This window comes from Bradysia coprophila, unplaced genomic scaffold, assembly GCF_014529535.1.
Source record: "Bradysia coprophila strain Holo2 unplaced genomic scaffold, BU_Bcop_v1 contig_70, whole genome shotgun sequence".
Taxonomy (NCBI): Eukaryota; Metazoa; Arthropoda; class Insecta; order Diptera; family Sciaridae; genus Bradysia; species Bradysia coprophila.
The window spans coordinates 668818-740906 of record NW_023503941.1 but is presented as its reverse complement, the minus strand read 5'-3'; the positions used below and the strand labels follow the sequence as shown (position 1 = coordinate 740906).

The 72089-nt window shown below is 37.0% G+C and overlaps 2 protein-coding genes across 5 annotated transcripts; both read left to right on the top strand.

Moving 5' to 3' along the window:
• Nucleotides 1-23034: 23034 nt before the first annotated feature.
• Nucleotides 23035-48047, top strand: LOC119083567 (ATP-binding cassette sub-family D member). Of its 3 annotated transcripts, XM_037193311.1 has the most exons (12): nt 23129-23785; nt 23856-23994; nt 35291-36000; nt 41402-41500; nt 41561-42048; nt 42180-42266; nt 46520-46804; nt 46872-47031; nt 47104-47241; nt 47301-47390; nt 47515-47640; nt 47701-48047. In XM_037193311.1, exons 3-12 carry the CDS (start codon nt 35354-35356, stop codon nt 47816-47818), a joined length of 2238 nt encoding a protein of 745 aa, XP_037049206.1. In that variant the 5' UTR covers nt 23129-23785; nt 23856-23994; nt 35291-35353; the 3' UTR covers nt 47819-48047. The 3 variants fall into 3 exon arrangements, with proteins under 3 accessions (XP_037049205.1, XP_037049206.1, XP_037049207.1); XM_037193310.1 differs by having other exon boundaries at nt 23035-23994; XM_037193312.1 differs by lacking the exons at nt 23129-23785; nt 23856-23994 and adding an exon at nt 30091-30282.
• Nucleotides 48048-54043: 5996 nt separating this feature from the next.
• On the top strand, nt 54044-66421 carry LOC119083569 (longitudinals lacking protein, isoforms H/M/V-like). Of its 2 annotated transcripts, none has more exons than XM_037193313.1 (6): nt 54044-54214; nt 58040-58210; nt 58278-59022; nt 59088-59156; nt 62670-63756; nt 66196-66421. In XM_037193313.1, exons 2-6 carry the CDS (start codon nt 58127-58129, stop codon nt 66371-66373), a joined length of 2163 nt encoding a protein of 720 aa, XP_037049208.1. In that variant the 5' UTR covers nt 54044-54214; nt 58040-58126; the 3' UTR covers nt 66374-66421. The 2 variants fall into 2 exon arrangements, with proteins under 2 accessions (XP_037049208.1, XP_037049209.1); XM_037193314.1 differs by lacking the exon at nt 54044-54214 and adding an exon at nt 54352-54455.
• The last annotated feature ends 5668 nt before the right edge of the window (nt 66422-72089 follow it).

Genomic DNA, 72089 nt, shown 5'->3' with positions numbered 1-72089 from the left:
AGTGAAGGTGTGGTTTTTGAACTTTAGGATGAAAAATACTATTTTTTAACTATTCGTATTCAGATAATCTGACATAGCTGTGCCTCATACAAAAGGTACAGCTGAGTCAGATGATGTAGATTGTCTGGGTACAGTATTAAACAGGTCAACTCCTTTTTGTCAGTGAATATCTAGAACAAACGATTCGCCCTTACGACTGTTTCGAACTCCAGTTAGAAATTGCACATTAAACGTAATAGCCCCGGTATTTTTAAAGGGGATCTCCTGTGAATATCCATCACTTGTTATGTATTTTTCGTTTCAAATTCCCTCTTACGGTCCTTAAAATCATGCAATGCAAAATACTCTTTTTATAAACGGAGAAAGTGTGATGTACCATGAAAATCTGCCTCGGTTCTTCCGTCTTTTTTATTGCGATTACAAAATTGATTTAATATGAAGAAAAAATACTCGTTCCATACTAACGAAATCTCGTAGTTTTAATGTAATAACGGAATCACAATGGAAAATCCAGATTAAATCTTTGAAACACATAAACATAAGCGCATACTTCTATAAAAAAATAAATAAATTTTTATCCAAATAAAATTGAAATTATAAGAGCAAATGGGGTGTGCTATGGTCCATAAATGATTTTAATAACAAAAATATGACTTATACGGAACAGTACTACTCATGCAATCAGGAATTTAAGTAGATAAAAATGGATGTAACTCCAATGTTTCAATAATAAAATCATTTAAATTCAACGTAGAACGGGGAAATAGTACGAATATTATCCCCTAAATTAATATAAAAATTAGAATAAATAATAGCAACGTTAAACACGTACCGAAACAGGGTTTCGATATTGTGTATTACAGAAGTTGGAAAAATATTGTCGAGATTTGTCTCACTTCGCATCTGCTTATGCAATGTCCATACAACATAAAAAAAACCATAGAGTTAGGCTATACCATAAAAACTCACAGCAATTGGTAAATTGGTAAATTGGTAAATTGGTAAAATGACAGTGTATTTCATGAATTACTTTTTCAATCGAACTAGGATCTGTCTGTCGTGAGATGGACTCCAAATTGATTCTGGGGAATTTTCGCGTCCTTTATGCAAGTACATTATGAACGTAGCGGTAGCGGAATTAGTGACAAAGTTCCTCCCCCATAAAAAAACTACGAATGCAAGGAACAATACTGCCCTAAAAAAACAGCAAAAAACAATGTTGCGTGGGTTTTAGGAATAAGGAAAACTAGGCGTGCATTTCTGCTAAAAAAAGAAGTCAGTTTATGCTGGGAACAAAACTGATGTAATGATAAAATTCACGTCGTAAGTACGCTTCAGAATATACGTTTTGAGTGAGTTAATCAACGGATGATAAAATTAATTTAAAAATAGATTTCAATACTCTCTAATCAACGCACTTCAAGCAAAAGTGCTATTAATGACAGCTGCCAAATAGAGTACTTTTTTTGTATGAAATTTTATCCCCACTCTCTAAAGCGCAGCCAGATTTCTTGCGGTTCCTTCGTGTAATCCATGTATTAGAGCAACGCACTTCAAGCAAAAGTGGTACTCTAAATAGGCTACTAAAACTTGATACAAAATTTTACACTGTAAACAGTGTAAACACTGTAAACAGTGTAAAATTTTGTATCAAGTTTTAGTAGCCTATTTAGAGTACCACTTTTGCTTGAAGTGCGTTGCTCTGTAAACAGTGTAAAATTTTGTATCAAGTTTTAGTAGCCTATTTAGAGTACCACTTTTGCTTGAAGTGCGTTGCTCTAATACATGGATTACACGAAGGAACCGCAAGAAATCTGGCTGCGCTTGCTTATTTTCAATTATCAATTGTCTTTTTGAATTACAGTCGGCGACTTTATAACATGTCAAGTATATCGAACCAGCTGTTTTTCGGCTGATCATACAAGCAAATATGGTTTTACGTTTTTAAACGGTTTTATCATTACCCCACGTATACGTACATTGTTCTCCCGTATAAACTAGCATTAGCACATTTGGTTGCATGAGTGGATCAGCTGAAAAACACCTGAAAAAAATGCATCACGTATTTGAAAGTCTCCGACTGTTTAAATTCCGTTCGCAGTTCGCTGCATATTCGAAAAACACAATTTTAAATATTTAATGTGCTGGGAAATGTTTGGCATGTGCGCTTAGTGAAATTTCAATCGTAGTGTTGATGGATAATTTTCTTTAGAGTTCAAGTAAATGGCAACCATCTTGAAATTACTTATTTTTGACGATTACATGGCAATGGCATATTTATAAAGCTCATAACTTTTTGTACAATTTTTGTTCAAAATTGATACATGAGGGAAAAAAATTGAAACTCCTTAAATAATTAAATTATTAAATGCTTTGAAAGTTTAATTGAAGGAACTGCGTCTCGTATTCCTCTTGGAGGTATTTATTTTTGGGATCCTAACATGGTTCGTTTAAATAATTGAAAAGATGCAGGGTTGTCATTGCTTTAAATCAAAGTCACATTAGATATCGTTTAATTAGAAGTCACAGAATAAAGACCAAAGTAGAGAATGTTCAGCTGATAAGCTATAACCAGGGCCTATTTTTTTTTTTTTTTGCAAATTTCCAAAAACTGCGAACGGCCAAAAACTAAATTTTTCCACCATTTCGAACGGTTTTGGCAACTGCTGAATCAGCCTTGCGTTTTAACTGACTCTCGATTATTTCTTGACACTATCAGGTTTCAAATGAAGACGAGCATGATTAATTTGAAAGATGAGAGCGTCAATAATCAAACATAAATCATTGAGAGCCGGCTGAGCTCCGGAGTTGCCAAAACAGTTCGAAATTATGGAAAAATTCGGTTTTTGGACGTTCGCAGTTTTTGGAAGTTTTTGGCAATTTTTTGGAACATTTGGTTTCTACTGTTTTTCCACCTTTATTAATTATCTATTCGGCTCAATTGGAAATGTGATAATAAAACATCATAAATTCTTCGATTTTATAATTTGACTGGAAGTTTGATTTTATTCTAAATTCGAGGTCGTCGAACGCCTATTGACTAACATTCTTGGTCTGATGAGCTAGAGAATAACAGCCTGCGACCATCAGTGCCTGGTCTTGGTGTTCGTGTTGGTGTCCGTGGTGGTGGTGTACGATCTTCGCGGAAACGTTTCGGCGTCGGCATGCCACGTGGTGGCAATGGAGTGCTAGGAGGTGATGTATAATGTGGTAGATATTTTGAGCGTTTTCCCTTATAGAAATCAGCTGCTAGCAAACTGGTTGCACCGAATGAACTCGGCGAAAAATCATTTGGTTGATAAGAGCTTCCTCTGGGTGGTGGAGTGGTTGGACGAGATCGTTCCTTTGGTGGTGTAGCAATTTTGTGGTCAAAGTCATATTTGCTTAATTGGTCTGTAATTTTATCTATCCCAAGTGTCGGATACTTTTTCGTCATGTATTTGATCATTTTTTCGTTGAGATCTGGACCAAATTGGAATCCGTAAAACTCTAAGGCCTCATCGACATCTTCACTCGTAATTTTCCTCTTTCTTTTCTTCGACGCTTTTTTATCTGACTTCACGGCGAATTTCAATTGTTTTTTAATTTCTTTGCGCGACAGCTGGGGGTACAGTTCACGCAAATAGTCGATCGAATTTGCAATGTCACCCATGAGATATGCGTCATCCAGGTCTGCTTTAGTTATCATTTGTTCTGATGCAGCAGCTAATGCTTCGTCTTCGTCGTATGATTCGACGATAAATTCTAATGCCTTTTTGGCGTCTTTCTTTCGCCGTTTCGAAGACTTAGTTGTCGCACGGAGCCGAACAGCTATACGTTGTTCTAAGTCAACTGGATCTATTCCAGGAAACATGTCACATAGTTCATTGACCATAACGGCTATATATTCCGGATTATGTTTATAGACATCCAAGATGGTATCAATGGTATCCTCAAGTAAATCATCAACATCCGAAAGAATCATTATTGCTTCACGATAAATTTATTGTTGATTTAAAAAAAAAGAAAAAATTTGAAATAAGAATGCGAGTCGAAAGTTTTCGCCTGGAATCTTGACGATAATTGAAAGTTAATAAACAAAAGAGCCTACTCTAATCTAAACATTGAATTTTTGAGGCCGTTCTTCTCCGCAATTCTCTACCATTCACACTGGTTTGCCCATTTATTTTTTTAAATTCCTACTCACGCTCATAATTTTTTTGAATTTTTGGAAACGGATGCGTGGTGTTGTTGGAATTTGGCGCAAATTATGTAAATCGGTGCGAATTTGATTTATGATGGTGTTAGGCAAAGCAAAAGTTGGAAATGGGTGCGAACTCGATTTAGAGATTTTTTAAAGGAACTGAAAGTTGGAAATAGGTGTGAACTCGAGACTACTAGCAACCGGATGACAGTGGCATACATATCTTGTTCCTAACGTGTGGCTTAACTGAAATTTGACGAATGCGATATACGTTTGTTGCAAGGTTGAGGTCGAAACAGTTCTCTATTTGATAGTCAAGCTATCTTCATTCACTTAACGTGTAAAAGTTTTTGGGAAAAGAAGAGTCTTAACTCTGTTTGTTGTATGATCACTTTGTGAGATGATATTAGTTTCATTTTGCTAGGCATTTACAGGTACGAAAATGAAAGAAAACGAGCCGTCAGAACAGTCGGAGCGTTTGCTGCGACTGAGCCCCGTACGAACCCGTACATCTATTGCACACGTGACCCTAGTGCGTCTGTCACCCTAGTTGAAGTCAAATTATTATGAAATGTGTACATCTTACAAATTGCGCATAGCGCAATTACGAAGCCCCGTACGACGTTCCTTTCAAATGTAACACAAATTTCAAGTTGACCTAAAATTTTAATTTATTGAGAGGCCTAAGGCCTAGTTACGGCCTTAGTCCAACGACCCAAATTTAATTTTTTTTCAACATCATTATATTCGGCCTTCGATTACCTTCCAAATGAAACAAAAATTAGGAAAATCGGACGAAATTTACTCGAGATATATGCAAAATACACTTAGGGCCGTGTAGCGGGCTTTGTCCAAGGACCCAAATTTTTTTTTTTTTTCAACAACATTCTATTTGGTGTTCGATTACCTTTCAAATGAAACAAAATTTAGGAAAGTCGGATCTTTACTCGAGTTATATGCAAAACACACTTAGGGCCGTGGAGAGGCCTTAGTCCAAGGACCCAAATTTTAAATTTTTTTTTCAACAACATTCTATTCGATGTTCAATTACCTTTTAAAACGGATGAAATTTACTCGAGTTATATGCAAAATACACTTAGGGCCTAGTAGTGGCCTTAGTCCAAGGACCCAAATTTAATTTTTTTTTCAACAACTTTCTATTCCTCGTTCGATTACTTTTCAAATGAAACAAAAATTAGGAAAATCGGATCAAATTTACTCGAGTTATATGCAAAATACACTTAGGGCCGAGGAGCGGCCTCAGTCCAAGGACCTAATTTTCAAACGTTTTTCTCACCACATTCTTTTCGGTATTCAATTACCTTTCATATAAGACAAAAATTAGCAAAATTGGATGAGATTTACTCGATTTATATGCAAAATACACTTAGGGCCGAGGAGCGGCCTCAGTCCAAGGACCCAAATTTAAAACGTTCTTCGCCACATTATATTCGGGCTTCGATTACCTTTCAAATGAAACAAAAATCACGAAAAAAGGATGAAATTTACTCGAGTTATATGCAAAATACACTTAGGGCCGAGTAGCCTTTCACTTCTAGGGCCCTAACTCACGGGCCATTCACCCGATTTTAATAAACTTTTTTTTCCTGGATCGGTATCAACATTACCTATCTTTTGTTTCATTTACATTTCCAACGTTTTTTTTGCCGTAAATATCCCCAAAAGACCTTAAAGCACTTAGGCGCCCCTAACTCACGAAGGGCCGACCTAAATATGCCCATCTTCGAACTTAGCCTCACTATTTTGACTATCTTTCAGGGAAAATTTTTTTTTTGAAATCGGATTTGATTTACTCAAGATATCGACGTGACGGACAGACGGACAGACGGACAGAAGGACAGACGGACAGACAAAATTTTTATTGCGGATTCGTCATCTATGAACATAGGCAAACACTTTGCCCTTACCGTCTGCTTCGAATTCCATCAATTACACACGGCATCGTAATCCTATAAGCCCCTTTGTACTTCGTACGGGGCTAAAAAGAAAAGAGGAGAATGACGCTTTCGAAACCCTCAAAATTTTCCTTAAGAATATTTTGAGTGAATAGAAAATATTTTGTTTTGAGTCAAATTGCCAAATTTCATCTATAGAAGCATAGACTTATCAACATTTGTATACCAGTATGTAAAATCTTTTAGGTTATGTTGAATTAAATCATTGGCGTTAGGGCTGTCAAAGTTTGGGTTTACAGTTATTTGAAGCAAAACTATGTTCGTCTCGTTTGTGCTTCATTAGGCTTATTTGTATTTGCGTTGTAAAAGGCAGTACGCTAACCAACATAGTGTTCGCTGGCTTTGAAAGTCCCCCCAACCCTTTTTTATTTTTCGGGGTGAGCGTCGAGGATGTGGGAAGCGTATAATAATACCAAATGATTTAGCGGTAAATATTTTTTATTATTTATTTATAAAAAAACAGCGCTTTAGGCTTATCACATATTCCAAATATTTCTTTTTTTAAATGACATCAACTTTTCACACAAGTACATTATTTCCCACTTCTCATCACTCAATCCATTAAATTTTTATCATTCTTATCACACACACTTTTCTTGGAATGTGCTGTGCAGTAAAAAATGTGTGTGCTTTTTAAACCTACCTACGCTCTCTTACCAAAACGCTTTCTTTCATAAATTTCGATCCACTTTAGTGCATGGTTCGACGGTTACACATCTTTTCATCGAGCATCGGTTATGGTTTCAAAATAAATCCACTCTTGCAAAACAGTGATAACAACCCGCATCGTAAAATTCCTATTTATTTCTATGCGATGCGAAGTACGTGGCCCCCACGGAAAATATATATCTTTTTAAACGATGATGATACGGCGCAGAGTTTATATAGATGATGTAAGTTTGAGAAATGGTTTTGAGTGTGTGGTGGGGTGGTTTAAGAAATTCATCTGTTTCTTATGATATTCTTATGATACGGGTAGAATGGGGAAATGAACTTAAAGGATTATATTTATTGGTAAACGGTTTTGAGTTTGTTCATGTGATAATTTTGTTTTCAAATTAAGTTCTATAAGTCTCCTATCGTTTAAATTATAAAGTGTATGCTGTGTATATTACCTATAATAAATACTTGTAAAAATCGTAATTGTACCTCAAGCATGCTAACAGCGAAACTCTGAAAGAGTTTCAAAGTGTTTAAGTGTCTAATGCACAGACAAATCACATTTAAGCTGTATAAAACGCTTGTTATTAGCGAGTAATTACATGAAATTTAGAGGATCCTCAAACCTACTTGATTTGAAAACGATCACGATATCGTAACAATTGCCTGCACCATGCGAAAGTTCATCGTTACTTATCAATTTATACCCCGCTAAAATGATGACCATTACATGGTGGGAATTTTGGGATATTATTCGTACCCCCTCCGAAAGTTGAATTTGGTCTCTACAAAAAATAAAAATTAAAATGTCTTTGTGGAAACGATTTATCAGTGTTGATATCCATAAACTTTGCAATGGCTGTGTATTAAATGTATTCAAAGTTTTAGAAAATGAATTTGAAAACATCGAATTGAAAGATTTATCAAACTTGGATGTTTTCAACAATGACCACTTCTGTTCGATCAACTTTGTCTATTTTTCACTTTTTCCTACAAATTAGGCCTCACTATTTTGATGCATTTTGGTATAAAAGCGTGAATTTTTTACAATGTGTAAATGCTCATTTCGGAATTCCAAAACGATTAGGAGACTTTGAAAAAGTGACCTCTAGCGCCAAGAAGAATGAATTGAATGATTTCATTTTAACTTCAAATTTAAAACATCATTTTTAAGAAAACTCCGAAAAACTACGAGAAAAACGGAAAATTTTTGTCCACTAAAAAACTTCGCACCTTTAGCTATCATTTGAGCCCAATATCGCCTATGTAGCTTCGATGGAAGCTTCACAGAAATTCAACAAAGTTACCTCTGCATTGAAACCTTCAACCGAATGCAGATGGCGCTAGAGGTCAGTTTTTCAAAGTCTCCTAATCGTTTTGGAATCCGCAAATGAATATTTACCCATGGTAAAAAATTCACGCTTTTTTAACAAAATGCACAAAAAAATGTCTTTTGTTCAACTAGTGAGACCTACTAACGACAATAGATATTTTTGCTTATTTATATTACACAAAACTTTCTTCACGTCATTGCAAAATTTATAGTCAAAATAAAAAATCAAAACAATAGATTTTACACTGTTGCGGAAAATCGTTGTTTTGAAGAGTGAGTTTGGAGAGGAGTTTGTATGCTTAGCCGAAGGCGAACCGTTACTTTCCTTCTCGACCGTTTACTTTCCCTACCAACCGATTCATATCATAGCTCACCAATACACTCTCACGTATACAGAAAAATATATTATCGCATTCGCGCCATGTTGTGACGTCATTGTTCAGGGAAAATTGTTATTCCTCTATTTTCTTGTCTAGTTTTCGCTCATGCGATACAGCAGTATATCATCATATAAGGGGAAGTCTCGGACAGCCGACATTTTGAGACCACGCTGACGTTCCAACTAACCACCCACAGTCTTCTGTCAAATAGCTCTCAAGTAGATCCCCTGCAACATTATTGTTCTGATAAGCTTACAACTACTTATGGTAGCTGACCTGAGTCTGTGTCAAAAACCAGCGTCAAAAATTCCCCAAACACTATTTTCACGTGTCAAAAATATTTTCCCCATCAAAAATAAACAGACAACAAATGACTGAATAACATGAAGAAAAAATCGCGCGTCTTTCCCTTAGCAGATTTTAAGTGTCTAGGACTTTCAGTCTGGGTTCCTTTATCAAACAAACAAACAAATATTTAGACGTTATCTGTGTAAAACATTTATTGGAATCGAACGTAATTTCATCATGGACTTGCAACGCCATCTGCATTATTATTTCTATCATTATAAACAATGGTGTGCGTCTGCGTCTATTGTAAATAATGCAGTCGTTATGAAAGCGACGAAGAAAAGCTTGCACTTTGTTTTTGATTTAATATAACTACGCCAGCGGTATCTATCAGTTCAATGTTGATTTAAAAGTTTGAATGTTCGGAATAATTTCCAAGATTCGTTAATTTACTAAAGAGTGTTTCGGTTATCAAAACCTGATGCACAAAATGTAAATTAATCAGACATTCAGGGATTCCACGCACTCACTTTTCTCACTTTTTTCAACTATTTTCAAAATCTGAAAAAGTGAGGAACTATTTGCTTGATTTCTCACTTTTTTCAACTATTTTCAGGCCCTTTACTCACTTTTTTTTTAAATCAATTAAAGTAGAGTAGAAAACATGTTAGAATTGTAGAATTTCGCCTGCGGCGCTAGAAATTTTATATTAAAAGTTTCTAGGGTAGTATATAGTCCGTTGCAAAAACATTTTACAAGAGTATTCTTTCACTTTAGTATTGTCTAAGATGAACTTACGTATCTCCGCTAAGTATATGCACCATTGGATGAATATTTTATGCATCAATGCACCTTTTACCTATGGTTTCAACCTTTCTGTTTTAAGTGTCATTTACTCCAATGTGAAAAATATAGCTTTAAATGGGTCGACCGGCGAAACAGCGGCTTAAATGTAGTTCGACCTGAAAGTTCAAATCTGTGCAGGTAATAGGACCTAGATAAAAGAACCTGGTTTGTGTGGTTTCACTCAAACCTGTCAGGTCAAGTTTCAGGTAGCCTTTCCAGGTAACAAACTTTCCAGGTAATCTGCTAGGTCAAGTGAAGTTAGATAAAACTTGAAAAACATCAAGAAAAAGTGGCGATATGATGTTACGAGTTCGGGCACAAAAACAAGACTCAAAGAATCGAAAACTGTATAAGTGCATCTCTTTTTAATTTTATTAGAAGGATTGCACAAATAAATTCGTCGAAGTTATAAGTTAGGCGCCTATAAGTTTTAAGTCAGGCTCTTATAAGTTATAGGTAAATTTACAAAACATCTAAAACTTTGATCAACCTCGACATTTTTGTTTTTTTTTTTAAGTTTTTAAAAATTTAGTTGCAATTTATGAGGGGAACATTTTTTTAAATTCCCATACATTTCGCGTCGACAAACTCCAGATTTTTGTGTTACATAATTTATGAGCATGGCTTATAACTTAAAAGCGCTTAATGTATAACTTGCACTAAGTCATTTGCGCAATCCTTCCATTCATCGTAACGAACCTTAGGCTCCAGTATATTGACCTGAAACTGAAGGCTGTAGTTTTGTTTATAGCCAGCATCTGGAAGTCTTTATAATAGTGTTAACATCATTTTGAAGATAGATTAAAAAAATAGAATTGACATAAAAATTACCGGAAGAGAACTTCATCCAAGAGGTATAATTCTGAAAACGAAAATTCCGTCGACCTAGCCTTTCCCTAGCCTCAGAAATTTTAACCTCCTACGTTTTTAAGACAGTAACAAAAATGCAAAAGGCGTTCAACGTTAAGCCTCTTTCGGCAAACGAATTTGTGGTATTTGAGTAACGAACTTTTATGCCTTTAATTTTTGTAAATGCTGATTTGTCAGCATAGTAGCAGTCATAAGAGCCGACCTTTTTCTTAAAGTCGGCTAAAGCCTCGGCTTGGGGTGTAGATGACGGTTGTTGAGCTTTAGTGTCTTCATCAATCCATTAGATATCAACTAGAGGAATCATTTTTTGAAGGTTTTAGCGATCGGGTGCATACAAAGTTAAAAGTTATAGGTCGGCTAAGGCCATTTTTTAGGGAAAATACGAAAAAATGGCCTTAGCCGACCAAAAACCTTTAATTTTGTATGCAGCCGATCGCTAAAACCTTCAAAAAATGATTCCTCTAGTTGATATCTCATGGATTGCTGAAGGCACTAAAGCTCAACAACGTCATCAACACCCCAAGCCGAGGCTTTAGCCGACTTTAAGAAAAAGGTCGGCTCTCATGACTGCATAGGAGTTGGACGTATCATCATGCCTCCTCTTCCACACTTGATAAAAGTCTTTGAAAATTCATTGGAGGCAGACTTTCCATTATTTGAAAATATTTTGCTAAGTCGTTAAAAACTATTTGGTTTGGTGAAATTAAAGTTATCTGCAATTCAATCACCTATGGCTTCATCCCGGAGAAACTGACTCGTAAAATAATCTTTGACTTCTCGTAAAATTGGGTTAAAAAGTTCCTAAAAACTCACTTTTCTACCAACTTTTTCACCAGAAAATCAACTATTTCCAGCAACTATTTTCGTTATTTTTACTCACTTTTTTACTTCAAATTTTGCGTGAAACCTACAGAGGCGTGCGACCCATCAAATGAAAGGTATTCGTAACACGATTCGAACAAAAAAATAATTTAAAAAATCGGGGCAGATTCGTTTGAGCTAGAGTGATTAGAGTGACAAAATTTTGAGCTACTCGAGCGTAGGATGAAAGGACTAATATTTTTGCGATTATGAGAGATAGAGAGTTACTTTCTTCGGCAAAGTCTCAGAGTTTTACGAGTAGAACAGAGGGGCATATGTGAAAAATGTCGAAAGTTGGAAATGGGTGGGTCAATTATGTTTTTAGAGGTATTTCTTGAATGGTGGCAGATAGAGGGTTACTTTCTTCGACAAAGTCTCAGAGTTTTACGAGTAGAAAAGAAGGGCATTTGTGAAAAATGTCGAAAGTTGGAAATGGGTGGGTCAATTGGGTCAAATTTTCGAATTTCGTCAAATTTTCAAATTTCAAATTTCGTCAAATTTTCGAATTTCGTCAAATTTTCCAATTTCGTCAAATTTCGTCAAATTTTCGAATTTCGTCAAATTTCGTCAAATTTTCGAATTTCGTCAAATTTCGTCAAATTTTCGAATTTCGTCAAATTTTCGAATTTCGTCAAATTTTCGAATTTCGTCAAATTTTCGAATTTCGTCAAATTTTCGAATTTCGTCAAATTTCGTCAAATTTTCAAATTTCGTCAAATTTCGTCAAATTTTCGAATTTCGTCAAATTTCGTCAAATTTTCGAATTTCGTCAAATTTTCGAATTTCGTCAAATTTTCTAATTTCGTCAAATTTTCAAATTTCGTCAAATTTCGTCAAATTTTCGATTTTTGTCAAATTTTCGAATTTTTATAAACTGTTATAAAAAGCAGTGTTCTAAAACTTCTAAAACGACTGATATCCCAACAAAAATCTCTTCGAGAAAAGTGTGACGCAGTCTTTGAAGTACAATTTCTAAAATGAATGATATCGCTAGAGTTGACGCTTTCAGCTTCGTTACGCAAAAATTAAATTTTACACCCAATTTTAGTTCAAACAAGCTGGCTTAGTTTTTCTCATCATCTGCCCAATAATTTTTACCAAAAAAAATTTGACTGAAAACAACCAAAATTTTACCAAAAAAATCTGCGTCGCATGTGGCAGATAAATTTTCTTGCTGGTCTGTTCCTGAACATTTGCCACTTTGCGACGCAGATTTTTTTGGTAAAATTTTGGTTGTTTCCAGTCAAATTTTTTTGGTAAAAATTATTTGGCAGATGATGAGAAAAACTAAGCCAGCTTGTTTGAACTAACGAAGCTGAAAGCGTCAACTCTAGCGATATCATTCATTTAGAAATTGTACTTCAAAGACTGCGTCACACTTTTCTCGAAGAGATTTTTGTTGGGATAATTGTTGGCTGACAAATTATGTTTTCGATTGACTAAATTATAATTCAATTTAAACAGGTAACTTAAGGCCTTTGCCCCTTTGCTAAAATATCAAACGATAAGTCCAAGTTGTTTCATGATTCTTTATGGTTCTAGTGCACATGAAAGTCGACTAACATTTTCTCTGTCTCATTTTGCACTGGCATTATATTTAATAAAAAAATTGAGGAAAATAAGCAAAAGAAGAATCAACATATAGTTAGTTACTACAACAGTTATACAATATACAGTTCTAGTAGGTATTGGTTGTTTATGAAAGTTTTATTTATTTACATTTCGATCTAAAGTAATTTTTTTTTTCAGTTCCCCTCCATTACCATCACCATACCACCTTGCAATGAAGAAAGCTAACTTTATTTCCGATTAATTTCATTCTAGATGTGAAACTCGTTGCAGTCATAAATACTGTCTTTGTGCTGAGAAATGCGACTATAGCAATTTAATTCCTCCTCATGAAATAGTGGCGCTTTTACCGCGAGTGAAGAGTTTTTGTTTCAAATCATTGATGCGTAACGCGAAACACAGTGTGTGCATAAACCGATTTAATTTTTTCGATTATTTTTGGACGAACCTAATTCGATAGATTCAACTGTCAACTGCAATTTGTAGGGATTTCAGTTCGTTGAAAATGTAATTATTTTATTGATTGCAAGTGTATGGAAGAGCAATAAAACCATAATTAAAATTATATTTTAAGTGGAATGGTGAGTAATTTAACGCTACGTAGATTCGAAAAACAAATAGATCTCTTAGCTGATTAAGACTGGAAACAATATTAACTTCAACAGTTCTTGTTACCAGTCTGTCCTTGTTCTAATAGTAATATCAAAATAATTTGAGCGAAAAGTTGAAACACGGCCTTTATTTGTGATGGAATTCATTAAATTCATTGTATGTATGCATCGTATACACGCATATCTGCGTTTGTTGTTTGAGTAGGTTGAGTTAACGGTGTGCGAATAAAGTATGCAATTTTCTCTATTTAGTGCGGAAATATCAAAACTTCTTCACTTTTTAACAGGTTAATATAAGCGGTTAACAGTATCAGAGACAAGTTGTCGTTGCGACATGATGCGACAAATTGGAACAGTAACCAAAGTGACAGTTGAGAAAACTCTGAATTCGGTTTCTGTATAGTAGTGATGCTTGCTATTTGTTTTATCAAGGCAATTTTTTCATAAATAAAGTGTAGATTAAACGCGAATTCACGCCGTAAGTGTGCCTAAAATTTGAATTTTAAGTGAACGATTCGATGAAAAAGTGAACCGAAAAATACATTTCAACGTTACGTTCAATGACGCTACGTTAGAAAGACCTCCGCTCTTTTCATTATAAATTTCGACCGCACTTACGGCGTGAATTGATTACTAAAAACGTTTGCTTGACAATACGTGGTGTAATGCAAGACTGTATACTTTGGGGAGGTCACGCAGATGCAGATACGCGGGTTACACACCACGTTTCATACAAAAAATTCACCACGCCATACAAATTGAATTTTGGTGAATTTGTTTGTATGGAAAAGGTGTGCTCCCGCGTATCTAATAAAATGGCGATCTGCGTGACCTCCCCAAAGTATACAGCCTTGGTGTAATGAAATTGATAAAAAAATAGTGATGAATCCAATTTTCAAACATTGCACACTACGCATTCAGGATGGCTTAGCATTTGCAGTACCCTGGCTGGCTGACAACACTGCAAACGTCAACAAGTGTTTTGTTTCTGTGTCTGAATTTAATTATACTTTTTGTAGTCAGAACTGACCAGAAAAACATTTCTGTTGACTAAATCTCAGTTATGAAGTGCCACGGTCGCCGGTAAAGTCGGAGTTCTCGTATAATCATCCAATAAACCAGCGTTTTCGTGCGGCTAATGATACGGTGCTCGTCATAACCTCACACTGTGTACGTGTATAAGCATACCAGTGAAAGACAGTGACAGCTGGATCCACCAGAAATTCACGACGAATATTTTGAGAACGTGTTTCAGTGAATTTTTGGACGCTGTAAGCGGAATTTCTTTGCGGAGAGACATTAGGAAGGCTTGTCGAGATTGGTACTCTTCTTAGTGGTGTGTCACTACCAGGACTCTTAGTTGCTTTGCCTCACTCGCCAGCTTTGTCCTTCGGCTGGTTTATGGTCTAAAAGTTTACTCAATGATGTGGCTAGGTCCTATTTTGCTTCTATATGAGTAAAATGATCCGGACTGTTCATAGAGCTTAGGCTTTCGGGCTATAGAGTGGACAAGGTCGACGGATGGATTGGTGGTGTTATGCTGCTGAGAGATGCTAGTTTTTACCGGCTTTTATTTTGATTCCTCGCAGAGACAGCATACACTCAATCAGTGTACAGCTCTCTGAATTTATATCCGGGGAATGTACTCGATGTTGTGCAAAACTCTTTGCAAAGGGACGATATGGTCGCCGTGTCGGGTCGTTGTGCTATTCAGTAGTGTGTCATAATCTGGACAAGCTGTCACCTTGCCTTTTGCACCGAAGGCCCTCTTCTCAAAGGTGGCTGGTTCGTCAGTCTAATTTGGAAGTAAGGGCTTTTGGGCTAAATAATGGTAAAGTTTGGCGGTTGGCCATTTGGTGGCACACTGTTGAGTGACGCTTCTGCCTGGCTCGGCTTTTATATTGGCTCACTGCAGAGAAAGCTTACGTTCGAACGGGCTAGTCTGATGAAATATGAAACTGGACCAGGTTAATATCGAGCGGAATGTAAATCACAGGCTTTGTCAATCTCAATGACAAGGACTGTGATTCGGGCGACAATGTTGCCTTACTTGCTTTCATTAGTGTAAGGCCTATGGGGTGAGACGCAGCCGTCCTCCCAGTGGCTTTCTGACAATCACAATCTAATGAAGCGAGGTTGACGCCAGTCACCCGATTTTAAAAAACTTTTTTTTCCTGGATTGGTATTGACAATACCTATCATTTGCCGTGTCATTTACATTTCCATCGTTTATTTTGCCATAAATATCACCAAAAGACCTTAAATCACTTAGGTGGCCCTAACTCACGAAGGGCCGACCCGAATATGCCCATCTTCGAACTTAGCCTCACTATTTTGACTATCTTTCAGGGAAAATTTTTGAAATCGGATTTGATTTACTCAAGATATCGACGTGACGGACAGACGGACAGACGGACAGACGGCCCAAATTTTTATTGCGGATTCGTCATCTATGAACATAGGCAAACACTTTGCCCTTACCGTCTGCATCGAATTCCATCAATTACACACGGCATCGTAATCCTATAAGCCCCTTCGTACTTCGTACGGGGCTAAAAATAGTTGAAGATCTGCAAATTTGTGTCCACACATCAAATAATTTTCCTTGGTGCTAAATCGTTTAGTTCTCTTCTTTCAATCAACTGTCTTCAATTTGTCCATAATTAGTGATCCTTAATTAGTAATCATCCGTCCATAATTCCTTTCGCCTTCTCGCTCGTCCGTCGCCATGTAAATAAGCATCTAACACACTAACGCTAAATTAAGTTGGAAAGCCGTCCGTTGCTGCAAGTGAAATATTATTATTATATTCGTAATTTGTATTTTTTTGAATAATAAAGTTCGTTAAGTTAAGTTAAGTCATCCGTCCATAATATTTAAATGATTCAAAGTTATTTGTAAGCTAAATTTTGGTAAAATAAAATTTCAAGAAAAAAAGAATAAATAATTTTTAATTAAACATAAAATATGTCCTCAATTGTCCTTTCCTTCCGGACCTACTCTTACTTCACTAAAAATGTTATTTTAGAACAAAAGAAATGGTTAAGCTTAAAGCTTTACATCGCTGTTTCATACATATTGTTGTCTAATGGAATTTTAATTAAACCAAAAATTTGTCCTTTCTAAGTACATTCGACTAAGTATTTTTTTCTCAAATTATTTATTTCACACGCAGAATGCGTCACCACAAGAGAAATCAGTTACTTTGTAAGTTATAACACAAAGAGGTGCGTCACCTTCACCCTGATTTTATATAATATTGACAATTATGACGCTTTTTTTATGAGATAAATATTTCATGTACTGATGTTGAAAAAGATTGTTCACAGTTGAGCGCACTTGGGAACTGCCCCAAGGCCCTGCCTGTGCCCTCTTTTCTTCCCGTAGGAATCGGCGAGGAGTTAGGTCCGAAATGTGGCAACTTTAAGGAGAGTTTGCTTATAACTGATACACAATGATCGTATAAACAGTTTCTCATTGCCTAACAAGGAGTTAGGTTAATTGATCACCTATCGAATGATCGCTAACCCGAAAGAAATTCAAAACTAATGTGAACTATATACAACGTATACCGGCGGCAATGAGTGGTAAAACAAGACACATTCGCTACACATGTATGTGCTATGCAAATGGATCAAGTAAGGACACCTATCTTACCAATACCGGCGGCAATGAGTGGTAAAACAAGACACATTCGCTACACACTTATGCGCTATGCAAATGGATCAAGTAAGGACACCTATCTTACCAGTGGAAAGTTCACATTAGATACGAATTTCTTTGTAAAATTAGCTGTTACACATCGATGGGTGACAGAGAAATGACAACAGATGGTGTTGTCCCGGCCCAGACATCCGTTATCATTTCTCTGATGGCTTACAATTGACCTAACGTTGCGTCCTATCTACCCCACCTAATGTGGCAATTTTAAGGAGAGTTTGCTTATAACTGATACACAATGATCGTATAAACAGTTTCTCATTGCCTAACAAGGAGTTAGGTTAATTGATCACCTATCGAATGATCGCTAACCCGAAAGAAATTCAAAACTAATGTGAACTATATACAACGTATACCGGCGGCAATGAGTGGTAAAACAAGACACATTCGCTACACATGTATGTGCTATGCAAATGGATCAAGTAAGGACACCTATCTTACCAATACCGGCGGCAATGAGTGGTAAAACAAGACACATTCGCTACACACTTATGTGCTATGCAAATGGATCAAGTAAGGACACCTATCTTACCAGTGGAAAGTTCACATTAGATACGAATTTCTTTGTAAAATTAGCTGTTACACATCGATGGGTGACAGAGAAATGACAACAGATGGTGTTGTCCCGGCCCAGACATCCGTTATCATTTCTCTGATGGCTTACAATTGACCTAACGTTGCGTCCTATCTACCCCACCTAATGTGGCAATTTTAAGGAGAGTTTGCTTATAACTGATACACAATGATCGTATAAACAGTTTCTCATTGCCTAACAAGGAGTTAGGTTAATTGATCACCTATCGAATGATCGCTAACCCGAAAGAAATTCAAAACTAATGTGAACTATATACAACGTATACCGGCGGCAATGAGTGGTAAAACAAGACACATTCGCTACACACTTATGTGCTATGCAAATGGATCAAGTAAGGACACCTATCTTACCAGTGGAAAGTTCACATTAGATACGAATTTCTTTGTAAAATTAGCTGTTACACATCGATGGGTGACAAATTTCCCTAACGTGATGTCCTATCCTTCGCTAAATTATTCATAACAAACTAAACCCTACAAATACCCTACTCTACCCCTTTGCGTTTTCACGGGCTTGGGACCGTTAAATAACATGTGAAGCGTGCTATTTAGCCGCATTAGTAGATATTGCTGTCATTCAAGCGACCGACATTAAAACCTAGATCGCAATATAAGTATGCGCACAACACATATCAACTAGCATAGCAAATAATATCAGCACAACCAAACATACAACACAGTGCAACAATTCTCTTCTGTATCCTTATTATACATGAGTGGCTCTCCGGATAACAAAAACAGCAGTACTTTGCTTTGATTGGTTTACTCTTTGACAGCTGATCACCGACTAAAGTATGTCCTTGTTTCGGCAGAGATGTTTACTCTTTGACAGCCAATCATCGACTGAAGTATACCATTGTTTTTCAGAGATGTTTACTCTTTGACAGAAAATCATCGACTAAAGTATGTCCTTGTTTTGACAGAGATATTTACTCTTTAACAGCCAATCATCGACTGAAGTATACCATTGTTTTTCAGAGATGTTTACTCTTTGACAGACAATCATCGACTGAAGTATGTCCTTGTTTTGGCAGAGTTGTTTTCTCTTTGACAGCCAATCACCGACTAAAGTATGTCCTTGTTTTGGCAGAGATGTTTACTCTTTGACAGCCAGACATCGACTGAAGTATACCATTGTTTTGGCAGAGATGTTTGCTCTTTGACAGACAATCATCGACTGAAGTATGTCCTTGTTTTGGCAGAGATGTTTACTCTTTGACAGCCAATCATCGACTGAAGTAAACCATTATTTTTCAGAGATGTTTACTCTTTGACAGCCAATCATCGACTGATGTAAACCATTGTTTTTCAGAGATGTTTACTCTTTAAGAGACAATCATCGACTGAAGTAAACCATTGTTTTTCAGAGATGTTTACTCTTTGACAGACAATCATCGACTGAAGTATGTCCTTGTTTTGGCAGAGTTGTTTTCTCTTTGACAGCCAATCACCGACTAAAGTATGTCCTTGTTTTGGCAGAGATGTTTACTCTTTGACAGCCACTCATCGACTGAAGTATACTATTGTTTTGGCAGAGATGTTTACTCTTTGACAGACAATCATCGACTGAAGTATGTCCTTGTTTTGGCAGAGATGTTTACTCTTTGACAGCCAATCATCGACTAAAGTATGTCCTTGTTTTGGCAGAGATGTTTACTCTTTGACAGCCAATCATCGACTGAAGTAAACCATTGTTTTTCAGAGATGTTTACTCTTTGACAGACAATCATCGACTGAAGTATGTCCTTGTTTTGGCAGAGTTGTTTTCTCTTTGACAGCCAATCACCGACTAAAGTATGTCCTTGTTTTGGCAGAGATGTTTACTCTTTGACAGCCACTCATCGACTGAAGTATACTATTGTTTTGGCAGAGATGTTTACTCTTTGACAGACAATCATCGACTGAAGTATGTCCTTGTTTTGGCAGAGATGTTTACTCTTTGACAGCCAATCATCGACTAAAGTATGTCCTTGTTTTGGCAGAGATGTTTACTCTTTGACAGCCAATCATCGACTGAAGTATGTCCTTGTTTTGGCAGAGATGTTTACTCTTTGACAGCCAATCATCGACTAAAGTATGTCCTTGTTTTGGCAGAGATGTTTACTCTTTGACAGCCAATCATCGACTGAAGTAAACCATTATTTTTCAGAGATGTTTACTCTTTGACAGCCAATCATCGACTGATGTAAACCATTGTTTTTCAGAGATGTTTACTCTTTAAGAGACAATCATCGACTGAAGTAAACCATTGTTTTTCAGAGATGTTTACTCTTTGACAGACAATCATCGACTGAAGTATGTCCTTGTTTTGGCAGAGTTGTTTTCTCTTTGACAGCCAATCACCGACTAAAGTATGTCCTTGTTTTGGCAGAGATGTTTACTCTTTGACAGCCACTCATCGACTGAAGTATACTATTGTTTTGGCAGAGATGTTTACTCTTTGACAGACAATCATCGACTGAAGTATGTCCTTGTTTTGGCAGAGATGTTTACTCTTTGACAGCCAATCATCGACTAAAGTATGTCCTTGTTTTGGCAGAGATGTTTACTCTTTGACAGCCAATCATCGACTGAAGTAAACCATTGTTTTTCAGAGATGTTTTCTCTTTGACAGCCAATCACCGACTAAAGTATGTCCTTGTTTTGACAGAGATGTTTTCTCTTTGACAGCCAATCATCGACTAAAGTATGTCCTTGTTTTGGCAGAGATGTTTACTTTTTGACAGCCAATCATCGACTAAAGTATGTCCTTGTTTTGGCAGAGATGTTTACTCTTTGACAGCTGATCACCGACTAAAATATGTCCTTATTTTGGCAGAGAAATTTACTCTTTGACAGCTGATCACCGACTAAAGTATGTCCTTGTTTTGGCAGAGATGTTTACTCTTTGACAGCTGATCACCGACTAAAGTATGTCCTTGTTTTGGCAGAGATGTTTACTCTTTGACAGCCAATCATCGACTAAAGTATGTTCTTGTTTTGGCAGAGATGTTTACTCTTTGACAGCTGATCACCGACTAAAGTTTATCCTTGTTTTGGCAGAGATGTTTACTCTTTGACAGCTGATCACCGACTAAAGTTTATCCTTGTTTTGGCAGAGATGTTTACTCTTTGACAGCTGATCACCGACTAAAGTATGTCTTTGTTTTGGTAGAGATGTTTACTCTTTGACAGCCAATCATCGACTGAAGTATACCATTGTTTTGGCAGAGATGTTTACTCTTTGACAGCTCATCACCGACTAAAGTATGTCCTTGTTTTGACAGAGATGTTTACTGTTTGACAGCCAATCATCGACTGAAGTATACTATTGTTTTGGCGGAGATGTCTACTCTTTGAGAGCCAATCATCGACTGAATGTCCTTGATTTGGCAGAGATGTTTACTCTTTGACAGCTCATCACATATTGAAGTTAGTTTATAGCATATCAAAAACTAAATTATTGTATCGCTGATAGTGATTTAAGATGCTTAGGAAGTTTAAGAATGAAAAATAAGCTGATCAAAATTACATTGCAATAATTGTCAGTCAAGGGACCTGACCCACCCAAAAGGTGGGACCTAGTTATTGATATTTTGATAATTATCAAGATATCGATAATTCGATATATCGATATTTCGGTCCGAAAATCCGATATTTATCGATATATTCCGGTATATTCCGATTCATGACAAATTTTCAGGTAAATATCAAAATATCGATATTTTGATAATTATCGATAATTACTAAATTATCGATAACGATATGATTTATCGATTATCGATAATTTTTTTCGATTGATATTATCGATAATTTGGAACGTCTCCCATCCCTACACTCTACACACAGAAGGCATTCTAAATATCTTTGTGTGAATTAAAACCCACACCACATGCAACTTTGTATGCATGTGTATATACAAATTGTAGAGTTTTGCAACTAGACTTGCTAATGCTTGGAGATAGAGTGCTATGCGTTCATTCAATATGGTAGATTATGCATCTCTTTTCAAAATGTTTACTTATGCAACTCAGGATCATAATTTTCAAAATTTGCAAACTTTAGATGCCTCTGTTCAGTGAACTTTAAGCAAAAGTGGTGCGTGGTGCATATGAGACTCACGATATTATCATGACACACGGCCTGCGGCCTCATATCTAATTTAACCAACTAGAGCCTAATAAAGTACAAGCGTAGTAGCCTAATAAAGCCGAAGGCGTAGTACATAATCCAAATTAAACAAACATTTTGGACATACGCTAGCCAATAAAAAATATATGGAGATAATAGTAGATTACTATAACTGGGAAGTAACGAGTTATCTCGTATCCAGGTGAGTAAAAGTATCCGAGGTACTTTTACTCACCGTGATACGAGATAACTAGTTACTTCCCAGTTTTCACTGTGAGTACCTCGGATACTTTTACTCACCTGGATACGAGATAACTCGTTACTTCCCAGTTTTAGTATGTTATTTTACCTTACGAGGTTGGTAAAGGCTTTGCCCTAGGACAGTAATGGCCTTATTACTTTCCTAGGCCGAAAAGACACGATCTATTTTGCGTTATTGGGATTGTTTAGTCTGTGGTGAATATCTGATTACAATGGGAAACGCAGCATAATTGTCGATCCCAGCAACGCAAAATTGCTCGTGTGTTTTCGGCCTTAACGTTCTAGGCAGTTAAAAATAGAGCACTTCTGGGCCACAAATAGCTTTTTTTTACAAGAAAATCTGCCTTGACGATAATTTGTTATTTTGGTCAAATTAGATTTTTCTTATAAAAATGTTAGGTGTCAAGGTGTCCCAAAGGTTACAGTTCCGCGAAATGTTCTAATGTGACTAATATCGTAAATCAACGTTTCGTTTTTTTGACTGATTCATGCATAATATTGACTTTCTTAGACTATAATCCTTCGGTCATAGTTCTATTGCCCACAAACACATAGGTTTGTCGTGACAAATCGAGTTTTATTATATTCATTAAACACATCTCGGAATATGCGCATCAACCTCTTTTTTCAAACAACTGCATTTCAGTCAGCTGTTCGATTTGTTTGAATGAAATACATTTTTTTTCCATTTCAATCGTCGCTTTGTTTCGTCAATAATGTTCGTTTTTTTTGTTTGTTGATAATTGTTGTTAATTCACAACAATACAACGATGTATTTTATGGTTCGGTTTGACGAGTCATAACAGAGATAAGAGACATACAATATTGTATATAAATATTGTTCAAGTGAATATATTCAGAGCTCCAGTCATGTAGAGTAGGTTACAAACGAAAGATGAATTATATTCGTCTCTCGATTCACATTGACGTTTTTTTTTTAATTGAAATTTTTGTGAATGTTTTTTAAGAAAAACTTGAACTTTATTACTCGGTTCCATTGTGTATGATAATTGAAATTACAATTTTGTTTTCAGAGTGATGTGTTGCTAGAGAATATCTAAACTTTCGTTTTGCGTTTTTTTTTCGGTATGAAAACATGTATACAATTGTTGTGCTAGGTATCGTTCTGTAAACAACGAAACGTACATCGTGAGATTTTGATGATATTCCATCGAGAATACATATTTATGAAAACATTAAAAAGTTGTGAAATTGTTTCAGTTGTCGTTTCGGCTCGTAATTCTTCTTCTTCTTCTGTTATATTAACAAAGAAAAGTTCGAAAAAGTATCACTAAAGATACAATCAACCGACCCAGTCACGGCATTCGTTGTAGTATAGTGTGGAATACAACTCGAGAAGAGAACTACAATTCGTTTGTTATGAAAAATTATCTATTGCATTCTGTGTTGATCGTTGCATTCAACAGATGACGTAAAAACAGTACGTTATTAACTTTCAATTACCAGTCCATCGAAATATCTGCTGTGGTAAAGCTGTTGTATATTATAACGCTGATCGGTGTGTGAGTGTTGCAATATAAATGCATAAAACCGTTCGTGCAATTTATGAATATTTTGTTGCATTCTGTGCAGTGAACAATTCGATAAATCTGGTTTCTGTTGGTTGTGGCTCTGTCATTTAATGTACATAAAATATACTTTCGATTAAAAATAAAAAAAAAACAGCGAGCAACTGGAAGTTTCTAAATTGCAACATACAAAATTGCGTTTGGTAAGTAGGATGATAAAAAAAAACTTCAGATTTCAGGTTAGCTTGCCGGTGCAATATTTATTATTGAGCACCTCGATTATGTTCAGACTCAAAAATAGCAATGTCTTCATTTGAAAAATTACTTTTGAATAACTGAACGAAGATTTCATTATTTATTTTTTTACTTTACTTTTAGTTTTAATTTCTGGTTGACTGAGCCGACCTTACTCAAAATTCAAAATTGTGCCATTACTGAAAACAGGCAAGGAGTTTACAGTAGACTCTATAGATCATCTTCAAGATACGGTACTTTCGAACATAACCTCACTTTAGTTTCGTTAAATGTTTCGTTCATCAGGCAAGGCCGTAGCCTAATAAAACATCCGACTTTTCTCAACGTAAACGAATCAAATTTTATTTAAATCTTTCTTCATCTACGGTTCGCCTGAAACTGATTAACAATCATACTCTTTCATGTCAACAACTGTTCTAGTTAACAAAAGGATATCGGCATTCGAATAGTTAATTGACCTGTGCCAACTACTCGGTTCCCACACAACCCCCTCTTAACAAAACATTTGACCTCAAATGTGTTCAACCACACAGCCCACTTTACAAATATAACGAATGGTAAATTCACAAATGTAACGAATGATAAATCCAAACACTTTTGCCATATTCATCGCCATTGCAACGTTTCATGTTCACATCAAAATCGTCCACATTCCTCGTATATTCGAAACTCAAAATTATCCAAATCGTCGCATCGTATGATCCGAAAATTATACAACCAGCCTTGCCGCACGATTCCGATTTACCAACCAAATCGAAGTTCAACATATTAGCGACAATTGTACTGCAAATCACTGTTCGATCTGTTGTTTGTTGTTGTCTCGCCGACCTGCTTATTGTTTCGAATTGTATACACCACGTTGCTGTCGATTCGATGTTTCTGGAACTTTCAAAGTTCGTATGCCAACTTTAAAATTACTTTTTCCGTCGCGTTGCGTGTTCGTTTTCTTTCCAGCTTCTTTTCGTCCCATCTCAGTCTTTACTTCTTAGCAGTTGTTTGTTATCTTCATTTCGATTTGTTCGACGTAAATCCACTCAGCATTCACCCGGACTCTTTGCGATTTGTTCGGCGTAAATCCACTCAGCATTCACCCGGACTCTTTGCGATTCTTTTCTCCACGTGCTTCTTTTCATTTAATTTCGGTTTTCTATTGTTCAAAATCGTCTTTACACAATTCACTTTGCAAACTTTAAATGGATTTTCTCAAATGTCTTTTAATTTTTCTCACAATTTACATCCCTTAAAGGTCCAAAAGCGGTTGAGCCCCCATATAGGATCAGGCAAGGCCGTAGCCTAATAAAACATCCGACTTTTCTCAACGTAAACGAATCAAATTTTATTTAAATCTTTCTTCATCTACGGTTCGCCTGAAACTGATTAACAATCATACTCTCTCATGTCAACAACTGTTCTAGTTAACAAAAGGATATCTGCATTCGAATAGTTAATTGACCTGTGCCAACTACTCGGTTCCCACATTCATACATTTGTATGCGATTTTTTTTAACGTGGAATCATTTCTTGACGTGGATGGCATTTCAAACGTCGTTGAAGATGATCTATACAATTTTTTGAAATTTAATATGGCCGATAGTACACTTGGTAAATTTTACGGTAGTGCAGAATTTGCAACAGCTGTTCTTTTACCGATGACCGAATAATTGAACACACTGAGACCAATGTTTGACATCCGGTGAACTCTTATCTTGACTCTTATCCGGTGAACAGCTGTTGCAAATTCTGCACTCCACTGAATTTAGGTATGAGGGATTCTTCTGAACAACAGAAAACCGAAATCGGACGCATTTTCTATTGGAATTTTTTATATGTGCCCAGTAAGGTATTCGACCCCAGAAGCCAAGACCACTTTCAAAAAAATTCTTCGCAGCTTGTGTGGCTAGTGCGAGGTGAACAAAAACCGAAAACTTGAACTTTTCTTACAAAAATTTCTTCAGTTACACGAGCCGTACTTGGTCGTGTGGGGTGTCATTAGAAAGGTAATTGCATGTACTTCCGCGGAATTCCGGGGCAAATAGGGTCGTATTGGGTTTAAAATTCATTCACACTGAGATAAGTACAGTTGAAGTTTCTCGAGGTACACGAAACGTACATGGTCGCGTGGGGTGTCATTAGAAAGGTAATTCTTCGAAAAAATGTGGAAGCCATTTCAACACTAATTAGCTTAGAATTAGTCCCTCTATCCGTTGCGATAACAATCTGTATTCAAATTGACTCGTCGGTCCCGCACAGCCATGAGTGCCGGTTCTCCAAAACAGCTGGATGGATCCGCGAACTGAATGTGGTTCCTTATAGTACTCGAGTCCCTCAATAAGAACATGAAAAAAAATCAGAGATGGTAACGCGACTCTATTTAAGTTTTATTCAACCCCACCGTGTTCTAAATTGTCAACGGAGTGGCACTAACGGCTCAACTAATATTCACCAATATAAATTATAGAAACAAAACTGTGTCAGTTATTATTTTTTATTTAAATGTGTTTTACACTTGGATGAAAATTGAAGCGAACATGTGAATCGTTGATAACATTATGAATTAGCTTGAACTTGAATTAAATGTGTGATTGGGATTGAGACTCGAGATCACGTTATGCTTAAAATTTGATTGTAAAACGAGAGCAATGTAAATGCTTGTGAAAACCGGTGGTATCACAACAAAATTACGATAACTTTTATTTCGTATTTTCTTGTTCCATTCATATTACATTTTTTATTGACGTCATTACCCTTGCAATTACAAAAATAAGTTGACCTTGTCACACAGAACAGTAATAAATTTTCTTTTATAAACTCTGGATGGTTAGTGCAATGAGTTTTTGTTTTTAAATATTTTTTTATTTTGTTGTGAGAAGTTTCATCATCACCAATTATTATCCGAAGGCGATATTTATATGTGATATCACAGTATCGAGTAAAGAAAGTATTATTTGCGAAAGCACATGACATTAAAATTACCTAGATTAGGACGGTTTATGTACCATTTTGATTACTTTTCTATCCAGTCTAGGTCATCCTATATGATTGATGCATCAGTATACATTAATATACAAAAGGATTGTTTGAATAAAGTTTTGTGACGGAAACTTCTAGAGACTTGAAACTTGGCATATTAACATGCTAAGAAAAATTAGGAAGAACGTGAGTTATTTTCTTTCATTTTGTCGTAGATGCATTCTTTAAACGGACAAAGATTTGTAACGCGTGAAAATTTGTGAAATTATGAAATACCAAAGCACCTAGCAGGGTAATAGAAAAAAATAAAGTAGAGTACTGAATAATCCAAGTATGCGAATATTTCCATACCTTTTTTTTCATAATGTCATTGCAAAATTACCATTAAAACACATTGAAGTTAATTGCGGCTTGTCAACTTTCTGAACCCTGGACTTTACTTAAATAGTCGAGGAATGCCTCCAAATAAATTTCTAAAAATCTAGAATTCCGTTTCGGATTTTTAGAAATTTATTTGGAGGCATTCCTCGACGATTTAAGTAAAGTCCAGGGTGACGGAAGTTGACAAGCCGCAATTAACTTCAATGTAAGACTGATAATGGTATTATTGGTATCAAAAAACTACTCTATTTGACGTGTAAAAACCTCTATTACCCTGCTAGGTGCTTTGGAAATACCTTTTCGGGTAAAGTTTGTATTTGACGTGTGAAAATATTTTGTGGCCCCACAGTTATACTCGCAACAATATGATAAACCAATTCTCTTGTAGTGCCAACATATTTGAATTTCCCGCGCTTCGTAAAATACGAGCACACTTAATATGAATTGTCAATTAAACTGTCATTCAGATGGTCATTCACATCTAGAACATTCATGATTGTACTTTGGACTTTCGCATTCGTATATAAGACCGACATTTGTATTGAAGAGCATGAGATGATTCACAACTCTTATCCAGTACGGATCAGATGAATATCAGCTCGCATCGAGTTCAGTATCAATAAATATTATTATTGTTGGTGGAAATATTCCGTCTTTCATATATCTCTTCCACACTCTAACTGCCTTAGTCCTATAGGCTTGTTCCAAGTAACTATAAACACGAATTTTGACTGGCTGAACGAACACGTTTTCATCCACAGAGATCTGTTTTCATATAAATATCGATGAGGTCATGTCTCCGTGGATGAAATTTGACAATTCGTATGGCCTTGGAACAGCACTATACATAACATTTTTCGCGAATACCGCACCATTCTACTTCTTTGCAAAACAATATTTCACGCCGTAAGTGTGCTTAAAATTTGAATTTTAAGTGAACGATTCGATGAAAAATTGAACCGAAAACAACATTTCAACGTTACGTTCAATGACGCTACGTTAGAAAGACCTCCGCTCTTTTCATTATAAATTTCGACCGCACTTACGGCGTGAATTTTACATTATATGCGGCTTCTGTGTCAACTTCCAAGGGCTCTAACCCCCTAAACGAGATCATTTAGACCCCATTTTTTTGCCAAGTGTCAATATTGAAATCACGCCCGAACTCCTCTCAAAATTTCATCAAAATTGCTAGATCCAATCTCGAGATTGAAATTGACCACAAGCAAGCAAACAAAGGCTGGGAAAATTCATCATTTCAATATACACACACGGAAATCGACACCTTTTCTGTTCTTGTGATTTACTTGAGTTTTTGATTTCTCCATGTCAAAATTCATGCAAAATTCACAAAAAACCGGTAAACGACAAAACAGAAAATGTGTCGGTTTTCAAAATTCCGTGTGTGTAGGTCTCGGTCAAATCTTAATCTTAACCAATTTTGACGTGCGAATGGCCATGTGGACTCGCACCACGGCGCCTTGCTAACGAATCCCGAGCGAAGCCGGTACTCCATTAGTAGTTTATAAAATGATTCAATCGAAAGTCTAGTGTAAGTCTAGTAAGCACATATCGTAACTTGTAAGTGTAACTCCTATGCAAGGCCACAAGTTCAATGTATTTTTGACGAGTATGAATCCCGACGTGGAGAACTCTATTCCCACCACTCACTCGTCGATTTAAAAATTTGGAAGCCGGTTTCGTAATGTATTTTCCTTTGTGAAAATGAACTTTCCGTCCCGAGGGAAAAGTCTTTCCCTCCTTCGGAAAACGTCATACTACACTCGGGAAATAATTTGAGTTAAAGTACCTCGGGATGAAGCCCCCATCTGGATATATATACTATAGTAATAGTATGTTACGTCACTGTTTGTAAATATTTGTTTAGGCAAGTGTGAGGTTTGCGGAAAGAGCCGAAGGCGAGTGTAGTAATCACACGTGCCTAAACAAGCATTTGCAAGCAGTGATGTAACACATTTTACATGTTTGTGGACGGTAAGTGCATTTTCCCTGTCACAAGCAGTGATGTAAAGTGCACTTTACCGTGCATAAGCATGTAATATACTATTACATAATTAACTTGTCACAGACGGCAAGCATATGACCAGTATTATTATCGGGTCTATTATTTCCACAATCCAAAGTATTTTTAAAAATTGATTTCAAATCCTGTACTTCAATTTATTTAACATGCATTTTACTATATAAAGGACAATATTACACAATGTCATTATTTTTGTCGTCGTTATCTATAACAGATGAATAACCGTGTGTGACAGGTTAAACAACGTAAATGCATAATTTCATAATGAACAAAGCGCCATTTACATTGCCGTATCACGTAAATGAATTAACACTTGCCACGATCTGTTAACGGTATTATCAATGGAAAAGGTCATGAGCACTCGTTGTACGTTCGTTTCTGCTATTTTTAATAAGTTTAGCATTGATTAGATTATTCTTATTAAACGTAATAAATCAGCTTACAATCAAAAACAATTGAAAAAAAGCTGTGATAAGTACATGATTTTTTGCTACTTTGGCCATGCTGTTGCTGATAATATAATCAGCATCGATCTGACGCGTAGCAACATTAAAATACAGAAATGATTTCGAAGTTAAATTTAAATTTATCAATTCAGTGTAGAGCTGTTGGAACCTTTTTTCCCCAATATTTTCGATCGTAATTTAGTTTGAACAGTGAACACCTGTACACACCTGTAAATAATAGAACAGGCATTTCCGCAGAAATTGATTCGTGTTTAAATGTATTTTAGTTAAAAACAAAAGCAAGTTATTTTAGAAAATTTTATACAACTAAGACATTTATTCAGAAGGGGTTATCGTCACGTATCAGCAACATTCTTGTGTTTAAATATAAAATTGTGAGTACAAATTAAGCAAAATGGGATTCAGTGGTGCTGTTAACTTTTTTCTGAGTCTAGAAAAACTCGAATATTCTTCCAGTGAATGACCATAGCTTAGGGCATAGCAAAGCACTGAAGCTGGTTAAGAGAGTGCTTAGTTCTGAGTGGTTTTGTAATAGAGCTGTGCGGGCAGCCCAAAAAATTGGCCCGCCCGATGCCCGCTCTCGTCCAATAGCACCAGGCACGGGCGGGCCTAAGTTTTTCGGGCGCGACATCGGGCAACTAAATTTCGGGCGGGCATCGGGCAGGCATCGAAAATTGGTCGGTCGTCGGGCTAGAGAGGGCTCACTAAATTTCTCAAAAACAACATCTTTTTTGGATACAATTCATACAAAGAAGGAACAAACAAATTAAATTCGACGAAATACTGCGTAATGTTTTGGTAAAATTGCATAAACAAGGCCCCCAGTCACAGCTACTGAACAATTTTGGTACTATTTTGCTTGTATTAGGGTCAGGTCCCTTGACTAACACTTTTCTAAATGTATTTTTGACGTATTCATAAAAACTTGTCGCGTTTAATACATAAGATATTTACTATATTAATGACTCCACGCAGATGACAGTAAAATTTGACAAAAAAAAATTTCTTGGAAACCATCGAGCGTAAGGTGGAATGATTTTTGACCACTTTTTGAGCTCTCAATTTTCTTATCAATTTTCAATTTTCAAGATTTTCAATCAACCTCAAATCATAAATAAAATATGACTCGTGTAGATTACGGCCCTCGCTTCGCTCTGGCTGTAAACTTCCCACTCGTATGAGCTGTCTATTAAAGTGGAAGCATTATAATTTGATCGATTCTACTCATTTAATTCATTTTTAAATAATTGTAGTTTTTCAAAAAATCATTTCGAAAACATTACAGTATAAAAGCTTACACATGCGCATTAGAGCTGAACGCATTCACTTGAAATGTGCCGAGTCCTGACATTTTGCTAAACCCTTAATGTCAGCCCTTCCAAGTGAGGGCGATGAGAAAATTTTCAGTGTATTTTGGTTCAAAATTAAGATGTGAAAATTTTCAGTGCATTTTGGTCCAAAATCAATAAGAGAAATTTTTCAGTATATTTTGGCCCAAAATTAATATGAGAAAATTTTCAGTGTATTTTGGTCCCAAATTAAGATGTGAAAATTTTCAGTGTATTTTGGTCCAAAATTAAGATGAGAAAATTTTCAGTGCATTTTGGTCCAAAATTATTATGAGAAAATTTATTTTGGACCAAAATACACTGAACATTTTCTCATCTTAATTTCGGACCAAAATACACTGAAAATTTTCTCATCTTAATTTTGGACCAAAATACACTGAAAATTTTCTCATCTTAATTTCGGACCAAAATACACTGAAAATTTTCTCATCTTAATTTTGGACCAAAATACACTGAAAATTTTCTCATCTTAATTTTGGACCAAAATAAAGTCGGAACATTATAATTTGATCGATTCTACTCATTTAATTTATTTTTAAATAATTGTAGTTTTCGAAGAAATCATTTCGAAAACATTACAGTATAAAAGCTTAGACACATGCATTTGAACGGATTACCCGCAGGTATACCGCTAGTAAACAGCTCTAGTGCGCATGTGTAAGCTTTTATACTGTAATGTTTTCGAAATGATTTCTTGAAAAACTACAATTATTTAAAAATGAATAGAATCGATCAAATTATAATGCTTCGACTTTATTCTGTTCAATTACCTTTTTGTTACGTCAGATTATGATTTACATACACTACGCAACAAAATAAAATTTCATCAAAGTAATCTTTTTCGATTGAGGCTATAATCAACAGTGTAAAATCCCGTTTTTCTCGGATAGCTTCCAGATCCTTAGTCCTACATAGCCCATCTTCGAACTTAGCCTCGGGTTTTTAATTCCACGTATTTAAAAAAAAAGAATTATCCAAATTGGTTAAAAATTACTCAAGTTATCGTGCCCTCAACGATTTTTTGTTACCCACATTTAACGTTTTTCATAGCATTTCATACATTTTCAATCACAGTGAACCTTTTTGTTACCCACATTTTTCGGTATTTTCTGGTGTAAGACCCTGACTTTCAGTCAAGGGAATTATTGGGCGGTCATCAGGCGGGCGCCAAAAACTTGAAAAGAAAATGGGCGGGCATCAGGCGGGCGTCAAAAAATTGTCAGGCGTCGGGCGGGCGGGCATTTATTTCACTGCTTAACATCGGTCACGGGCGGGCGGGCATAAAAATTAGGTACGCCCGCACAGCTCTATTTTGTAATTTTTCGTAACGTACTAATGCTGCAATAAATTTATTCTTAAAGTTTGTTTGAGTTAAATGACGTCTTCTCTTTTCTCATAATTTTTTGGCACATGCTATTTGCACCCGAGTGCAAATAGTCAACATGAACATTTCGCATGAAATCATATTTCATAATGTTAACGTACCATTCGACTGCAAATAGCTCATACATTGACTATTCCTTCGTTTCAACTAACAAAAAAACATGTTTTTCAAACAAAAACTTCATTTCGTTAGATTTGTCAAGAAAATAATTTCAGTGAATTACGTTGAATTGTGACAAAACAAAAATAATCAATATTTTCTCTTTCGACGCGTTCCGGCGTTTTGTGGAAATTGCGTTTCCTCAAGGTCTCAGAAGGGCGCCTAAATGTAGCGCATTTCGACAAAGGCTACTCCTACCAAACTCCTTCCTTACAGTTTGTAGAAGGATGAATTCAGTTGGAACAAACCAAACTCCTTCCTTTCAAAGTTTGTAGAAGGATGAATTCAGTAGGAACGAACCGATTTCCTTCCTCACAACGTTTGTAGAAGAATGAATTCAGTTTGAACAAACGAAAGTCCTTCCTTACACAACTTGTAGAAGGATGAATTCAGTAGTAACAAGCCAAAATCCTTCCTAACACAGTTTGTAGAAGGATGAACTCAGTAGCAACAAACGAAAGTCCTTCCTTACACAGTTTGTTGAAGTTATAGAATTCAGTTGGATCGAACCAGACACTTTGTTTATACAATTTGCAGCGAATTGTGCGAGTAGCATTTTCGATAATATAATTATTATTTTTTTATTATGTCCGATAGCTTTAAAAATTTGGGTGCAAATAGCGTTAATATTGACTATCTGCACCCGGGTGTAAATAGTGTTCTATTGACTATTTGCACTCGGGTGCAAATAGTCACTTCGTATTTTTTTTTACTATGCTGGTGCATGTAATAAGGCTATTACATGTATAGGCAATAACCTTTACATCACTCGCATAGTAAAACGTCGTACTACACACGGAAAATAAAGTGATATCTCGTATCACGATGAGTAAAAGTACCTCGGGCTGCCGCCCTCGGATACTTTTTCTCATCTGGATACGAGATATCACTTTACTTCCCTTGCAAAGTAATGTACTATTACATGCTTTTGGTTTACCTTGGGTCGAAAGCGGCATATTACACACCTAGGGAAAACAAAAAAGAATGGTTTAGGTTTCAAGAGCATGTAATAGTAGATTACGTTGGATGCTGCGAAAGTAATTCATTACACAATTTTGTTATACGAGCAAACTCACGAGTAAGTTTTTGAGCAACAAGCTTCGAAGCTTGTTGCTCGAAAACACGAGTGAGTTTGCAAGTTCTACAAAATTGTGTCCGAGAGCAATGAATTACGTCGCAGCATCCAACGTATTCTGGTTTATTGCCTGCTCATGCGAAAATTGACTATTACACGGCTGTTCTGCAGAAATTCTACATAAATTCAGTATCTCAATAAACCAACACCAACAAAACAAAAATAAATCTGTTCTTCCGATAAAACGTTTACAAACAAATCTAGTGTGCTGACGAAATCAGCTCACACGCTACACGTCTCCTAAAAAATTGATCCCGAAAACAGCATTCGTGTTACATTAGTATTGTCGCAACAGTGGTTACAATTGCGTTGGTGACATGTTGACATTGAATAGTTTTTCGCAGTTAGTATCGATGAAGGCGCATTGTTTGTGCAATTATTTTGTTGGTCCTTTTTAATGTTTTCAAAAAAATGTGCAACAAAGTGTAGTGTTTGTACTATAAGCAAAAGCATTTAGAGTTATAAGTGAAAAATACAACGATATGCGTGGCCATAAAGTGTTACTTCGGAACATCAAAATTATTGTTACAATAAATATGGCCGACAATTCTGTGTTGCGAATTCTTCTAAAAGTATGTTGTAACCAGATTACTTGCGTAACAAGTTTTTCTGAAATAACTGTGTTCATCGATCAATATTTTTATCAAAAAAATGTTATTTTAGCGACATTTCTTACATTCTTTTTCGATCGATCGATTCATTTAACAAAAAAAAATAAAATGAAAGCAAGACAAATTTTACTTGAAAGAACTGTCAACTTGAAATGAACCCCAAATATCCCTAGTGTAATGGATCACTTTCGCAGGGGGTAAACAGCCGTGTAATAGTCGATTTTCGCATGGGGCAGGCAATAAAATCCATTACAAAACTTGGGATAAAAGTTGAAAAGTTTCGTTTTCGTGTTGTTGTTGACCTTAGCTTCGCTTCGGATCCCTCGTTTTGTAAATAAACAATGATCAATAAACACACGAAAACGAGACTTTTCAACTGTTATCCCGGGTTATGTAATGCATTTCACAAGCTTGAAACCCAAGCCAAATTTCTTGTTTTCCCTAGGTGTGTTATAGGTGAATACAGTACTCATCTGGTTTTACCACTACAACTCAGACTGAGAAATATAAACAGTTTGTTGGTATGATCGGTAGAACAGGTGAAGTAAACTTAGACACATGGTTGACATTAAACTTTACTTGGAGTCTTTCTACTTTTCCTAGATGACCGCCTACAGCTCAGTCATCTGAATATGAAGTTATGTGTAAATTGGAGGTTAATGAATCAATTTAAATCTGTTAATGAAACTAATCTATAGATGCCATTTGTTTGTTCTTTTAATTGACATGTCTCTCTTATTGCAGGAAATATCAACGGGGTCACTATGATCATTAGCGATTGTTAGCATCAGCGAATTAAACGGCAAAATGACTGTGGTATCAAAATTCGTTGACGATGCAATCCACAAATACGAAAGTCTTGGATATTCAAAGCTTCGTCTGTCCCAAGGAATTGTCGGTGCATGCTTATGTGCGTACGTTGTTCGGCTCGCCTATCCAGCTATTAAAAAACAAATAAATAAAACCGGCCAGGACGCAAGTGCCCAGAAAATTATCGACAATAATGGCAACGATAATTCAACAAAAAATTGCCAACACGAGGAATTAAACAGCGACGATGATAGCTGCCAGAATGAGGAGTCATTGTCCGTATTAGATGTGAAACAGCAAATCGAAAAAGCGGAGAAATTGTTAGCTAATGCAAACCAAACTCCGAACATTGGTTTGAACATTGACTTTTTACTGCAATTGAAACGGCTGCTCCACATAATGATTCCAAAGCTGGTTTGTCGTGAAACTTGTATATTGGGCGTACATACAGTGTGCTTAGTTTCCCGTACTTTCCTAAGCATTCTCGTCGCTGCAATGGAAGGTGCCATCGTTAAATATATCGTTCGGAAAGATGTGCGCAATTTTGCAATAATGCTGATGAAATGGTTCGCCATAGCCATTCCTGCTACATTTGTTAACTCTATGATTCGATTTTTGGAAAACAAATTGGCGTTAGCTTTTCGGTAAGTTTCCAATCGGATTTTGATTTTTATTTGTTTGTTAATTTGTTATTTGATTGATCGCTTAATAACCAAAGAAGGTGGTGCGACAGGAGGCATTCGATAATTTATGTAAGAGACTATAGAGCAGAACAATTTTTTGCTGGCAAATTATATCGTCTCTCTATAAAAACTCAATCAATGTGAGAACCCTTCCGTAGCAATGTACGTCAACACAAGGTATGGTCGAATGTCAAACTTTGTATGGAGCGGAGGACATAGCGATTTCATATAAAGAGACTCACCTCTCATGAGAGGTGAGTTTGTTTATATGAAATCGTTATGTCCTCCGGTTTGTATGAACAGACCATACCTGGTTTATATTGTTCCATCGTCCGCGCTCCTATGTTATCTTGTTCGATAGAGAAATGTTTTGATTTTTGACGACTGAATATTATTGGGTGGCGAAACTTGTAGAACTAAATTTTTTTTCTTGGATGGTTTTAGTGTAAAATTTAAAAGTGAAATATATCAGTAACTGGATATTTTTGATGGTTGCACCTGAATGTGAAAGGATCAATAACTACAATGTCGAGAACAACGTTTTCTTGGAAAATGGAAAATTCGTAAATCCGGAAAAACCGCTAACTTTGAACACAATTCCATGGATTCTAGAAGAGATTAGGAAATAGCACCGTTTTGAAAATTAAAGCAATTTAGCGAAGTTCAACACAGAGCAATTTTTTTTAGTGACGTACGTACTTTCAAGGAAGATTCTAAGATTGGTACCGATTTGGCGAATGTCATCCCTGAGACAGGTCACGACGATCTGAACAAATTTCAAACTCTGAGTGCCAATCCGCTGACGATTTTTCTGGAGCCTGTGACGGTTAGTGAAGTGTCCACGATTATCTTGTCGATGGACGTTGATAAAGCTTTGGGATTCGACGATGTTTCTGCGGCGTCGCTCAAGTGTTGTGTGTCTGTCATTTCCCCTTTTCTTACCGAATTGTTCAACCTGTGTCTGTTCCATGGCGTCTACCCAGATGACTTAAAGATCGCTAGGGTGGTTCCAATCTATAAGAAGGGTGATTCTGAGGACATGACTAACTATCGGCCGATTTCTGTGTTGCCAGCGGTGAATAAGATTCTTGAGGTTATTGTTCAGCGAGCGCTGGTGAGCTTTCTTAAACACTGTAAATTTTTCCATACCAGACAATATGGATTCCGAGAAGGCAGTGGGACACACACCGCTTTGTTCGAGCTGATCAATATGATCAATGGGGAGATTGATGACAGGAAGGTTGTGTCTGGTCTCTTTATTGATCTATCGAAGGCATTCGACACAGTTGTTCATAAGTTGCTTCTCGCCAAACTTGAGGCTGCTGGCGTTAGGGGAATAGCACTCAGTTTGTTGAGAAGCTACTTGAGCAACAGGAAGCAATGCACCGACTGTAACGGCGTCAGTAGTGGGTTGACCGACGTTACCATAGGTGTCCCACAGGGTGGTGTTTTGTCCCCATTGCTCTTCATCATCTTCGTCAACGATTTCTTCGAATTGCCGCTCAAATCTTTGCCATTCAGTTTTGCTGACGATACTAACATGTTCAAGTCTTCTGCTCTCGTTGTAGACAACATCGCAGATCTCTCGGATGACCTCAAAGTCGTTTCCGAGTATTTTCGCGTCAACAAGTTGACTTTGAACTTGAGTAAGACTAAGCTGGTTCACTTCCGCAAGCCCCACGTGAAGGTCGATGACTTGCCTGCCCTTACGTTTAATAGCGTGACGATCGAAACGTGTTCCTCGGTCAAGTGTCTGGGTTTGGTGCTGGACGAGCATGTCGGTTGGAATGAGCACTTTGTCAATGTTAGTAGCACCGTCTCGCGCGGCAGTGGTGTTATTAAGAGGTTGCGTTTTCTCCCGAGAAAGATCCTCAGAATTATCTACTACTCGACTGTGCACCCTGCGTTGACGTACTGTATCGGTGTGTGGGGTTCCGCTAACAAGAGCATGATGGATGAGCTCCAGGTCTTGCACAAAAGAGCCCTTAAAGCTACTCACAAGCTTCCGTTGCGCTTTCCGACTAGGCTTCTGTTTAGTGCCGAGTTTCCGCGTATGCTCACAGTTTCTAAGTAGGGAATGCAATCCCGGTACCAATCCCGGTACCAATCCCGGTACCAGTACCGGAAAATCTCAATCCCGAATCCCGGTATTGGTAAAAAAATCCCGAGATTAGTACCGAAATTTAAAATTCATTTTTTTTGTACAAAATCTTGATATAGATCAACTTGTATGATTCAAACTACTATGGCAATATAAGAGAAACATTGAAATATAGGATTAATAGACGTTTTTCTCTCATGTCATATTATTTGCAAACACAGAAAAATACATTTCTGCAACTGCGCTGAGAGAAGTGAACTTTTTCATGCCTACTTTGATGAGCGTGATAAGGGTCTTTTTTCACTTCTTTTCGCAACTAGTTTCAGTTGCGAAAATAACTATTTTAAAACTATGCCTAGCCGGAATTTGTCAATAAGTGTTTAAAATCTTTCTGACAGTAGTTGAATTTGTTTGAGAAGGGGGGGCAACCGCTGCCTTTTTTTTATAAAAAGCATATGAGTGTCTGCTGCGATTTATATTTTCAAAGGCAGCGTTCTCAAACATTTTTCCTAACAAATCAATTAATTTTTAAATCACAAAACCTAAAAATTTGCGATTGTGACGACAACAAGTCCCATAACCTATACGTTCAAGATTAAACAATGACACGTTGAGCGCATTTCGCTTTTTTAGAGCATTTTTCCAAAGAGAAAATTGAAATTTTCAATGTGACTTCTACGCTGTTGCAAGCATAAATTAATATTAATTTATTTCATATGGAGTGGGATCCTCGAGCGACAGCAAGAATCCCGCTCCATATGAAACACAATGCTTTATTGCATGAGAGAAAACGAGACAACAACATGTAGCGTGAATGACAGCTATCGAGTAATTTCTGATTTAGAACTCTTGACTCATAATCGAGAGGTCCCGCCTCGGATCAACAAAATTCACACGAAAACTCTACTTTTCATCTTTTTATCCCTAGTTATGTAAAATACTATTTCTGTCACAGCATCACTCGAATGCAATAGAGTTAGTTACCCGGCCTTCACACAGCGACAAGTATCGAATTTCTTTTCTCCTAGTACAAATTTGATATTTAGAACAAAAGAAATTCGATACGTATGTCAATGTACCATTAAAAAACTTAAAAAAAATGAGAATAAAATGAAAATAATTTCTTTTATTGATAGCTAATCGATATCTTTTCAGTACCGAAAATCCCGGTACTGGTACCGGTACTGCGTTTCTCAATCCCGATTCCCGGGATTCAAAAATCGGTACGGGATTGCGTTCCCTAGTTGGAAAGCTGGTACTTTCAGATATTGTCGGCTGAGCTTGTACGTATAAGAGGGACCTGAGATAAATCGCTAAGTAGCACACTCCTTCCCAGAGACATTTTTTTCTAAATAAAATGAGATACTTGAGCTTTTGGAATATTACTTATCATTTTAACCGATTACTAAGGCGAGAAGCCTTCGAAGTGCTCCCAACTCTAGAACTCAAAGATGACATCAGCTACCATCCGTTTTTTATATATTTTTCTTATATTTATGGAAAGTGGAATGTCTCTACAGGTCAGTTCCTAAAATTTCTGAACTCCTTAGTGGCCATCTTGCTCCCACACCTTTCAGATTCTAGTCCAATCATCAAGAAATGTTTAGTTTTGACGAAAATATTTAACTTTTAAACTTTAAGCTAGAACCGGTTTTTACCGTTATTTACCGGTTCAAAAACACAAACAAAAAGTAAAAACAAGAATAGACCGGCTATAAGCCTAGTGAGGTCTTTTTTCTTTCTCTCAATTTTCTCACTTCTCGAGATACCAACTACCAAATACGTGAGTTACAAATAGGCAAGCAGGAAGAATAGTTTCTTCAGTCGATATCCAGCTGTTGAACAGTAAACATCGCCACCATCGTTCTATCAGTTTCGTAGTCAACTACCAATTTGGTATTCAACTACCAAACTCAACTATTCAACAACCATTTTGGTATTCAACTACCAGTTTGGTAGTCAACTACCAAATTATCGAATTATAAATAGGCAAGCAGCCTAAATAATCTCATCAGTTGGTGTGCAGCTCTCAAACAGTTAATATCTCTACCACCTCTCTATCAGTATGGTAGTCAACTACCAAAAATTCAAGCTTTAAATAGGCAAGCAGGCAGAATAATTTCGTCAGTCGGTGCGTAGTTCTCGAATAGTAAACATCACTTCCCCAAAAATTACATTTGGTAGTCAATTATAGCCTTGGTAGTCCAACTACCAACTACCAAATTTTCGAATTGCAATGTTAACTGTGAGCTATCGGTGATCAGATTACAAATAATTATTATTTGCCTGGTGTTGATATGCTCATGGTGGCTTTGCAATTTTGAATTTCAGCTGGCAACTACCAAAAATCTACCAAAACTATCAACTACCAAATTTTCGTTTTATAAATCGGCAAGCAGGTAGAATAATTTCGTCAGTCGGTGCGTAGTTCTCGAATAGTAAACATCTCTGCCGAAAATTACGTTCGGTTGTCAGATACCAACTACCAAATTTTCTAATTGCAATGTCTGCTATGAGCGATCGGTTATCAGATAACAAATAATTATTATTTGCCTGGTGTTGATTTGCTTATAGTAGCATTGCAATTTATCATCGTGGTAGCCAACTACCAAATTCTCGTGTGGAAATAGACAGGCAGTCAGAATAATTGCATCAGTCGGTGCAAAGCCCTCGAAAAGTAAACATCTCGCTGGTAATTAATTCGGTTGTCAACTATCACCGTGGTAGTCAACTACCAAATTTTCGAATTGCAATGCCAACTATGAGCGATTGGTTATCAGATAACAAATAATTATTATTTGCCTGGTGTTGATTTGCTCATAGTAGCATTGCAATTTTGAATCAAGGCTGTTATCGTCTCATTTTTTATTTGTGACACAGACACATGGACGGACAGACAGACGGACAAACAGACAGACAGACAGACGGACAGATGAAGTGTCCACAAAAGGTTTTTTTTCTAAAAGAAAAAAGACCTAAAAAGTTTTGATTGGGCTCGCCCCCCAATCATATCCCGTCGTCAAAAATCATAAAGTTCTAAATAGAGCAGAACGCTTTTTTCGACAAACCCAGACTACGAGTTTTGATTGCTTTCATATTTTTATCGCGTACGGCAAGCTCTCAAAATTTCATGATAGCGATTGAACTCTATAACCCACAATCCTTATCGCTCGATTTGTGTTCCAAATATTTATTTTTAATTTACAATACGAATAATCACTCAGTCATTCAGTGACACTGATTTATAAATCCTATTTCCAGCACTCGCTTGGTCAGCCATTCATATAAATTATACTTCAAGAACCAAACCTATTATCGGGTATCAAATCTAGATGGACGGATTGAGAATGCCGACCAAAGGTAAGTGTCTTTAGTCAATTTCACATTTTCATAAATCTACCAGCTCAATATGTTATCCAGACTCACCGAAGACATATCAACATTTGCCAGTTCAGTTGCCCATCTGTATAGTCACTTAACGAAACCATGTTTCGATTTGATGTTAATTGGATTAGCGCTGATGAGATCTTCGCAAAAAATGAAAGCAAACATCATATCTGGTCCGCTGTTAGGCTTTGTGGTTATATCTACGACCGCTCACATACTACGCGTTGTATCGCCCAAATTCGGTCAATTAGTATCGGAAGAAGCGAATCGTTATGGCTACTTGCGACACATTCATTCCAGAATTATCACAAATGCCGAGGAGATAGCATTCTATGGCGGTCATAAGGTGGAATTACTTCAGTTACGAGAAGCATACAATCGACTTACCAGTCAGATGAATACAATATTTTCACAACGACTGTGGTTCGTAATGTTGGAGCAATTTTTCATGAAATATGTTTGGTCCGGTACGGGAATGATAATGGTATCGTTACCAATACTCACCGCTAGTAAGCAAAAATGTAAGTTTGATGAAGATGTTCGTTTCTTTCTGTGAGAGTAGCTTACAGTTGACTTTTTCAATTGGCTTACTGTTCTCTTAAGCTGACTCTCAGCAGTTAATTACGAAATTTAAGCAAAAGAAACTTTTTAGCCAGTGACGGCGAAGGTGGTATCAGCGATCGTACGCAATATTTGACAACAGCTCGTAACCTTTTGCTTTCCGGTGCCGATGCAATTGGTAAATATGTTTTCATTCTCAGCTAAGGTTTGTGACAGAACCATTGTGGTCGTATGAGAGAGCAGCATCAACAGTAAGAAAAAAAATTCTGCTGTTGATGTATACAGTGTTTAAGGAGAGCGATTTTTGACCACTTTGTTTAAACTGGTCTCGGGGTCACACGTCAAAATGAGAGAAATCACATACAAATTTAAACTGGGCTCAACTCTCAATTTCTTTTTTCATTGATGAATATTTGACAGCTGACCCCGCGACCAATTAAATTTAACTGGTTTTCGCTCTCCTTAAACACTGTATAGAGTGTTAAGAGAGAGTAGACATTTTGACATATCACCCATCTAGCTCAGTTAAATTAACTAGTTTTTGACGTATCGAGATCAGTTAAATTAACTGGTTTTTCCCCTGTCTTTACGCTCTTTCAACACTGTATAAGCAAGTTCGTATTTAAAAAGAGTGCGTAAAAAGCGAAATGAATTTCTGTGCGAATTTAGATGCAAGCAGCCACGGCAGAGTAAAATAAACCAGGCAGGAGCGGTTCATTTTCGAAACGTCAAATAAGGGACCTAATACACTGTTTGAAAATGAACTCAAATGAACACTGACATAAATTGAAAAATTTTATTCGCAAAAAATATATGGCTACTAGTCAGAGCCTAATATTTGGGAATTAATTCTCTAAATTCCCAAAATTCCCAAAAATTACCAAAAATTCCCTAAATTCCCAAAAATTCACAAAAATTACCTAAATTCCCAAAAATTCCCAAAAATTCCCTAAATTCCCAAAAATTCCGAAAAATTCCCAAAAATTCCAAGAAAACAACAACAAATATTTCAGAACATATTGAATATAATATATTCAGTAAATTGAGCTTAAGCGGCATATCGCCAAAACTGGAGGTGATGGTGATAGGGGAACAGGTGGTCTCCGATTTTAATGAGTGATAGATTCGTCTTCAATTCTAGAGAATCGTATCTTTCATTTTTTTCGAACATTTTTTTTAATTTTCGGTTAAAGTGTTCAAAGGTGAAAGCATGTCAGAGGGTACCGAAAACCCTTTTTCGGCTATAACTCAAAAATAATTATTTTAAGAGCAGTCTACACTCCGACCTTCTATGACAAACATTTTCGATGATAACTTCTTATTAGAATATTTTTTGAAAAAAATTGGTTTCATCGTTTGGTGCCACAACATATAAAGTTTCGATAGCCACCAGAACAAACCGCGAGCCTTTTTTAATAAAAGTTTTGTAATAAAAACTTTTTATATTTTTTTATAGAATTTAATTAAAACGAGCCATCAGAACAGTCGGAGCGTTTGCTGCGACTGAGCCCCGTACAAACCCGTATATCTATTGCGTACGTGACCCTAGTGCGTCTGTCACCCTACTTTGACCGTAAGCCTATGCGCCGGTTAAAGTAGTTAAAGTAAAATTATTATGTAATGTGTACATCTTATAAATTGCGCATAGCGCAATTACGAAGCCCCGTACGACGTTCCTTTCAAATAAAACAAAAATTTCAAATAGCCCTAAAATCTTAATTTATTGAGTATAAATACACATAGGGCCTAGTATCGGCCTCAGTCCGAGGATCCAATTTTTTTTTTCAACTACATTCTATTCGGCCTTTGATTACCTTCCAAATGAAACAAAAAATACGGAAAACGGATGAAATTTGCTCGAGTTATATGTAAAATACACATAGGGCCCTAGTAGCGGCCTTAGTCCGAGGACCCAAATTTAATTTTTTTTCAACAACATTCTATTCGGCCTTTGATTACCTTCCAAATGAAACAAAAATTACGAAAAACGGATGAAATTTACTCGAGTTGTATGTAGAATACGCATAGGGCCCTAGTAGCGGCCTTAGTCCGAGGACCCAAATTTAATTTTTTTTTCAACAACATTCTATTCGGCCTTTGATTACCTTCCAAATGACACACAAATTACGAAAAACGAATGAAATTTACTCGAGTTCAATGTAAAATACACATAGGGCCCTAGTAGTGGCCTTAGTCCAAGGACCCAAATTTAATTTTTTTTGAACAACATTCTATTCGGCCTTTGATTACCTTCCAAATGAAACAAAAATTACGAAAAACGGATGAAATTTGCTCGAGTTATATGTAAAATACACATAGGGCCCTAGTAGCGGCCTTAGTCCAAGGACCCAAATTTAATTTTTTTTGAACAACATTCTATTCGGCCTTTGATTACCTTCCAAATGAAACAAAAATTACGAAAAACGGATGAAATTTGCTCGAGTTATATGTAAAATACACATAGGGCCCTAGTAGCGGCCTTAGTCCGAGAACCCAAATTTAATTTTTTTTTCAACAACATTCTATTCGGTGTTCGATTATCTTTCAAATGAAACAAAAATTACGAAAAACGGATGAAATTTACTCGAGTTGTATGTAGAATACGCATAGGGCCCTAGTAGCGGCCTTAGTCCGAGGACCCAAATTTAATTTTTTTTTCAACAACATTCTATTCGGCCTTTGATTACCTTCCAAATGACACAAAAATTACGAAAAACGAATGAAATTTACTTGAGTTCTACGTAAAATACACATAGGGCCCTAGTAGATTTTCACTTCTAAGGCCCTAACTCACGGTCCACACACCCGATTTAAAAAAACTTTTTTTTCCTGGATTGATATTGACAATACCTATCATTTGCCGTGTCATTTACATTTCCATCGTTTATTTTGCCATAAATATCACCAAAAGACCTTAAATCACTTAGGTGGCCCTAACTCACGAAGGGCCGACCCGGATATGCCCATCTTCGAACTTAGCCTCACTATTTTGACTATCTTTCAGGGAAAAAAAAAATTTTGAAATCGGATTTGATTTACTCAAGATATCGACGTGACGGACAGACGGACAGACGGACAGACGGACAGACGGCCCAAATTTTTATTGCGGATTCGTCATCTATGAACATAGGCAAACACTTTGCCCTTACCGTCTGCTTCGAATTCCATCAATTACACACGGCATCGTAATCCTATAAGCCCCTTCGTACTTCGTACGGGGCTAAAAATCACTGCCATGATGAACTCACGTACGGAAACTCTAAAGAATCGAAATGTGATATTAGGTATCTGTCAGCTGATAGGAATATTTTGTTTGTTAGTGTTGGTTTTTTGGTTATCTCGGTGATCACAATTAAAACAAACTGTCAACAAATAAAACATCCCAATTTGTTAAGTCACGAAATTGTTTTTTTTTTCAAGCGAGAGATTTTTTGAAAATTGGAGCGGCTTTTTAAACTGAAATTAAAAATTTCAAATTCCACTTTTCCAATATACATTTTCAGTGTGTTTTTGATGTGTTCATTGAAATAAAAATAATATGGACAAAGGCTCGCGGTTTATTGTCAAGATTGATGCAGTCTACGCCGAGAAAACTCAAAAGTCCAAAAAATATCATAAAAACACAAATTTTAGGAGTTTTGAGTTTTTTCGCATCAATCTGGACAATTCCAGTGGCTATCGAAACCTTATATGTTCTCTGGCACCAAACGATGAGGCCACTTTTTTCAAAAATAATTCGAATAAAAAGTTATCAAAAATGTATTTCATAGCGGGTCGGAGTGTAGATTGCTCTTAAATTATTGTGGTGTTGTACTAATGTCGGCTTTGGAGAGACCTACAAGTAGAGTATACACCCTGGCTGGTTCGAGTACATCGACAAGAATTATATCCTTCAGAGCATAATATTTGGCAACCAATTCTCAAAAGTTCACTAAAATTCAAAAAAAAATCAATTTTTTTTGCTTGTTCATAGTTTTTAAAGGTTTTTGAACTTTTCCTGATCTTCTACGAGCATTTAATTATAAAAATGCAAAGAAAAGAAATTTTTTGGGAATTTTTGGGAATTAATTCCCAAAATTCCCAAAAATTCCCTAAATTCGCAAAAATTCCCTAAATTCCCAAAAATTCCCTAAATTCCCAAAAATTCCCTAAATTCCCTAAATTCCCAAAAATTCCCAAAATTCCCTAAATTCCCAAAAATTCCCTAAATTCCCAAAAATTCCTTAAATTCCCAAAAATTCTCAAAAACGATTCCCAAATATTAGGCTCTGGCTACTAGATTATTCAGGTCCCTTGTCAAACGTCCACTCCTGCCTGGTTAACTTTACTCTGCCGTGAAGCAGCCAATACCCTCTCGAGAGTATTGAAGCAGCATGTTTACTTTAAATAGAAATGACTGCGTGACTTGACTACATACCATTTCAATTTCAGAACGCCTTATGTCATCTTACAAGGAAATTGTTTCGCTTGCCGGATATACGCATCGTGTTGCTGGAATGTTAGAGATTTTCGAAGAAACGTCCAAAGGAATTTACGACAAAACGACTGTGTGTGATGAACGTAACACAGCCGGAATACTGAAATTCGATCGTGGCCGACCAATTGCACAGGGACGAATCGTCTATGCGAACGATCCTGATGATCGAAAAATATCCTTAAAATCCGTACCTATTGTGACACCAAATTGTGATATCGTTGTGCCCAGTTTAACGTTAGGTTGGTGTTGTATGTTGTTCGACTGGTCGATTAAAAATTAACGAAAAAACAAAATTTTTCTTCAAAGATATTGAGCCGGGCATGCATCTGTTAATAACTGGTCCAAACGGCTGTGGCAAGTCTAGTTTGTTTAGAATTCTGAGCGGCCTCTGGCCGATTTACGGTGGTGAGCTATATATTCCGAAGCCGAATGACGGCACACCGTGCATGTTTTACATACCGCAACGGTAAGACTCGCATATATTTCAAAGTTTCTCTCAAGTTTGTCTTGATTCGGATTTTGTGAATTTTACTTGCAGACCGTACTTGTCGATTGGCAGTTTGAGAGACCAAATAATTTATCCTGACACCGTTGAGGATATGGTTAAGAAGAATATTAAAGAGGACAAGCTGTGGGAAATTATGAAAATGGTTTCGTTGGAGCATATTATTGCTAGGTAGATTTCAAGTGTTGTTCGTCGAGTTGGTAGGCCGCATAATTTTTCTTCTGTTCCAGAGATAACTTCGACGTTGTGCGAGATTGGAAAGATATTCTTTCTGGTGGTGAGAAACAACGAATGGCCATTGCCAGGCTATTTTATCACAAGTACGTTGTAAAGTCTAAATTTTGACTAAATTCTACATTTTTTGTGCCCTGTCCCGTCCGGCTGGCTACCATAAATTATTCAGTGACATAGAACCTAAAATCCGATCTCTTGATAAACTTTCAGACCACGATACGCTCTATTAGACGAATGCACCAGTGCCGTATCCATCGATGTGGAAAGTTCTATGTACGAGGCTATTATCAATGCTGGTATAACTCTAATGACAATCACCCATCGACCGACACTATGGTATAAGACGGTAAAAAATATGCGTCAGACGGTGAGCTCAAGGTCGTTTTTTATTCACAGGAAATTCCACACTCATGTTCTGGAGTTCGACGGCCAAGGTGGATGGAGCTTCGAAACGTTGGATAATAATGCTCAAAGAAATTCTAACACTACAACCACTACAACGGACAATAATTGAAGGATTTTTTTTTTAAATTAGTGTTGGTGTTTCGGATTGGGTAATCGTTACAATATTACATTTTAGTATTGAGTGCTGTGCTAACGACATTGATATCATTGAGTTGTAATTAGTTCAACGTTTTTGTTTTTAATTGTAACGAGTTTTCGAATGAATATGTTTATATTTTACCCTACAGCGGGGAGTTTATGTATCTTTTTGTACGAAATATACATTTATGGATATTGAATTTAATGCAAGAATTTTTGTCTCGTCGCTTGATGTCACGATAACTTGAGTAATTCTAAACGGATTTCCAAAAACTTTTTAGCCCCGTACGAAGTACTGGGGGCTTATAAGATGAATATGCCGTTTGTAACACGTCGAATTGGAAGCAGACAGTAAGGGCAAAGCATTTGGTTATGTTCATAGATGACGAATCCGCAATAAAAACAAGGCATCAGAACAGTCGGAGCGTTTGCTGCGACTTAGCCCCGTACAACCCGTAATCCTATTTCGTCCGCAACCATTATACGTCCGTAGCCCTAATAAGCCCGGAACCCTAATACGTCTACAACCCTCTAATGCGTCTGTTACCAAAATGCAAGTCAAGTTGCGCATTGTCAAATTTACTGAAACCGTTCATTTTTAAAATTGCGCATAGCGCAATTACGAAAGCCCGTACGAAGTACCTTTCAAATAAAACCAACAATTTACGACATTATTTTAGAAACCCAAAATTTTTTGCCAACTTTCCATAGGGTATTCAATTACCTCTCAAATGAAACAAAAACTATCAAAATCGGTTGAGATTTACTCGATTTATGTGCAAAAAGCACTTAGGGCCGAGTAGGGCAAGGGCCCAAATTTGAAACTTTTTTTGCCATCATTCTATTCGTCATTCAATTATCTCGCAAATGAAACAAAAACTAGCAAAATCGGATGAGATTTACACGATTTATGTGCAAAAAACACTTAGGGCCGAGTAGCGGCCTTAGTCCAAGGGCCCTAATTTGAAACTTTTTTCGCCACGTTCTTTTCGGTATTCAATTACCTTCCATAAAAAACTAAATCTAGCAAAATCGGATGAGATTTACTCCATTTATGTGCAAAAAACACTTAGGGCCGAGTAGCGGCCTTAGTCCAAGGGCCCAAATTTGAAACTTTTTTCGCCACGTTCTTTTCGGTATTCAATTACCTTCCATAAAAAACTAAATCTAGCAAAATCGGATGAGATTTACTCGATTTATGTGCAAAAAACACTTAGGGCCGAGTAGCGGCCTTAGTCCAAGGGCCCAAATTTGAAACTTTTTTCGCCATCATTCTATTCGGCATTCAATTATCTCTCAAATGAAACAAAAACTAGCAAAATCGGATGAGATTTACTCGATTTATGTGCAAAAAACACTTAGGGCCGAGTAGCGGCCTTAGTCCAAGGGCCCTAATTTGAAACTTTTTTCGCCACGTTCTTTTCGGTATTCAATTACCTTCCATAAAAAACTAAAACTAGCAAAATCGGATGAGATTTACTCGATGTATGTGGAAAAAACACTTAGGGCCGAGTTACGACCTTTGAGCCCTCCCAACAAGCGCGAGTTGCATCCTACACAAAAACAATGTTCAGCAACTTTGTTCTACTCGTCAATACCTTTCATTTGATATATCACAAGCAGCCATTGCGTGCGTATTTCGGTAGATATCGTCGAAAGACTAAAAAACACCTATAGGGCCCTAGCTCTGGAAGGGCCGACCCTACCATGCCCATTTTCGAACTTGACCTTACTTTTGTCGATACCAATCGGGGAAAAAAAGAATTTTCAAAAAAGGTTGTGATTTACTCAAGCTAGAGGGTTCACAGGCGGACGGACGGACGGACGGACGGACATTTTTTTTATTGCGGATTCGTCATCTATTAACATAACCAAGTGCTTTGCCCTTACTGTCTGCTTCCAATTCGACGTGTTACAAACGTCATATTAATCTTATAAGCCCCCAGTACTTCGTACGGGGCTAAATAGTATGTTACATACCAAGGATCAAAAAGGATGTGTTTTAGACCCAGGTGGTGAAAACGTCCAGGGATGGAGCGACGCGAAGCGGAGACCAAGGACGTTTTCACCACCGTGGTCTAAAACACATCCTTTTTGATCCGTGGTATGTATACTATTTTTCTTCCTGGAGTACCAAAGTCACATTCCGAACAAAACATAACAACAGATTTGCACGCCATATTCAGCTACGATCTCAATACCACATGCGAGATCGTATGCGATATCACAAAATCTCATGCGATATCACAATATCACATGCGAGATGGCATTCGATATCACAAAATCTAATGCGAGATCGCATGCGATATCACAAAATCTAATGCGAGATCGCATTTAATATCACATGAGTAGCATTTTCATTTGTTATAGTACATGACACATCTGGGAAAGAATAAAGATAGGATCGAAAATGACATAAGCGGGAATGAAAATTGAGAGAAAAAAGTGTCGGAGAATGTTGCTCTTTCGGTACTAAATTTGGTGAGTGAATGTGACGGTTTTGGTACTTCAGGAAGAAAAATATAATTCGACTAAGAATGAAATTCGTGAGGGTAACCAGATCATCATACGGAGTAATTTTCGACAGCTTTCCAAAAATGTTTTTACTGAAATTACTCGGGCTAAGTTCGTTAATGGAAATACTGGAGTAATAATATTTCGAAAAAAACTTGCTGTCTATGCTAGAACAAAAAATGAACGAGTGTGAACTTTGCGGCCAGAGCGAAGCGAGGTCTGTAATCACACGAGTTGCATACCTTATAGGGCCAAGCGAAGCCATTGTAACACGAATTAGCTTAGAATTAGTCCCTCTATCCGTTGCGATAACAATCTGTATTCAAATTGACTCGTCGGTCCCGCACGGCCATGAGTGCCGGTTCTCCGAAACGGCTGGAAAATTTTGCGAACTGAATGTGGTTTTTATAGTACTCGAGTCCCTCAATAAGAATATAAAAAAAATCAGAGGTGGTGTCGCGACTCTATTTAAGTTTTGTTCAACCCCACCGTGCTGTATGGAGGGATTCTTTTGAAAAACAGCCTACCGAAATCGGACGCATATTCTAGTGGACTTTTTGATATGTGCCTAGAAAGGACTTCGACCCTAGAAGCCAAAACCTGTTTCAAAAGAAATCTTCGAAGCTTGTATGGATCCAAAACCGAAAATATTTTTTTCTTACAAAAATTTCTCCAGTTACACGAGCCGTACAGGGTCGTGTGAGGTGTCATTAGAATGGTAATCACATGTACTATTGAACCGAATAGGAACTTATTGTGTTTAAAATTCATCGACACTGAAATATGTGCAGTTAAAGTTTTCAACCGAAGACTTACACTGTTCTTACAGAAATTTCTCGAGGTACACAAAACGTACATGTGGGGTATCATTTGAAAGGTAATTTTATGAACACTGTCGGTTGAAAATATTAACTGCACATATTTCAGTGTGGATGAATTTAAAAACCAATAAGTCCATATTCGGCTCAATAGTATAGGTACATGTGATTACCTTTCTAATGAAACCCCACACGACCCTGTATGGATCTTGTAACTGAAAAAATTTTTGGACTTGGGTTATTTACGAAGTAAGTAAGGTGTTACAAGGGTGGTTCCTAAATTTTGGGATTACAGATGATTCCTCTGGCACTTCCTAACTTCCATCGGTTTTTTTGATGGAATTGAGGTATTTCCGATATAAGTGAGTTGTTCCAAGGTTGGTTCCTAAATTTTGGGATGACAGATGATTCCTCTGACACTTCCTAACTTCCATCGGATTTTTTGATGGATTTGCGTAATTTTCGACATGAGTGAGGTGTTCTGAGGTTGGTTCCTAAATTTTGGGATGACAGATGATTCCCCTGGCACTACCTAACTTCCATCGGATTTTTTGATGGATTTAGTTTATTTTCTATATAAGGGCAGATTTTGCCAATAACGGTCTGTTGCGTTACAATTTTTAAGACTGAAAACTCTAGTTTCAAGAAAAAATCGTAGCATTAGACTGATCCTTCCTCTATTGCCTCAAAGTGTTAAAAATTTGATCTGAGGTAACTGGTCATACAAAACTATTGCAATTGGCGGAGGTCTGCATTTTCAAACCCATATTCTACGGCGATCTCCGCTATCAAAATTTTTTCTCCGCCAACAACGGATTTGTTCCATTTGTCTCCACCAAGTTTTATTCGTTTACCATAGAAACTCAGGCGTCCGCTGATAGAAGATTTTACAGATTCTGAAAATTTACTATCAGCGAACCGCCGAATCATAACCGCCGAGTTATGTGGGAGGACAACCAAAACTTTCGGGGATGGAAAGAGCCGGAAAAACTGTGGAACAAATCCGTTATTGGCGGAGAAAAAATTTTGATAGCGGAGAATTGACGAGGCTTTAAAGTTCAAATTCAACAAAATATGCCCATAAGTGAAGTGGTCCAAGGTTGGTTCCTAAATTTTGGGATAACAGTTGATTCCTCTGGCAATACCTATCTTCCGTCGGATTTTTTGAAGGATTTGAGCTGTAGTCGACGTGAGATGCTTACAAAACTAGTGACCCTTACCCCTAAACTTCCAAAAGAACTGATATCCCCCAAAAAACCCAGAAGGGTAAATGTGACGCAAGTCCTTTATCTTACTTACAAAATAACTGATATCGCTGAGGGTGACGCATTCTGCGCCTGTACGCAAACGTTTTATCAACATAAAAGTGATCCAAAAAGTTTCAGAAAGAAAATTTTACCAAAAAAATTGCGTCACAAGTGGCAGATGTTGAGGAAACCATGGCTATGAAAATAATTAAAATAGGACAAAATCCGTCGTGAAATAATGGAATTTAAACGGAAGAAGGCCGAATCATCTGAATCATTGAAAACATTTTGCATGACGAAATTTTCGAAACTGTCAAATGAAGTTAGATTTTTTTCTATTCAAAATCGCGACTGCTGCATCTGTCAATGAAAACTAGGACCAAAACACGTTTTCAATAGGTTTGTTCCAAATAACTGTAAACCCGAACTTTGACAATACGAACGCCGACGATTTCATCCACAGAGATGAACATAACCTAATTGTCAACCAATTTCTTTGAAATTTTTTCGTTAAAATTTTCGTCAACCTGAAAGTTGAGGTTAAGTTGCCTTCTGTGGATGAAATTTGACATTTCGAAATGACCTTGGAACAAACCTATGCCTCGTTTGTTTTGAGCATTAAAAGTGTAATTTTCCGAGTCACATTTGATTTTTTTTCTATTCAGCTCATCATGTCTGCATTCACGCCGTAAGTGTGTCTAAAATTTGAATTTTAAGTGAACAATTCGATGAAAAAGTGAACGAAAAAATACATTTAAACGCTTCATTGTATGAAAGGGCCCGGGTTCTCGATCCCCGGTGTTGACACATATGAGGAATTTTTTTCTCTAAAAAATTGTTCGTCCCTAAGTTCACCCAAGCTTCATAATATAGGTAGTTTCGGTATTCGATGCCCGAAACGCAAAAAATCAAGTACGTCACTCACATACGAAGAGGAGAATTTCGTGTGTACTTTCACCACGACTGTTGGCCACCTGTTGGACAATAGCAACGACAAGGCAGGATTCAGCATGGATCAGGACCTATCAATCAATGGCACATCAACGTGCACGATTTCGACCTCCCCAGCAATGGAACCTGTCAATCCAAATCTACACACAAAGAAGGCGCCTACAACCTGCAATGTGATGTCATGGATGCGAATGGAAAAATGTGAATAGAATAACAACCCAGTACGAACGTACAAAGTGGGTCTTCACGATGTCTACAAGAATGTCATCGACTTCGGTTGCCGAATCAGTTGGCTAGGCCATCCTCCCAGCAGATGACATCGATACAATAATGAACTGTCTTAAGTGAATCAGTATTAAGAATTGTAAAGATGTTAACCATACGCTAAATAAATAAATAAATTGTATGAAAATGACGCTACGTTAGAAAGACCTTCGCACTTTCCATTTTGAATTTCGACCGCACTTACGGCGTGAATTAAACTGAAGTTGGTGCATCAATTCAATACCTAACATACTATTAGTACGATTAGTACTCATATGTGTGAATATTAGCTCCCCTCTAACGTCATCGCTGAACAACGCAATCAAAATTTGTTTAACGCGTTGCAGTAAAGTTGTGTGCGAGACCATTCTAAATGTAAAAATTAATATTATGAGTAGATTCAGTTGAGTGTGTGGTGCTCAAGAGTGGTGACTGTTCGTTCGACAAGAACATATTCTACACATTTTTTTTTCTTTCAATAAAATATCTGTAAAAATAGCCAATATTTTTAAGATGGAGATGTAAATATTTAACGAACTCTAAAACAATGTGAAAATATTTGGAAAAAAATTGGTATGTTATGTGATCCCCTTAATCATTAATAGAAAGAATTGAGATATATATGCGCTTGGATAGAGTGTGTATACAATGCGTGATTAAAGGCTAAATCAGAATTTCTAATGATATGGAAGCCTTTCGATTGCTTCTGTGTGTAAGTGCATTGTGTGGAAGACATTTAAAATCGAAGATGGCGCGTTTACGATATATTCTTTCTGCATTTTCTTAAAATGAATAACATTTTGTCATCAATTGAGTGAGTTTACGATTATGTGATAAATAAATTTGAGTGATAGCCCTGCTCGCTACCTTACTGTCATAACATCTAAGAACACCAAATTCGTCTGTCAACTGAGACTTGATGTAGTTTTTCGTACAAAGTTTTGACATATAAATATTTTCATTTTATTCGCTTGTAAGGGGCGCTGTTTTAATAAATCAGCTCTGAATAGTCAAATTGGAGACACACTTGACCATATAAATTCAAGTTACAGTGGAATTGAGTAGTGATTTCGATCCGAATTGAAAATCGTGCGTATTTAGTCCCACATTCATTGCACAAATCACATAATAAATGTCTGTATAGTAAATATCCCATTTAGTACAAATGTCGCAATATTATATACGAACTGATGTGAACATTTTCTCGGATTTTTTAAACGGACTGCTGCTTGTTAGAGTTAAAGATTCTCAGTTCGATTGGGCCTAAAGTTTGCCTGCCCAGTTCTATAAATTGATTGCATCGCAAACTCTTATTTAGACCTCTCCCCAAGCGTCTGCTCTGCATTTAACGTCTTACCACGCGAACGTTTTTTTTTTATTAATTTTTTTTTGTGTCTAAAAATAACTCCAGGATTGCAATCATGAGGGAACATTTACGTTTCTCAAGCAGTTGTTCATTTTGTTTTCTACTTAATCGACAATGCATATTTCATCAAAGTGTACAAGCAAACTAATCTTAATCAATCGTCTACTTTGTGTAGCACGGGTGTTTTGCAAGTAGTGTACTTGTACTTAATATTTAGTCGGGCCAAAGAAAAAGTGTTCAAATTCGGGGTTTTGATTCTTTCTGTCACAAAAGTCGACTTTCATCTGAAATAGGTTAGTCTGGTCTGTAGGTTCGAAGGTCCTGTCCTCTGCCAGAATCTTCAGAATTCACAATTATCACCACTTCATCTATGCCGCCCTTAATATCTGAACACATTCACCAAAAAGATGTTCTTGATAACATTGCCTCTTTTCGATAGTTTATTCAATAAATCGAAAACAAGACTCATTCAGAAACTACTTTACTTCTTCGCTTGAATGAAACATTGCGCATCATTGAAAATTCATTACGATGATAAAGTTGAATTCAAACATTTAACAGTGTACTTCATCCCCAACACATAAGAACTCATTTTGAGAGTGGTGGGTAGTATTATATTCATCGATATGTTGTAGGAATGATTTGTTAATGTGTGTGTGTGAGTGTCGGTATAAATGTAAGAGGGTTTTGTTTCCTTGTGTGCCCTCTGTTTATTTAAGCAAATAAAAAAATTGATTTTTTGTTGTCCCCTTTCTCTTGTTTCGTTTCTTTGAGGGTAGTGTACATACAACGTCATCTTTCCCATTAAAAGAGCGTATAGTTTTGCTAGTTTTTGTCCATTTAATTTCGAAAATGGTAACAAATTTTGTTGGTTTGTATCAATTTTGTAATGACAAAGTCTTGCACATTTTCTAGTGAAGTGATTTGTTCTAGAATTACTGCCCGTTCCTAATTGTGTATGGAACTGACAAATTAAGATTGCTATAGAAATCCAAATTTTATTTTCTGTTGTGCGGGGTTGTCCAAAGGCTAGAGAAAGATATGCGATAATTATTTAGAAGAAGAAATTGATTTGGTGGCGGGTCATTTCCACACCGTCAATATCGTCAGGAACGATATTATCGTTTTTTTGGACGATACTATCGTCTAAAAAACGATAATATTGTTTTTAGACGATAGTATCGTCCAAAAAAACGATAATATCGTTTTTTGGACAATAGTATCGTCTCAAAATCGATATTATCGTTTTTTAGACGATACTATCGTCCAAAAAAACGATATTATCGCCCAAAAAAATTTCATCCAGGACGATAATATCGTCTAAATTGAAAAATTCTAAAATATTGTCTGGACGATAGTATCGTTTTCTTGTCGATATTATCGTTCAAAAAACGATATTATCGTTTTCTGGACGATATTACCGTTCTAGAAAATCTAATGGATATTTTCGTTTTCTGTACAATAATATCGTCCAAAACGATAATATCGTCCTGGGCGATATTATCGTTTTCTTAAACGATAATATCGTCCAGGACGATACTATCGTTTAAAAAAACGATAATATCGCTCAGGACGATATTATCGTTTAGTTTTGGGTGGTAATATTGTCCAGGACTCAATTTTACTCAGAGGTGCAGCAAGAACCGAATTCTCTTCCAAAATATCGAAAAACAATTGTCAGAGGAAATCACCTACACATCAGTGTTTAAAAAAGGCGTTTAGTTCGTCCCTAAATAATTCATCTTTTTACGAAATGAATACCAACTTTGATTGTACATAAAAAGCGTTTTAACACGCCGAGCGATCCGGCCCATTGCCCCGGAGCGAAGCGGAGGGCCGCAATGCGAGCCGGGCGCCGGAACGGTGTCGGAACTTAGGAGTTATTTTTTTTTTCTCGCATCGTCTCATAATTAGTCTGTGTAATTTTTCTACAGTGAACGACATCTCAAATGTCTCACTGTCATTTTTTTCAGAGAATGTCATTGTGAATTTGCAATGACACAATAAAATTCTCAGAAAAATTTGACAGTGAGACATTTGAGATGTCGTTCACTGTATATAAAATTTAAATTTACGGAACCAAATGAACCAATTTTTAATATATATTTGCCGTCTATAAAAAGGTGTTTATCTACAAGATTTTGTGTTTCGTCTTCAACAACCATCCAGAACGATAATATCGCCCAGGACGATATTATCGTCTAGAATTTTTATTTTAAATAAATTAAAAACGATATTATCGTCCTGGACGATATTATCGTCTCAAATTTAAAAAAATAAATTAATTAAAAACGATATTATCGTCCCAAAAATTATCGCCCAGGACGATAATATCGTCCAAAATAACGATAAATTTGTTCAGAAAAAGAAAATAACGATAATATCGTCCAGCGGATATTTTCATACAGGACGATATTATCGTCAAAAAAACGATATTATCGTTTTTTGAACGATATTATCGTTTTTTAAACGATAGTATCGTTTTCTAGACGATAGTATCATCAAAAAAAACGATAGTATCGTCCAAAAAAACGATATTATCGTTTAAAAACGATATTATCGTTTTTTTAAACGATAATATCGTCAAGAAAACGATAATATCGTCCTGAAAATATTTTAAAATTTATAATTTTAGACGATATTATCGTCCTGGATGAAATTTTTTGGACGATAATATCGTTTTTTAGACGATACTATCGTCTAAAAAACGATAATATCGTTCCTGACGATATTGACCGTGTAGTTATGTCGCCTCATCTCAATTGATTGCTAACCAGTGTGTGTATTTCGAAGGCAAAATTTGAATTGGCATCGAGGTTAACTTAATAGAACATCAACACTTGTGATAGGCCATAGGCCATAGGAAATGGTCAATACATCTTATTGTACTACCGTTTTCGTAAATGTGCAGGTGTGTAGTGGGATGAGTGTGGGGAGCCCGTACTGAGTTTGTTTTTGCATCTACTCAAGATTGATACTCAGAAACTGTTTTCGAGCGAATAACTTAAGAAATTTTCTCTTTTTTGAAATAGAAAACCAAAGGATCAGGAACCAAAGAACAAACACTTTTAAATATTATACCAAAGAACCAGACCATTCGTATTGATCTTGTTGAGTGAATGAATATGAGCGCTGGAATTTCCCAGCAATTTTGTGTCCGATGGAACAGTCACCTCGGCAGTCTAGGAGCGGCTTTCCCTCAAGTAAGATTCGAGTGATGATTTTTACCAGAGTCGAACAGTCGCAAATAAAATAATTTTGTTGTTACAGCTGTTAGCCGGTCAACGGTTCGTTGACGTAACACTTGCTTGCGAAGGCCATCAGGTCCACTGTCATCGATTAGTATTAGCTGCGTGTTCCACATATTTCGAAAGTCTACTCGGCGAAAATCCATGCAAACATCCCATAATCATTCTGCCGCGAGACATAAAACTATGGGAGATACAAGCACTGGTCGATTTTATGTACAAAGGCGAAGTGAATGTATCTCAAGCGGGATTACCGGATCTACTCAAATGTGCAGAAGCATTACAAATTCGTGGTCTATGCGGAACGGACGCAGCTTTAAATTTGAATCATATAACAAATAGTACAACAACGTCCTCGTCGGCATCGACCACAAACAATAATACGTCATTGCATCACATAACCGCCACAAATTCAACAGCCAATACAGTTTCAACCACACCCGCCACAAACCATTCATCCACGATAACACCATCAAACACATCGACTCCGTGTATATCGCGATCCGGTAGCAGTAGTAAAGTTGTCATTGGCCCTGCCATTTCGTCTCCTAGCGGTACAACGGCTGGTTTAGATGTAACATCGTCTACATCACAAATAACGAATATTCTACGCACTGAACTGTTAAATGCGGCCACAATCAAACTATCCGCTCAATCAACAACCAGCAACGCCTCATCGGTTTCACGTGCTGGTACGAGTATAAGCCTGGATGATGGAGATGATAGTGCCAATGGAAGCGGAAGTGAATTGAATATCAAAGATGATGGTAAGTGTTCGGATCAACCGTGTGGCATCGTGCTTGCTTATTTAATTCGTCAACATTTTCCACAGATGAATCAGATTTGAAAATGAGAGTGGACTACAGTGACGATCTGGATGGATCAGGAAAATTGCAATCTGGTAAGTTTAGACATTGTGCACGTTCGAAAAGTATTCGTTGAATGTATGTCAGAGTTTGACGACACTGATAGACTTAATTCGAGGCTAAGCCTCGACTGAATTGAACGCGTCTTATATCTTGAGTTGACAAAATCTGTGGTCCACGATTATATGCAGACGTTAGGTCGTAACAAGCCTTTTTTTTCGTAACAAATTATCTTTGATTGTCAAGCAATACTCTCAAACGCGATATACAATCGGTAACTCCGGCGACATAAATTAAAGTGGACCTACAGTGTAGCTCATGAAATATTTGAATAGCACTGCTTGTCTTATGCATGTGCGAAATTACCAATTTCTAATTCTTTGGAAGTAAAGTCATTGGGAAAAATGGCTCACCAGTCACCACAGTAACTGCCGTATTAGAATTCACCTTTAAAAACCTTTAAAGTCGAATGTCTTCTGTTCTCGTATGGCTCATTCACCCATTTTCATGGAAGATCTTTTTTTTGGTCAGAATGAAGTCGGTTTAAGGGTTCCCCCAAAAATGTCTTGGAAAATTCATCAACCTTTTTACCTGGCCATTTCCAATCTACTTTCCATAAAAGTGGTGCCATGCTCAAGGGCCTTAGATAAGGCTTGGGAAAATCACGCATGATGATTTTTAAGTTGTTTCCAGATCAATAAAAGATACGTTTTGGGATAGTAGTACCAGTTTCTTGCACAGACTGTTGACGTTTCCCTATGAAGTTTTACTTTTGCTAAAGCTTTTTCGTGTGATAAACCTAATTTATTGGTCCCGTTCCCCGATATTTTTGTGACTGTGGAGTCACTCAGTCAAATCCTACGAGGGATTCTTCTGAAAAACAGAAGACCGAAATCGGACGCATTTTCTATTGGAATTTTTTGTATGTGCCCAGTAAGATATTCGACCCCAGAAGCCAAAACCACTTTCAAAAAAATTCGTCGAAGCTTGTGTGGCTAGTGTGAGGAGATCAAAAGCCGAAAACATGCACTTTTCTTACACAAATTTCTCTAGTTACACGAGCCGTACAGGGTCGTGTGGGGTGTCATTAGAAAGGTAATTGCATGAACTTCCGGGGAAAATAGAACCTACTGGGTTTAAAATTCATCCACACTGAGATATGCACAGTTGATGATTTCAACCGAAAAAAGACTGAAAACTTACACTTTTCTTACAAAAATTTCTCGAAGTACACGAAATGTACATGGTCGTGGGAGGTGTCATTGGAAAGGAAACAACATTCTTTTATGCGGCTGTTCGAAGATTTTAGCGACACATTTTTATTATTATTTAATCAAATTGGGCTGGTTGAGTTCTAATAGTCGCCTATCTATCTGCTTAGATAGAATAACATATCTTTAGATTAGAGAGCTTACCTGCCATAAGCTTAACAGCTCTTCCTTCCCAAAAAGGATTTGATCGAGATTACCGCTCAATCAGCGGGTAGAACCACCTTTTTATGCCGGTGTTCATGCACCAACATTACCAAAGGTGAGGCCAGAGCCCATCTCAACCCTTACTGCACTTTCCCCGGGAGCAGTACCCCAGCGCATAAAGCGCAATTGAACCGACAGCCACCACGTTTCAGCCAAGGATAGGCTCCTCAACCATCGCTGGGCCCGATACCGAGAGTTTCTCTGGTTCTCGGGGGGCTTCCAGCTCCCGTGGTACCGATACAAACCCTCGGGTAGGGTACGTGGTTGGTATGACCACTTCGGATGGAATCATGAACTCCCAGCTCCGATCGACTTGCATCAAATTCCGCGGGGTTCTTCGTGGAATGGGCCGGGACTGCTCGGTTTAGAAGCAGAACCGACTTTTACGTCAGTAATACTGACACCAGTAGTTCCCATTTTGCGGTTGGAGAGCATTTGACGTTACCCAGGGTGCACGTGTATCAAAGATACGGACGCGCTCTCCGCTACACCCCCTGCTTAGATAGAAAAAAATTTTATGACGAAAGGGTTGCATTTCCACCGATTTAAAGAGTTTTTTTTTATCTGTAAGCGTCAAAAAAATTTAAGCCGCCGCTAGCTTAAAGAGTCCACTTTTCGTCAGCAAAGTTCATAGTTCAAAACCGACCGAAACTGATACAGGAGACTGTCCAATCCGACGATCTTTGTGTTGTAAAATCGTGTTTGTAATAACGATGTTACACCTACAGGTTGTTTCCAAGCTTGCTTTCTTTGTAAAACTATAAGAATCTTCTTCTGGGTGTTGAAGACATGTCTTCTTTTGAAAAACAGTCTACAGTCCTGGAATTATAAGAAGTAACAGGTACTGTCCAATCAACGCTATTCATTCCACATGCATTACCAACGTTACGACATTTTCGTATTTATATGTATTATAACGCGTAAATCATACGTGCCGAGAAAGGTATTCGTTCCTAGAAGCGAAAACCACTTTAAAAAAATCTCTGAAGCTTGTGTGGACAGAGGAGGATTATCAAAAACCGAAAACATGCACTTTTCATATGAAAATTTCTAGAAGCTTTGGGTAATATGATCCTTTATATAGTAAAATTCATGTTAAAAAAATTGAAGTACAAGATTTGAAATTAATTGAAAATATTTAATCGATTGAAGTAATAGATCCAACATTAATACTGGTCACATGCTTACCGTCTGTAATAGGTTAAGTCCTCAAATTTCATCGTAGATGCTTGCGGAACCCCATCACACCTTTCTAATGACACCCCACACCACCATGTACATTTCGTGGACCTAGAGACATTTCCATATGAAAAGTGCAAGTTTTCCGTTTGTGATCACCTCCCACCAGTCACACTGGCTTCCAGTGACGAATATAAATACCTTTCCAGGAACATATTTAAAAGTCCAATGGGAAATGAGTCTGACCTCGGTAGGCTGTTCTTTGAAAAGAATCCCACTCCAAGAGGCACAATAGAGATTGGGTGATTTTTTTTTTAAATTTTTGATCTCGTTCTAAGTGATCTATATCCCAGAGTATATTTGTTCCACATGGATATTGTGCTTAATTACACTAAAATGTAACTGCCATGTCGCATTATTCGATTATCCCAATGTTATGAGCAAATATTTGAATGTTGCAATTCTTCAACAAAGTACATGGTGATCATTCGTACGCTTCTACTGCCACATTCGTCTATTTCTTGTAGTAAATTTTTCGTAAACAAAAGGTGCAAATGAACAAAACATTTATTACGGTCCCCGCCATGGTTCTGTTATGACAAAATGATAAAATAAAAACGGTTTTATGAGGCGACTTTTCAGATAGATGCCATGTAATTTTCAAAATGATCGGTCATTGTGACTTATCACGCAAAAACACGCAAACATCCATTTTTGTTAAGTTAAGGGTTTAGATGATATCTTATGTGATTTCGAGCGTAGACCTGCCGTAACATGCGTACGTAACATAAAATTAATTCCAATGTCCAACTGTAACGACAAACATTCATAAATTTCCGTGTTTACACAAAACCTAAGATGACATTTACCTTAAAATGTCTCTTTTGCTTCCAGAAACTGTTGATGAACAACAACCACCTCAAAACCGTCAAACCCCACCAGATAGCCAAATAACTACAAATCGCCGCCAATCGTCTCTACACCAGCAACATACTAAATCTCGAGATATCTGTAAATCTCTTACATCGTCGCCTGCAATTGGCGACGATGTCGTCATCGTCGGCGGTGGTAGTAACGGTGGTGGTGGTGGGAATATACGTGTTAAGTCCAATGAAAATCTATTTGAAAATTACAAATCACGAAACCTATCGCCACATAAAACACACCGAAATGCAATCGGTAGTGACATAGTGAACAAAAATAGTGTTACAAACAAGCCTCTGTCGAAGACACCAACTGCTTCCCTACCACCACCATTAGTCGACGATTCTTTTTGTGTAATCGACGACGAAGAATATGATGATGATGACGACGAAATTGTCGAAATGCCACCGCAACTGCCACCGTCTCTAAAATACAACTCGAATACAATGACCATATCGGTCAAACCGATCACAACCATGAAAAGGTCGAACCAACCCCGACACACCGAGAAATCGGCAAGACCATCGGATCCGCAGGCCGACACAAATGCATCAAATATGTCGGGAGAAAATTTTGAAAATATAATTTGTTCGCCAAATTTAATTGAAATTCCGTACATGGATGACGAATACGAAGTCGATGATGATATCCAGCAACAGGAACAGCGCGATTCAACTTACATTTGTGATGATGCCGATATGCCTAATGCAGCAATGTCTGATGAAGCCATGCCTCGTCTGATTCCATTCGGATTGCTCCAGACACAAATAAAGGATGAGGGTGCCGAGTACCACGACAATATGCCAAAGAATTTGTTCGCTTCGAGCGCTTATCGGCGATCAATGGGAAATCTCTCGATGACGCATAACAATGGGAAATCGTTTAGTCGGAAAATTTTGCTGAAAAAGGGTATGACCATTTTGAATAACGGTGGCAGTTCTCCATCACCGAGCGCTGTGGTACTTCGTAATCCACGTGGGAATCAACCGAGAACATACACGACGGACGCTTTATATGCGGCTTTAATGGACGTTAAAGAGGGTGAAAGTATTTACAGGTAATGAACTAGTTTTGTTTCTATTTCCATAATTCGCAGGTGCTAGATATTCCGTTGTACATAGCTCGTGCTATTTTTACAAGTTTGATTCCAGCTGTTGGTTCTACGGTTCATTAAAAGTGTCGTCCAGAGCCTCACGAAAACTCACAATTTTAGAAAATGTCAGTAATATTAGTAGAGAAATTTGTTTCAGCTGTTTTACAGCTGGTTCACTACTACAAAGAAAACTGTTTGTGGGTCTTTATACTGTTTTACCACCACCAAACGCTTGCGTGTGTTTAAACAAGTATGAACAGTTTTGTTTGTATGGGTAGACCAAGTGAAAAGCAGCTGAATATCACTGACGACCACTGTAAACATTAAACTAAAAATCAAGTGAAATATATCATTCCCGCAAGTGGGCGTGACGCAAGTCCGCTACTACAAAATTTTCAAAAAATATATTTTAGAGACAAAGGAACATATTTACCGCAACTTTTTGACTTGCCCCCTTTACTTTAATGACTCTCATGACCCAATTTTTTTGGTAGAATTTTCTTTCTAAAATTTCTTGTTGATACACATTTTGCGTACGGCGAAGAATGCATGACGTTCAGCACTATCAGTTATTTTGTAAATAGACACAATGACTTGTGTCACTTTCACCCTTTAGAGTAGTTTGACTGATTTTTATACATTGATACTAGAACACAATATTCACTTTTTTGTCCTCCTGTGTGCGATTACTTTGCTCCTGTCAGGGTTAACGAACACCTTTTTTGGGGATAGACTGAATCCCATCAAAAATCTCTTCGAGAAAAGTGTGACGCAGTCTTTGAAGTACAATTTCTAAAATGAATGATATCGCTAGAGTTGACGCTTTCAGCTTCGTTACGCAAAAATTTAATTTTACAGCCAATTTTAGTTCAAACAAGCTGGCTTAGTTTTTCTCATCATCTGCCAAATAATTTTTACCAAAAAAAAATCCAGTCAAAACAACCAAAATTTTACCAAAAAAATCTGCGTCGCATGTGGCAGATCTTGCTGGTCTGTTCCTGAACATTTGCCACTTTGCGACGCAGATTTTTTTGGTAAAATTTTGGTTGTTTCCAGTCAATTTTTTTTGACGAAATTCGAAAATTTGACGAAAATTGAAATTTGACAAAAATCGAAAATTTGACGAAATTCGAAAATTTGACGAAATTTGACGAAATTCGAAAATTTGACGAAAATCGAAAATTTGACGAAAATCGAAAATTTGACGAAATTCCAAAATCTGACGAAAATCGAAAATTTGACGAAAATCGAAAATTTGACGAAAATCTGCCACCATTCAAGAAATATCTCTAAAACGCCAATTGACCCACCCATTTCCAACTTTTGACATTTTTCATAAATGCCCTTCTTTTCTACTCGTAAAACTCTGAGACTTTGCCGAAGAAAGAACCTCTCTATCTCTCATAATCGCAAAAATATTAGTCCTTTCATCCTACGCTCGAGTAGCTCAAAATTTGGTCACTCTAATCACTCTAGCTCAAACGAATCTGCCCCGATTTTTTAAATTATTTTTTTGTTCGAATCGTGTTACGAATACCTTTCATTTGATGGGTCGCACGCCTCTGTAGGTTTCAATACAGCTGAGCTACAGCCGAAAACACGTTCCCAACCCTCGAAAACCACACTCAGAAACCACTTCGAGGCCGATAAAACAAAATTCTGGTTTTTCCTGGGGTGATGGCGTATCACATTTTCATTTTTATGCCCACCCTGAGGTTCCTGCAAAATTTCATGGAGATTGGCTGACTAGTTTCCGAGATCGACCGTCGATAGATAGACAGATAGATAGACAGATAGAAACATACAGAGTAAGTTGAAAGATTTTGATTGTTTGGAAAACGTTCATTTGGTGCATTTTCTATCAAAATGACCAACTTCAAAACGATGTATCTCCGGCAATTTTAAAGTTACATAGTCGAGTGATAGCTCGTTTTGCTCGTATTTGAAGCGCAAATAAGATAGAATAGGATTTGTGGTGATACAGGCCAAAGGAAAGAAACTTAAATTCTCGCCTATATATAATTGCCGCGTCTCAAAAAAAATTCTTCGTTCTTTTTTTGGAAGTTAGACTGCGTCAAGTCCTCCGCTATCGCTCCGGACATGATTGCTTTGTTGGAATATTTCACTTTTGCCAAACTCTCCTACGCCTCTGATTCGTATTTTGTGCGCAAACCAGCCGAAATGTGAGGAAAATAGCTGCATGGGTAAAAGCCATCAACAACGGAATATTTAGACATACTGTTTTGCACACGTAAATACTGCCACATTCTCATCTAAGCGGCTCTTTCTGTTGCTATTCGTTTGTTATTCGTGTGCAAAACAGTATGCGAAAGTAGACGTAAACATTCAGTTCCTTTTGCTCTAACTGAATTTCACTAAAAATTTATTTATCCAAACCAACAGAGCATCACAAATCCACAAAGTGCCACGGAAAACGCTGCGCAACTGGATGAAGCGATGGCACATTAAATCCGCTTTTCCGATGCCTCGACAACTGAAGCAAGCAGCTGAGAACAAAAAGTTGAAGAAAATCATCGGTGACCAGTTGTCCACCACAATAACAATGGTCAAACCACAATAGCAAGGAATTATGACAAGTGCTTCTACGCAAATAATTTAGGTTAAAATTTAGGTTTGAGGGAAAACAATTTGCTTGAATTTAGGACGCAAATCCACACTTTTAAGGCGGACAGTTGGTTGATTCTGCGATCAGAACGTGTCCCCTATTTTTGGTCGGGTGTTCAGAAATTGTCCACCGGATTTGCAATGCACTTATGTGGAAACATCAACGAAAATTGTGAACGAAGGGAAAAATCGCTGTAAGAAAATTGAATTATGCAGAAGTTTCGGCCACTGCAGAAACGGCGACAAAGGCGAATCCTAGAAGAAACGGCGAGTTTTTCGACATTTCTTCGAAAATTCGTCGTTTTTTAATTTTTCAGAAGAAACGGCGAATTCCAGAAGAAACGGCAAAGAACCCGTTAGACAAAACGGCGAGTTTTACAAGAAACCGCGAGATGAAAAAATCAGCATTTTCTGTAAATCTCAAAATTTTTTGTTCTATTCAGTTTTACAATAGCCTTTCATCCAAATTAATTCCCTTGACTGTTAAGTTAATGGTCTTATATCAGAAAATATGTCTCGAAGTTCCCAATGATCGATTTTGTGAAATCAAGGTCGTAGATGGACAATGATTGGAACTTTTGGTTATAATCGATGAAGAATGACAATTTTGAGGTCAAGTTCGTAGATGGTCAATGGTGTGGTGTCAATTGAGTTGAGATCCCAAATCAACTCAATTCCTAATTTTCTTCTCGCCGTAAAGGCGTTTTGTTGGTTCCTAGGAAATTCATCCTTTTACGAAATGTAACGTGCAGGAGTTTAGTTCTGTCCTACAGAATTCATGTTTTTACGAAATGAATACCAATTTTCATTGTACATAAAAAGCGTTTTAACACGCCGAGCGATCTGCCCCATTGCCCCTCAATTAGTAAGTAAAAAAACGACAAATTCAAAAAGAAATGGTGAGAAGAAACGGCGAGTTTGAGAAGAAACGGCGAGTTTGAGAAGAAACGGCGAGTTTTAGAAGAAACGGCGAATTCTAGAGGAAACGGTCAGATAAAGCGGCGAGTTCTAGAAGAAGAAGCGAATGTTACGCCAAAAAGTGGCCGATTTCAAAGCGGCGAGAAAAAACGGCGAGTTTGAGAAGAAACGGCGAGCTTTAGAAGAAACGGCGAGTTTTAGAAGAAACGGCGAGTTTTAGAAGAAACGGCGAGTTTTAGAAGAAACGGCGAATTCTAGAGGAAACGGTCAGATAAAGCGGCGAGTTCTAGAAGAAGAAGCGAATGTTACGCCAAAAAGTGGCCGATTTCAAAGCGGCGAGAAAAAACGGCGAGTTTGAGAAGAAACGGCGAGCTTTAGAAGAAACGGCGAGTTTTAGAAGAAACGGCGAGTTTTAGAAGAAACGGCGAGTTTTAGAAGAAACGGCGAATTCTAGAGGAAACGGTCAGATAAAGCGGCGAGTTCTAGAAGAAGAAGCGAATGTTACGCCAAAAAGTGGCCGATTTCAAAGCGGCGAGAAGAAACGGCGAGTTTTAGAAGAAACGGCGAATTCTAGAGGAAACGGTCAGATAAAGCGGCGAGTTCTAGAAGAAGAAGCGAATTTTACGACAAAAAGTGGCCGATTTCAAAGCGGCGAGAAGAAACGGCGAGTCTTAGAAGAAACGGCGAGTTTCGAAAAATGTACGAAAAAGTCGCCGTTTCTTCTGAAATTCGCCGTTTCTTCTGAAATTCGCCGTTTCTTCTAAAACTCACCAGTTTTTCTAACCGTTTTTTCTAGAACTTGCCGTTTCTTCTAGAATTCGCATTTGTTGCCGTTTCTCAAGTAGCCGAAACTTCTGCATAATGAAAATTGATCGTATCTAAGGTCACATTCTTCAAATGTCTTGACCGGAATACGATAAAATTCCCAGTCAGTTCCAATCAAGCGAAACATTGTACTTGAATTGTACTTGTTCAAATTTGGTCAATTTCAGTCGATTTTACCAGTGATTAGCATATAATTAGCATATATGGAAAAATGTCTCGATTTTTATCGTTGAAATGAATAAGGGATCGTGTTTTCCATGTCTTATATATATTCAGATTGCAAATTTGTTTGCTATAAAAGTGAGTCATTTGCAGTAGAGTATACACTCGACGAAACTAGCTTAACACTGATCTGATTCAATTCTATTATTTGCTTCTTCAACCCAGACAACAGTATCCACATAAAATGTACTGGCTGCAAAATACTAGATTTAGTAAATGACCATTTTCAACTAGCGCGTTCTCCGAGGCGTTCTCTATGTAATTGCCAAATCAAGCACTAGTCAAAGTCTAAGAACTACAAGTAAATGTAGGATCAGCTTGTGGAATTTCCGAAAAAAGGAGAAACGTTTCTGACACAGTTTTTCTAGGTTAGAAATTAAATTAATCGGAAAGCAAAACATTATTGCAAAAGTCGTTGCTTGCCGGCCCCCACTGTAATAAGCACTTTAATATTGACTGACAATAGACGTTCTAGTGGAATACATATTTCATTTATTTTAAGTCTATAGATTGTAAAACTAAATAATTGTAAAATAATTCTATTTATAAAACTTTCGTATATGAAGTGCAATTTTTATTTAGTTAATTTTCTAGTCCGAAAAAAAGATTTTTTTTTTTAATTTAATTAATTTATATTGTGAAACTACGACCGTACTTAATTCATATTTTTTAAAGTAAGAAAAGATTTTTTTTTTAATTTTTCCTTAATTTACATAAAAACGAAAATAATATTTTCCAGTAGTCAAGACCTAGTCAAAACAAAAAAAAAAAATTTTATTTATTGATTTTCCATCCATTTAATTATTTTTTTGTGTGATGTGAGCAATATTTTCTTATATTTTAAATTAAACTTTAAGTTGAATGAATATCGTTTGTTTGTGTTGGCTTTAGACCAAAAATTAACCATTTAAGAATGTACATCAAGAGGTGCCATTTACAAAAAAAAATACTTTGACACAAATCTAAGTTGTCTCACGGTGGGGTTGAACAAAACTTAAATAGAGTCGCGATACCACCTCTGATTTTTTTTTCATGTTCTTATTGAGGGACTCGAGTACTATAAGGAACCACATTCAGTTCGCGGATCCGCACTGCCATGAGTGCCGGTTTTCCAAAACGGCTGGATGGATCCGCGAACTGAATGTGTTTTCCTATAGTATTCGAGTCCTTCATTAAGAACATGAAAAAAAAATCAGAGGTGGTGTCGCGACTCTATTTAAGTTTTGTTCAACCCCACCGTGGTCTATTGCGTAAGGGTAAAACAGTTTGTCAGCGATTTTATAAGCTGATTGATTTGATTTGTTGGCTCTATTCAATCTTTCGAAGAGGGTTATAGTGGATGGCTAGACATTTCTACTCGTTCAATGTCGTCGGGAACGAAATTATCTTTTTAATATCGTTCGAAAGACGATATTATCGTTCAGAAAACGATAAAATCGTTCCAAAAATGTTAAAATATTGTCTGAACGTATAGAGAAGTCTGCTCTCCTTAGGGTCAAACAGAGATTGATGTCGTCAGTTGCATCACTGATCCGCTTGGAACCAATAACACTTGGATGCCCCTCTAGCCTGATCAAACAAAAAATTAAAAAAGTTATGGAACCGGTTGTTGACAGTTCAAGATACAGCTCCGTAGACCTCCATTACCTATATCTAATTCACTGTTCTATACCATCTGTAGATGAACAGTGTAAGCTTTTGCCAATTTCACTGCGATGAGAAATTGAGGATGAAACTACTTCGAAAAACGGCGGCCAGGACTTTGACGTTCCGTGACTTTTTCTTGACTCCAGTGACTTTTTGTATAGATTTGGAATTTTCCGGATATCATTGACTTTCTATAACTTTGTGACTCTCCGGATAAATATGTGACTATTTTCGGCACTGGGGCCCATGTAAGAAATTCTAAAATTACCACAGTGGAGGTAACTCCAAAAGGGTTTACATTCCCCCTATTGCCGATTGAAGAAGAATAGTGATTTGTGTATCTGTTTTGGACGATTGATTTTAGCAACTTCGCGAGTTGTAGCCCGAACGAAGTGAGTAAGGGCCCGAAAATCCGAGAAATGTCTCAAAACTCCTTCATTTTCGGCCCCGACATATGACAAGTTGTTTTCCCTTACGCATAAGACTAAAAGATTTATTTCAAAGAAAAAGCTTTGCTCCCCCAGAGATACTATTTGTGAGCAAAGGGTGTAAAGGGTTATAAACAAATACTATTTGCGCTGAGTGGCAAATAGTTTGAAACCAAATTTTTGACTAACGTAGGTAAAATCATCAAAAGTCCTTTTGTAATGATTTCAGCCTTGGTAGGTTCAATGTATTTCTTTTCTTTTTTTCTTTTTTCATAATAATGTCAACGTAAAACATTGTAAAATAAATTAATATTCAAAATGACCTTTGCATTTTTTTCAGTTATTAAGTGCAGCACAGCCACAACTGTTTCCCTCTTCTAAAAGTTCCTACAGATTATGTGCTCGTTTTAATAAATTGAATTTATACAATTCAGTGATCGAATTCAATAACTTCGATAGACCGTGTTCAATGTCGTTTGAATCAGTTTTATTTCGTCCAAAACTGAGTGCGAAAAAAAGTTCCTAACAAGTGTTGAAAAATCACGTCGCTTATTTCCCACGTTGTTTAGGAAAAGCCTTGTTCCTAACTTATGCTAAAATCCTTTTTAAGCGAATTCGATTTCAGCACTCGCCTCCGGCTCCTCTCATTCGCTAAAAAAGCATTTTAGCATGCGTTAAGAAAATAACTATTGTGCCACCGAGCATTGAAATACGACTCTTTTCAGCACTCATTTTAGTGTTGTAAAGTGACTTATTTCAGCACCCGTTTGATGGGATATTTCAACACTCAAAGCAGTGTTGTTATGGAATTTGTATGAGTTATTACAACATTCGTTTTAGAAAATGCAAAGCAATGTGATCGATCAAATTTGAAGAGTGATTGTTTACAATGAAAATTATGATTTTTTGGGCATTTGTCTATTTCGATTCTCGGTTGGAACAAAGCATGATGTGTTACACGTATTGTAATGAGATTTTTTCAGCACACGACCCAATTTTCTGAAAAAATCAACATTACAATACTTGTAACACAACATACTATTATCGCACCCAAAATGAGTGCGAAACAGTATGTTGTGTTACAATACTTGCAACACGACACGCTTTGTGCCAACCAAGAATTGAAGTAGACAAAAGCACAAAACATCATAATTTTCGTTGTAATTTGATCGATTGCTCATAGTATGTTGAGTTACAAGTATTGCAATGTTGATTTTTTCAGCACTAGACCCAAGTTTTCCCAAGGAAAATTGGGTCGTGTGCTGAAAAAATCTCATTACAATACGTGTAACACATCATGCTCTGTGCCAACCGAGAATTGAAATAGACAAATGCCCAAAAAATCATAATTTTCATTGTAAACGATCACTCTTCAAATTTGATCGATCACATTGCTTTGCATTTTCTCAAACGAATGCTGTAACAACTCATACAAATTCCATATCAACACTGCTTTGAGTGTTGTAATATCACATCAAACGGGTGCTGAAATAAGTCACTTTACAACACTAAAATGAGTGCTGAAAAGAGTCGTATTTCAATTCTTGGTGGCACAAATTCCATATCAACACTGCTTTGAGTGTTGAAATATCCTATCGAATTGGTGTGGAAATTTTGGACATTTCAATCTTG

Excerpts from the sequence above, each read along its gene's own strand:
- LOC119083567 (XM_037193310.1), top strand. The coding sequence starts at position 35,354 with ATGACTGTGGTATCAAAATTCGTTGACGATGCAATCCACAAATACGAA. Across the intron at positions 41,501-41,560 it reads ATTGAGAATGCCGACCAAAG|ACTCACCGAAGACATATCAA; the intron begins GTAAGTGTCTTT and ends TATGTTATCCAG. Across the intron at positions 47,242-47,300 it reads TTGGAGCATATTATTGCTAG|AGATAACTTCGACGTTGTGC; the intron begins GTAGATTTCAAG and ends CTTCTGTTCCAG.
- LOC119083569 (XM_037193313.1), top strand. The coding sequence starts at position 58,127 with ATGAATATGAGCGCTGGAATTTCCCAGCAATTTTGTGTCCGATGGAAC. Across the intron at positions 59,157-62,669 it reads ATCAGGAAAATTGCAATCTG|AAACTGTTGATGAACAACAA; the intron begins GTAAGTTTAGAC and ends TTTTGCTTCCAG. Across the intron at positions 63,757-66,195 it reads GAGGGTGAAAGTATTTACAG|AGCATCACAAATCCACAAAG; the intron begins GTAATGAACTAG and ends CCAAACCAACAG.